The sequence below is a fragment of the Dermacentor andersoni genome, chromosome 10 (genome assembly GCF_023375885.2).
Source record: "Dermacentor andersoni chromosome 10, qqDerAnde1_hic_scaffold, whole genome shotgun sequence".
NCBI classification, from domain to species: domain Eukaryota; kingdom Metazoa; phylum Arthropoda; class Arachnida; order Ixodida; family Ixodidae; genus Dermacentor; species Dermacentor andersoni.
This window is the reverse complement of record NC_092823.1, coordinates 132,277,082-132,349,170: the sequence shown is the minus strand read 5'-3', so window position 1 is coordinate 132,349,170 and position 72,089 is coordinate 132,277,082. Positions and strand designations below refer to the sequence as shown.

The 72,089-nt window shown below is 45.4% G+C and overlaps 2 protein-coding genes and 1 long non-coding RNA gene across 5 annotated transcripts in view; 2 read left to right on the top strand and 1 right to left on the bottom strand.

Annotated features, from left to right (window-relative positions):
- LOC126543708 (venom metalloproteinase antarease-like TtrivMP_A) overlaps positions 1 to 23,282 on the top strand; it is a 23,883-nt gene extending 601 nt beyond the window's left edge. Inside the window, exons 2-14 of one of the 3 annotated variants that reach the window (XM_072285071.1) lie at positions 1,140 to 1,306; positions 2,674 to 2,766; positions 3,554 to 3,674; positions 6,640 to 6,687; positions 9,816 to 9,958; positions 10,751 to 10,822; positions 11,826 to 11,950; positions 12,958 to 13,010; positions 14,697 to 14,805; positions 14,888 to 15,025; positions 16,769 to 16,916; positions 17,376 to 17,492; positions 23,055 to 23,282. In XM_072285071.1, the coding sequence (XP_072141172.1) occupies positions 1,140 to 1,306; positions 2,674 to 2,766; positions 3,554 to 3,674; positions 6,640 to 6,687; positions 9,816 to 9,958; positions 10,751 to 10,822; positions 11,826 to 11,950; positions 12,958 to 13,010; positions 14,697 to 14,805; positions 14,888 to 15,025; positions 16,769 to 16,916; positions 17,376 to 17,492; positions 23,055 to 23,102 (1,382 nt within the window). In that variant the 3' untranslated portion in view covers positions 23,103 to 23,282. The remainder of the gene's footprint in view (positions 1 to 1,139; positions 1,307 to 2,673; positions 2,767 to 3,553; positions 3,675 to 6,639; positions 6,688 to 9,815; positions 9,959 to 10,750; positions 10,823 to 11,825; positions 11,951 to 12,957; positions 13,011 to 14,696; positions 14,806 to 14,887; positions 15,026 to 16,768; positions 16,917 to 17,375; positions 17,493 to 23,054) is intronic. The other 2 variants (XM_072285073.1, XM_072285072.1) reach the window with 2 other exon arrangements.
- Positions 23,283 to 44,836: 21,554 nt separating this feature from the next.
- Positions 44,837 to 66,197, top strand: LOC140213612 (A disintegrin and metalloproteinase with thrombospondin motifs like). The gene is made up of 9 exons (XM_072284853.1): positions 44,837 to 45,058; positions 46,477 to 46,548; positions 47,686 to 47,813; positions 48,423 to 48,475; positions 51,679 to 51,787; positions 57,038 to 57,175; positions 59,940 to 60,090; positions 61,570 to 61,680; positions 65,931 to 66,197. The coding sequence occupies exons 1-9, from the start codon at positions 45,047 to 45,049 to the stop codon at positions 65,973 to 65,975; spliced, it is 819 nt and encodes a 272-aa protein (XP_072140954.1). The 5' UTR covers positions 44,837 to 45,046; the 3' UTR covers positions 65,976 to 66,197.
- On the bottom strand, positions 52,019 to 62,858 carry LOC140213613 (uncharacterized). Its single transcript, XR_011890517.1, has 3 exons — positions 62,529 to 62,858; positions 57,004 to 57,142; positions 52,019 to 52,082 (listed from the first exon to the last, which is right to left on the bottom strand). It is a non-coding gene; the product is annotated as an uncharacterized lncRNA (long non-coding RNA).
- Positions 66,198 to 72,089: the final 5,892 nt, after the last annotated feature.

Here is a 72,089-nt window from a genome sequence, read left to right as displayed (position 1 = left end):
TAAAGTGGTACTTCTCAATACTAGGTGGCGAAGCGCTAGAAGCGTGCACGAATAAAGTGTTAATTTCAAATCAGCATCTGTATCAACAACCTGACTCGTACGACTGCCTCTCAGCCCCTGGATTCGTAAACTAGACAGACCTCGCCCTAATAGCCCGTGAAAAAGCCGGTGAAGAAGCCTTCTCTTTTAAAGTCATGCTTTCTTCGTCTACTCACAATGGGTTTGGCGTGATTGGCTGGCAGACAGGACTTGGGGTCGTATAGGCCAATAGTGGGGGATTTAGCAGAAGGTTTCACTCAATAAAAAACAAACATTAAATTAGATTTCGGGGTTTTGCTTGCCAAAACCAACGTATGATTATAAAGCACGCCGCGGTGGCAGACTCCGGATTAATTTGAACCGCCTGCGGTTCTTGAACGTGCACCCAATTCACGGCAAACGGGCGTTCTTGCATTTCGGCCCCATCGAAATGCGGCCGCCGCAGCCGGCATTCGAACCCGCGCCTTCCGACTTGGCAGCCCGGCGGGTCAACAAAAAACAATTATACAGTAACATACTGCCCAAAAAGCAACATGAAAGGCAAGAAGATGGATAGAACAGAGCGGCGCAGACTACCAACTTTTATTGCACGAAACACTAGAAATCTATACGTGACGCACAGACATCGCACGTTGTTCTTGGAACAAGTACGAAGAACCGAAGAACCTTTTTGCCACCACGGGAACACGAGATGCGCACACCTTATCTGCATTTACACAAAATCAATACAGCAGGGGTAGACACATCGCGCAGCAAGAAAAAATAAAGTAAGAGGTACATCCACTAAAAACAATATATGTCCGATGATAAAGTCCCACCGTTCAGCAGCCTGATGATTTGCCCATTGGCGCACCTAGGCACTGCTAGCACCTAAACAAGAGACCTAAGTTGTTGCTTTAAGTTCCCTTTACCGTAATTTGATGATCTGCTTCAGACTGTGACAATGTGTTTGTAACACCAATAGGACATTTTTAGTAGCAAAAGCACCAGGTTTCTAGTAGTATACACTTAGAGCAGAGCATTGTAAGTAATATTTTGAAAATTATATGTAATTTGCCCAGAAGGTTTACTCGTATTTGTTTATTTTAATTTCTTTACAGAGGAACAACTCTTCGTCTACCCAAACATTGTGGAGGAACGTACAACAACAAAAACTTTGGTGTTACGTCTAAATGACGAGCTCATACTCAATCTCGAAAGAAGCTTTGTCATGGCGGATAACCTACTTTTTGTTACAAGAAGTTCGACTGGACATCACCATAAAATAGTGCGTACACCTTCTTACAAGCACTTCAGAAAAGCGCTTGATGGTTTCTCAAATATACTTGTAGAAAGAAGAACGGTTCGAAACTCTCCATACACAATTAAATATCTTAGCGATAAACTATACTTGCAATAGTATTATACCTGCCAACTGCCATCTAAATTAAAATCAAGTTCATGTAGGCGTCGTCAGGCACTTCCAAAGATGAAGGTTGTCCTGATGTTTTAAACCACTCCTTCAATTGCATATAATATTATATATATATATATATATATATATATATATATATATATATATATATATTATTAAGGCAGAGGCAATTGGATAGGTTACGTAAACCAGACATTGCCTTGCACTATACTGACGGAATGAAACGCCACAGGGAAATTTTAAAGTACAACATCAAATAAACGCAATTATTCGAGGGTGCGATGTAACGCCCCTGTGCATTCGGTCACTATAGATAGCATGGACTCTGATCTAAACACAAGTATTAAAACTACGCTGATGTAACACGAACTGGAGACGGTGGAAACGAAAAAAGAAATCGAAAAACGTGTTTCAATCCGTCAGAATAGCCCCACAGAAAGCGTGAAAAATTGCCTGTAGTCAGCATGGCGGTCCCAGGCAGCGTATAACCTGTCTGCCTTTGACAAAGGCTGTACTTTTTTACGACCAAGACGGGCCTTAAGGCACAACGTAGGGTGTGTATTGTATGTATGCCCCGAGTCTAGTGTTGTGCATGAAATGAAGCAGTGTTTTGTGGTATTTGTCATGCGCACAGCGATCTTCGCTGGTCGTGGCACTGTAACGTATAAGCCAGCTTGAAGTAGGAGACGGCAGCGTACCGCTTACAAGTCCATACTATGTGGCAGGCGTCTCTTTCTGTCACTGGAAGAGTACAAAGAGTCTACTTAGAGTCGTACAAATCACCCATAAAATTAACAGTAAGCCGTGGATATGAAATGTTACGCTTCTTGTAATATTTTGCTAACGGGGCGTTGCTGTTTATCTATTTTTATTTCACTGCGTTATGCACACACAAGAGTTACCTGTACAAGTCAATATTACTAGCATATGGCAAATCAGTTCTCTGCAAGCCCGCGATATGGAGTAAAGTAGATGAAACGGAAAAATTCAGCACCACGACGAATTTTTCTTCAGCTGAGAGGCTTTCTTTCTGAGAAACCCGTACGGGTTTCCTCTGTAGCTTCGCGTTAGAGTTTGGATGGATGTCAAGATTTCAGTTTGAAATATTATTAGCGGTATAATATTTAACTTTCAAGTCATTCACGCTATGCCTGCGCCCTCTCCCCCTGAACGGCCTACGAATTACGCTTAATGCGAAATTTTATGGCATCTCGTTCCAGATCGACACGACTCGCATTCAAGAGAACCTATATCATGACTCGCATCAGCAGTCATCATTATACGTAATTCGTAAGGATGGATCACTACAAGTGGTAAGTGCTAAATGTGTCTGCGCTTTATAAGCCACTCGCAGACAACACGAAAAACATCTAAAAGGTGATGCGCTAGAAATCAGGAGTAATTAGCCAGTGCAAAACTGACGAGTTCGCCTGCGTTAAAATTTTTTTCGTGCTCCTAAGAAAACAAAAGTCAATAAATAGACTGCAATGTAATGGGTTCACTCACATAGATGGTTAAAGTTAGCACATTTTTCAGCAAAACAAGATAAACATAACAATTATTGAGTCACATCTTCATTTTCTGTAAGAAAGTCTTAACTTGCATAAAAGAAAGTTCCCAAAACCGTCTATGGACGCGCTGACCTTATGGTGGTTTGAAGCTGTAAACATAAAAGAAAGACAAGAAAATGGCCTGTAAGGAACCAGTCGTAACTGCTGCTTCTACCAGCGTGTTCAGTGCTACCAGTGCTTATTAAAAGAAGTGACACATTAGAACTTGTTGGCTCTTTGTAGGAGTTGCAAAAGAGCGTGCGAAGAGAATCTTTTATTTGTGATTCTGCGTGCCGCTTGAGAACACATCTTTTGCCGTGCTTTCCGATTTTTCAGAACGTGCTATAGGTTACAGAATATAATAACTTTTTGTTGTAAACCTATATACCTGGACACGAAACACGATTCGCCTTTCAACGTTGCGCATGATCCCTTTTTTACCCTGGTAAATTAAGTTTGTATCTTCACTTGAGGATAATTTTCCTAAATTAATTCAACCGTCTTGCCATCTACATCAGTAACAACCATCTCCTCACACCTCCTTCGACAGGAGGGCATCATCAATAGTAAGCTGAGAATAAAACCTCTACTACAAAGTGAGCGTTCATCAGAAGGACAAGTCCTTCACAGCATATATGAAGCTGAAGAGATCAGGAGAGACCTTAAAAAGGGTAAGCGCTTGCACATTAGTACTTATTGCACTGGTGTAACTCTGACAGAACAGAACATCGGCAGCTGCCTCATTTTCCACTCGCAACGACTTGTACTATTTTCTGTTATTTCTTATATGTTTCCTTGAACAAACGCAGCCTTTGCGCAAGTGTGGTTTTGCGTACCATCAAATAGAAGTTCCCTGTTAAAACATACACTGTAAATTTACAGACGCAATATGAAGGCAGTAACATGGCACAAGCATGGTCTCGACTAATTCATATTGCAGTGAACATTTTTCCAACTTCCTATAAGGCTTCCACCAACTCCCAACTCAAGAGATAAGATAAAATTCGCGGAACTGTCAAAACTGATCAACTAGGCGAAAATGAGAGATATTCGAAATTATAACGTGAGAAAGACTGAAGAAGCCGTAAAAAATGCACGCAGCTTGTAATGAGTGACAAGGAAACTTGGCATAAGACAAACCCAGATATATGCACTGAAAGATAAGCAGGGTAATATCATCAGCAATATCGAAGATGTAGTAAAAGCGCTGGCAGAATTCTATTCTGACCTGTACAGTACCCAGAGGAGCCACGATACCACCATTCGAAGCAGTAATGAACAGTTTGCAGAAACTCCTCCTATAGCTATGAGGTCAGAAGGGCATTCCAAGAGATGAAACGGGGAAAAGTGGCAGAAGATCGAATAACAGTCGATTTAATCAAAGATGGAAGATACATAATGCTTGAAAAACTGGCGGCTCTCTATACCAAGTGTCTATCGACTACAAGGGTCCCAGAAAACTGGAAGAATGCAAACATTATACTAATCCACAAAAAGGGAAACGTTAAAGAATTGAAAAATTATAGGCCCATTAGCTTACTATCAGTATTATATAAAATATTCGGCAGGATAATTTGCAATAGAATATGGGCAACACTGGACTTCAGTCAACCAAGCGAACAGGCTGGCTTCAGGAAGGGATACGCTACAATGGAGCTCGTCCATGTCATTAATCAGTTAATCAAGAAATCCGCAAAGTACAATGAGCCTCTTTATATGGCTTTCATAGATTACGAAAAAGCACTTCATTCAGTGGAAATATCAGCAGTCATAGAGGCATTACGTAATCAAGGAGTACAGACCGCTTACGCAAATATCTTTCCAAATATCTAGAGAGAGAGATTCGACTGCTACCTTAATTCTATACAGGAAAAGTAGGAAGACACCTATAACGAAAGGAGTCAGACAAGGTGGCACAATCTCTCCAATTTTATTCACTGCGTGCTTGGAAGAAGTATTCAAGCTATTAAACTGGGAAGGTTTAGGAGTAAGGATCGACGCGAATATGTCAGCGACTTTCCTTTGCAGATAACATTGTCCTGTTCAGCAACACTAGGGACGAGTTACAACAAATAATTGATGACTTTCACAGACACAGTATAAGAGTGGGGTTGAAGATTAATATGCAGAAGATAAAGATAATGATCAACAGCCTGGCAATGGAACAAGAGTTCAGGATCGCCAGCCAGCCTCTAGAGTCTGTGAAGGAGTACGTTTACTTAGGTCACTTAATCATCACAGGGAACCCTGATCATGCGAATGAAATTAACAGAAGAAAAAAAAATGGGTTGGAGCGCATATGGCAGACACTGTCAGCTCCTGACAGGACGCTTAGCTTTATCATTGAAAACAAAGATGTGCAATCAGTGCATTTTACTCGTGCTGACATATGGGGCAGGGACATGGAGACGGACAAAAAAGCTTGAGAACAAGTTAAGGATCGCGCAAAGAGCGATGGAACGAATAATGCTAGGCATAACGGTAAGATACAGAAAGAGAACGGTTCGCATCAGAGCGCAAACGGGTATAGCCGATATTCTCACTGACATTAAGAGGAAAAAATGGAGCTGGGCAAGTCATGCAATGCGCAGGTTAAATAACCGTCGGACCATTAGGGTAACAGAATGGGTACCAAGAGAAGGGAAGCGCAGTCGAGGACGGCAGAAGACTAGGTGGGGCGATGAAATTACAAAAATGGCGGGCGATAGTTGGAATCGGTTGGCGCAGGACAAGGTTAATTGGAGATCGCCAATTAACCCTGTGGGCATAAATTAATATTATTATTATTATTAAAATTATTATTATTATTATTATTATTATTATTATTATTATTATTATTATTATTATTATTATTATTATTATTATTATTATTCAGGAATGTTTCTCTGTGGGTCATTACACGCCACATGGGCCAACCTTGGAGCACAACCATCAGCGATTTCTTTCTGAAAGTTTTAGGCACTTGCGTACAACGTGAAAAGTCATTCCACGAACTATTTCTCCCAGAAAAAATTTTAACCGCCTCAACACCACATTATCTTTCTTGTAAGGCACGAAAATATGCAGCATAAAGGGCGACGCCAACACCTGCGTTTCGGAAATAAAAATTAACACTCATTCTGCTGAAAAGAAAATGCCGTCATACAGAAACAAATTTTGTACAAGCAAAGTGCACCTCCTGTGCCCTTTACGTGAAAAGTGTTTTCGGGCAGGTACATTGCCCAGAATTGCGCACAGGCACCGATGGATATGCAAAATGAAAGTAAACATGTTAATTCATGCACGCATGCTTTTGGGCAGACCGGCATGCCTTATCCGACTGCTCGGAGCAAATGATGCAGTTTGCATATCTGCGTAATAAATCTGCGTCTAAGTCGTCCCGTGTTTACTTGCGTATTTCCACTAGAAAATTTTTTTCGTGCTAATCTTAAGCTGCCGAGTCCCAAAGTATAGCATTTCCAAAGAAGTCTATTTGATCGCTAAAGAGCGATCAGTGGAAGTTCCTGACCTTTAAACAATTGCATGTCACTCTTCCAGAGCCAATCACAGAGTATGTTCCTTTTTTACCATTTTATACTATAATATATATTCTTATGTTTAAATTAATTCTTCATCTTCTTCTCTTTTTGCTTGCAGTTATGTATCAACACTCTGTGTCGGGGACGCCACAAAACTGGATGCACAGTAAGTATCCTGTTTCTACAGACTATTAATAAATGTCCCGAAAACCATTGCTGCCGTCATAAATCGGCCCCGTTCAATTAAAGTGCTGAACATATTTTTAGAGCGCAGCTCTTTGGCGTCCGTTCCTGGGTTTCGCGTCGTCGTCGGCGTTGTCGTCGGCCTCGTAACCAGCTCCGCCCCCCTTTCATCCCCCCAGCGCTAGCAGCGACCGACTGATACCGCTGGATGCCGCTGACGCCGCTAGAGAGTCAAGATAACGTGACTGCATAGAACACCGTCGCCGCCATGCAGAAAGAGGAGGAAAGGGTCCCCCCCCCCCTGTTCTTGTGTGGCGGATAGGGTGCTCTTCAGTTGCCGACGCGCCGGTTATTTCACGTAGGCCCCGGCACGTCGACGAATACGTGACCACCTTCCCACGGCTAGACCTGGTTCTTAGCGCTGCGGAAGCGAGGGTATCATATTGTTTGTGTCGGCATCGGCGGCGTTGTCCCTGAAACCAACTCCGCAGCTGGGGTTGACTCACTATCGGCGTCAGCGGCATCAGTCAGTCGCTGCTATCTCTTCCCTCCTCCCTTTATCGTGTTGTCCGCTTGCTGCGCGCGCTTCTGCCCCCATCGTTTGCCGCTGGGTGTACACGCCGCCCCCCTCCCCCCTCTTCCTGCGAGTCTCCGGTTGTCAAAGCGCCGGCTCGAACTTAATTCCTTTCTTCGCTCCTCCTCCAATGCAACCCCTGTGCGGTGGCAATCAGAGAGCCAGATCGGTGGCGGCGGATCTGTATATGTGCACCGCCCGAGCCGAAATTGCCGCTGCCGTTCGCCACTGCGAAATTATCTGCCAGTTCTTTCTGAGCCATGAGCGAGACGACCGATGGAAGTCCTCCGTCTGCTGCTGCTGCTGCTGCTGCTAAACGAGCTGCCAGAGCAGAGGCCCAGCGCCGTCGCCGTCAGAATCCAGAGGTGCGTGCCGCCGAAGCAGAAGCTTACCGTCGCCGCCGTCGAGATGATCCAGGAGTACGCGTCGCCGAAGCAGAGGCTAAGCGCCGCCGCCGAGAAGACCCTGCCGTTCGCGCCGCCGAAGCGGAGGCTCATCGCCGCCGTCGAGAGCAACCAGCAGTAAGCGAGGCTGAAGCGAAGCAGTAACGTACGCTCCCTTGCCGCACATGCCAAGGACGTACACCACGATCACATTCTGCGCCATTCCTCTGTACTTTGCTTTGCTGAAACCTGGATGGATCCCGAAGAGCCTCTCGAAATCATAGATTTCCTATACTGCTGTGGTGCTCGCAGAGACCACAACAGAGCGGCGGGAGTCGCTATCTACTTGCGCACAGGTCTCTCTGCAATACCAGTCGAAATGTTTGGCACGTCACATGAAGTTGGCGAACTGTGCGCCGCAAAGTTGCCCAACGGCTTGCTGGTAGTAGCTGCCTACTTCGCCCCTACCGCACTCACGAAAGACGTCGTGCACTTCCTGCAACTCGCGTTAACCGTCCATCGATCCACACCGATGTTAGTAGTGGGGGACTTTAATGTTGACATAAAGACAAACAGCGATTTCCTAACACTTATGCGGGAGAACATCCCGTTCCTCTCGCTCGTAACGCGTCCCACGGCTGTGACAACCTCGCGAGGCACTTGTATAGATCTCGTCTTTGAGAATCAAGCATTGGTGTACCAAGTCGAACATATATCAGTCTATTTCTCCGACCACAAAGCTTCCTTCATGACTGTCAAGAACTGTTAGTGGAGTCTTTGTTAAACGAATACGTGTGAAAAATAAAAAAAAAAATTCTGTGATAGCGCATACATGTGTTGCTCGATTTCTTTGCCTCAATCTATCGAAAAGGTGAAACAGCTTATTTGCTGCGCTCAAATTTCGCATTAGGAAGTAACGTAATCGTCGGTAATTTTTTACTCGAAGAACGGCAAATTTTACTTGCCTGTTTCTGTTTTTAACACTGCAAGTAGACTATGCACTCTTGTTTAAGGCCATATTAATAAAACATCGTGACTAAACATTTCGTCGACGTTCATGCTACGCTGTCGCAAAGTCAATATCTTCCCGCTGACTTCCGATCGCGCTACTACCAACCAATCTTATTAGTTGCTGCATTGCAGCAAATGCTGCTTCATTCAAAGCATGCGTTTAGCATATGTGCCTTTGGGAAGCTACTTTTACTGAGCCCCTAATGTCAAGATTGCACGTCAGAGAATGACTAGCGCTTTGAAAAGAAGTTCAGTAATGTCGATAATTGGGCTAGTTGGTGTGGTGATTAGGTGTCGTGTTGTGAGGAGGGGGGATCTTCGTGCCTCCCCTCTGTCTTTCTTTACAATATGCGCGCGTTGAAACGAACACCGAAGTGTTCGCATTATTCTAGCACGAGGCGCCATCTTATATTTGCTTATATGGAGCCACCTTATGCAAAAATTAAGTCTCCTGAGTGAGTCAGGGCTGGCAGCTGTAGTGCTCTCAGGTAGCGCGTAAGCAAATCAAGACCACTGATTATGCGAGGTCCGAAGTTAGGGATCAAGCAGTACGATATGAAGATCCTAAACAAAAATACAAATGCATAAGCTTAGACGAAGCGGGTATTGACTCAAAAATGCGATTACCATTCTTAGGATACTTCAAAAACATTGTATATACGTGTATCTCTCTGCCTAGCTATCTGCGTCTGAACATTTTCCCGCCAACTTGGGCCGCTTGGTAGTGATTCTATGATCTAATCGGTAACGCATCGGGCTGCTGTGCTGAGGGGACAGGATTCAAACCCAATTGTCAGACTAACTTGGATCACTGGGTACGTGGCACTGGGTACGTGCCGCTGTTCAGCAACAAAGTGGATCCTTTAAAATTTCTGCGGTGCTCGGCGGCATCGGACTCTTGCCACGTGTGGACTTCGCGGCGGCGCCGCCAGATGGTGCGGCGTGCGCAGTGGAAATCGCGCGAGAGAAGCCCGCATGCACGTACGTTTAGGCCTTGGCAGTGCAGTGTGTGACTACATTACTTTCGATGCTAATTGCGTTGAAGCCGACATTCGTCATGGGATGGGTTCGGGCAGAATTTTTGTAGCGGAGTGACGAATTCTTTCCTAATTGGAGCTAAAGACCTCTAATACTATTTATCAGCCTTCCAATATCCGACGACTAGAGCCCCGAGGCACGTACCAAAATTCGTAGCGGAGCTTCACATCATTTCCGACGAGGGGCACCAGGCGTCGTTCAGAAGAGAGCAAGACTTGATCGTGTACCTTGCAGTCATGCTGAACGCGGTAAGCAACTTACCGTTTTCCAATAATTTGATGCCGAGCGGAGTACTGAGAGCAGTCTGTGAAATGCTTGTTTTTTCTTTCTTTCTTTCTTTCTTTCTTTCTTTTTCTTTCTTTCTCTTTTTTTTAGCTCCTTTATCAGTAAGTGAAAACTTCACCTTGATATTTTTTAAAGCCCGGTAGCACTGGTGTCCAAAACGCTGCCTTTCTTCTTATCATTTGTGCGCAGAAAGGAAACGGAAAGATCTATCTTCTAAGCAGCAAGTCCGTGCGCAAATAGTTATCAAGACGTGTGAAGGGCAGAAATTCGTCCTTGTTGGTACGACATACTGCAAGTATGTCACAAAGACAAGACAACACACAAAGACACATAACAAAACGGGCAAGAAAAAAAAGAACAATTTTATGTTAGCGCATATTTTGTACCCTTGTGCGTGCGTGCGTGCGTGCGCGTGTGCGTGTGCGCGTGTGCGTGTGCGTGCGTGTGTGTGTGTGTGTGTGTGTGTGTGTGTGTGTGTGTGTGTGTGTGTGTGTGTGTGTGTGTGTGTGTGTGTGTGTGTGTGTGTGTGTGTGTGTGTGTGTGTGTGTGTGTGTGTGTGTGTGTGTGTGTGTGTGTGTGTGTGTGTGTGTGTGTGTTTTGCGCTAAACTTGCAGTTACCAAGAGGACCATCGAATCCCTCCGTGCTCGAAATAATTGCGTATTACCAATTATTCAGACAATAACCTGTTATTAGCAGTAACGCTGCCCTCTCGTCGTCTTCACTGCGATAATGATGTATGTTTCATTGATTTTAGGTAAACAGAATATTTATTGATATGAGAGACCCTAGCATTTCATTCAAGCTTGTTGGGATTACCAGAAGTACGGTAAGTGTATTCAGACAATATTACGAACGAGATCGCCTTAATCAGTTTTATTTGGTGCGTGGCACAAGCTTATCCATAATATAAAGAGCTCAATCGTGACGCTAAACCAAGGCGAATCTCTCATGATTGGAAATTGCGGATTTATTCTTTACTAACGACTACATTCCTTGGAGTAACTTTTAGCAAAATTGGCACAATACCACGAAAGAAACACGATAGCTTGTGGTTTCTGTAAATGTAATGAGCAACAAAGGATGCAAAGGCATGTGAAAAGAGTGAAATACAGTAGGCTGAATTTTGGCAAGAACATGACTAAAGAAAAGAGGCCAGTAGACTGTATTCTGTGCCAACTATTCCTTCTCAGAAGCAGCGATAAGCGTACCGTTGCTTCCTTAACACAAAATAACGTGGCTCAACTCTCATACTGGTTATTTGGGCGTGCTGGTTTTCATTTCCTGCCTTGTTGCATCGAAATTCATTTTTCTGTGATACAGTGTATTATGTTTCTGTAAGCAAAACTTCAGTCATAATATAGTTTGTCGGTGCTTGCCTTTTAGTGCTTAGTTTTATTTAGCCTTTCATAAGCGCATCTTCTTCCTGATTAAAATGCCCGGGATTCGCGTTCGAATGGCCGGAGAGCATAAATGCCTTTTAAGGAAGGTGTAAGCGACCCTAAATTAACGTTGACGATGTAAAACATTTTGAGATTTTACATGCCAGGACCGTGATCCAGTTATCAGGCACACCGTAGTGGAAACTCCGGATTAACCTTGACCACCTGGGGTACTTTAACGTGCACCCGTTGCATAGCACGCGAGCGTATCTGCTTTGCGCGCCCATCGCAGTGCGGCCTGGATTGAACCCTCGACCTCGTGCTAAGCAGAGCAACGCCGTAGGCTCTGAGCTACCACGCCGTGTTTAACGCCGACGATATATAATTGCTCAAACATGAGTAACTCTCAGTGTATATGTCATTTCTGTGAACTTCTTTTGTTCTTTTCAGAACGACAGTTTTGCTAGCCATATTTTAGGCACTAGGGAGGCTTTCGAAACGTTGGAGCGACTGGTAAATTATACAAGAGATCACAATATTCTCGAAAGGTCTGACCTCGTTTACCTCATCACCAGGTGAGTCTAGGCGTGCCCGTGATCCAGTGGCTTCTGGAACGTGCTCAATTCACATCTTGTGATCTCAAGACATTACTACTGCGATATCAATTATATGGATACTCGAAACGCATTCCTGTAGTCGCCGTCGCCGTGAGGTTCTGTATGAGTGAAAGCTTGTGAGGGTGAGCCGGCGAATGCGGTTCCCTCTCGCGTGCGCGAGCGAAGAACGCGGCCCGGATGCGTGCCCTCTGCTGTGGCGCGCGAGGCAAGGGTGGTAAGGCTATGGCTGCCAGGGTGTCTTTGATGTCCTGCTCGCCCGCCGCTCCGTACAGAGTGAAGGCAAGCGTGGCGCCTACTACGGCCTCAGCCACGCGAATCGCGGACGCCGTAGGGACGCGTTGCCGGCGCTCGCGTCTTGAAAGCGGTCTGCGACGTGGCTAAAGTGCGCGCTCGCGCGGGCCTCACCTTCAAAGCCATCTGCGATGTTTTCAGAGTGCGCGCAGTGCCGGTAACTTCGTATGCGATGTGCTTTCGACCTTTCGTTCGCGCTGAAGCGAGAGATGCATGAAGGTCAATTCGCTTGCTGCTGCCATGATTTCTCACTCCAGAATTTTCACAGTGAGTTTCGGCGCTCATCAAGCGAGATGTGTTCATGTTTACCTGTGTGCGCATGACGCCGTACTAGTTAATTTTGATTAAACACGTTGACGGGCTTGAATTCATGACAGAATGCGTAAGCGCGACTGAATAACGCCCTAGTAAGAACCAGACACACAAGGACAGCGCTGTCTGTATTTCTGTCGACGTCCTCGTTGAGTCACGCTTACGTATTCTATAATTGTTAATTTAATTAGTATGTGAATGTTTACAAGTTTATACAGCCGATAAAACTAATATTCTTACTTCGTGCAGCTACCTACTAATTTGCTATCGCAATCGGTGCTTCGCCTTTCCGGCGGAACTGCAAATTTGTTTTTTAATTGTAATCGCTACCATTACATCTTGACTGGTACAATCGCTTACAGTGGAGACCTGGCGAGACTTCGTAATGAAACGACACTTGACAAGGGTGTGGCAGGTAAGATAATTACTCTCGCGTAACCGTTGTAAAAAGGCAATGGCTTTTCCTAAGGAAAAAGGGCGTTAAAAAGTACACGCTGTATGTTTTCTCAGGTCTGTCATACACTGGGACTTTGGTTTTTCACAAGCAGAAATTCTACAAATGTGCAAACAGTGCCTCTGGCGGTCCACAGCAGAAAACACACGCTGAAAGAAGAATTTTTACGAGTATATCTGATCAGAACGGTTACTACCTTTCTATGTACAGTTGAAGTAGGCCATACATGCCGAGCCATACATCTCGCATGCTATATTACAGCTTCTGCAACAGAAGTGCCGTTCTTTCGTATCTTTATTACGAAATATTGCAAGTAGCAATGCTGGCTGTCAAAGCATGGGATAGTTCATTGATAACGGCAGCTACAAGGTGGATGGTTTACTGCAGTATCACTGTACAGGTCATTAAATGGCGCTCGGCATAGTGGATTATCATAAAGAATAGGTAGGAGAGACGAGAAAGGCGCGTAGAGGTTGAAAAGAAGGAAAGGAAGAAATGATGCGGGCGCAGGCGTTTACGTAAGCATCACGTGACAGTGCCGCTGCCATGATCAGGATGGATGAGTGTAGGAGGACTGCTTAGGCAAACGCGTGATCGCGGCACTAGGTTGCGCAGGACGGGCGCCGATTACATCATCGTCTCCGCTTGCAGGGTCACGCCGGTCGTGGCATCAGCTCGATCATCTTGTACAGTCGGCGGGTTGCGCAGAGCATTAACCGCCGAGCACCCAACCCATAATACAGAAGCGTGGCAAGTTGAACGAACGGAAAAGCGGAACACAAAATACAGCAGATTTCGGCGATTCATTCGGATCTGAACCCATTTACTCAGACAGCTGCATTCTCTCACAGTGAATACCTCGATTTTCTTCTCTCTTGCCTAATAATTGCGTTCGTCCACTACGAGGAACTGGATATTCCTGCGCACTCACGCACCGCAGTAGAACGACGTATACCCACTTAGCCAACGCGGTGGGTTTAGCGCTGAGGACTCGCATTTATACCTGGGCACTGTGGTGTTGGCACAATTCGCGCGCTTTAAAAGAAAGAACAGTAAACGCGCATTAGAAGTAAGTGATTGGGAAAAGAAGTGTGGTATTTCCTTAAAAGCGGACTAACTGGTCTTCACATAACCCAGTTTAAAATGCATGCGCTAGAGTCTCGATGCCGAAAAACTTCGAATGAAGCAATCGTTCGCATTAGGAGATTATGTTATAACGAAGGTTAACTTTGCTTGTAAAAACACTGGCTTTAACCTGCGGTACCTCGTCTATCGCAGGGGAACCTACCGCCCGAGGCTTTTCTTTACGTCCTTCTTGGGGTTTGCGGACGGATGCCTCACAATAAGAACATTGCGCTTAAAAGAGTACAATTTTCCTTCATCATTTATGCACAGCGCCTTACAAGTTGCCGGAAGTTTCGAAGCCAGTGCCCGCATTGCCCGAGGCACATCAGTAATCGTAGTGCTGCGAAAGCATAAACCTGACACTTTTGGGGGGGGGGGGGGGGGGGAACAAATGCGCCACGATTTCTACGAAAGCCTTGGCAAAGGGCCCAGCAACAGCTCTCGGGAATAGGGGGAGGGTGCCATTCACTGCAGCTTTACTTTGAATCCGCTGGCAATAACTTACATTTATTGTATTGTCAGGACTCGCATACGTCGGCACCGTGTGCACCCACAGTGCAGTCGCTGAGGGCGAAGACATCGCCAAGTCCTACGCGGGCGTCCACACTATGGCTCACGAGCTCGCCCACTCGTAAGTAATCACAGGATGTCGGCAAGAGTTCAATTATCGGTGGATGAACGCAGCGTAATCACTTATAGTGTTTGTTGCACAGATTGGGAGCAAAGCATGACCCTCAGGACAATTCTGGGTGTTCGTGGTCTAAAGGCTTTCTGATGAGCTACGAGGACAAGGGAAGTACCAAGTTCCGACTTTCAACGTGCAGTCAACAAAATATAACAAACGTCGTGCAGTAAGTTGACACGTCTTGGGCACTAATTCGTTCTGAGTAGTTGTTATAGGCTTACGGGGTTCCCGGTCAAATGCTATTTTCTTTATATGGCTTTTTTTTCACTTAACGATGACTTACTTGGTCTTTTGTCAACGCTATAAATATTTCCTTTAGGTACTTTCTCGGTTGCACATTTATTTATATTTTTTTATTTATGCCACGTTTTGGCTTCTTCCATTACTTCCCTGGCTGTTTCATTTTGTTTTGTTTTTTTTGTTTTTTTTTTTTGTTGTAATGTTCTATATTCATTCGTTCCCTGTGTCCATGTGTATATGTTACGTGTTTCCTTATGCGATGCTTCAGGTTATGCTATGATTTCCTGGATTTCGCGATGGGTGTTTTGTCTGTAATTAAGGCCCCTCTTTCTTGCGTCCTTACAAGGCCTGCGGCATGTCGCAAATAAATTAAATTATGGCCTCCGACATAGCTCCTCCGGTAGTCCCACCTTTCATTTTACTTCACCTGTGTGTCCACATAATTTTGCGTGGATAACTAAGTGCACGATCTGGGGGAAGGGAAATTGTCATTGGTTCAACTTCGTCATCTGTTGACTGTACAGCTGTCTATTTTGAAGGTGTGGGTCAAAAAGTTCCTTTCGCATCGCTGCACTGTCCTGATACTGCATTATGTGTAACTCTTCATGTACTCTCTATGGCGTAATTTATTTAGCTTGCCAAAAGATTTTCGCTCATCACGGCGAGCATTAATTCATAAACGGATGCTTCAGTTATGAACTAAATTGCGTGCTCACGCATGAGCGAGCCGTCGATTCAAAGCATTAAAGTTGCACAAGTACCGCAGTGAAAGAGCCATTGCTCATGTTGCTAAGGCAACATGGGCAATGGAAAACACAGGTCAAAATAAGTGAGAAGTGCCCGCAAAACTCACGCCACTGTCATTTCGTGTGTTTTAGGATAACAGTGCATTAACTCACCAAGCGTGCGTAGCTTTGAGCCAACAGGCGAAGCACACAGCGTTACGGTGTATTTATGTCTACCGTAGTTTCATGACCAATACCGAAGAGTAAACGCTGTAGGACTGTCTTCTAAAACTGACGTAATATTTAGCGCGCTCATTGTGACCTGCCTAACATTACGCGATGAAAGCTGTATGATGTTCTTGCACGTTGTGTTCCGTCAGAATTAGCCTCACATTTTAAGCTGCATTAATAAATCAATCTGGGGTTTGTAAATGTGAAGCATGAATGAAGCTTCTTTGGTTCAATACACAATAAACAAGTTTTCATCGCTTTCACCAATGGCTACATTAACGACCCGCCGGCACTTATTAATGTAGGCATATATATTGCTTTTTATATCTCGAAGCTTTAAATTTATCGAAGTGAAAGCCATATTTGCGAGCTCTAGATAAACTTTAGTGACGCGAGGTTCCGTAACTGACACGAAAATATCGGTAGAGTAGATGTTCTGTTACTGGCTATGCGTCAGTTAGAATCAACACAGATAGCTCAGTCATTGCGCGCCATTATAAAGATACAATAAAACGTCTTTATCCTGTATAGCAGTGACTGTGGCAGCAAAATGTGTGGCAGGACATGAAATATGAAATTGTCGAAAATATCCCAAAGGGGTGTTTGAAAGCCCATTTATTCATGTAACAAGTAACTCTGCGGCGACCACCAGGGAATAGAACCTGAACAAAGTAATCAAAATCAGTTTCTACGTGCTTTTTTTGTGGGTGCAGAAGACTCTCGGACGAATGCCTAAATGAAACAGCAAGCAAAATACAAAACGTCAGTGACACGCAAATGCCTGGCGATATGATTGTAAGACATTATTACTGCAGACGAATTCTTGGAGAAAACTCCCGAGGATATTTCCGATTTGCAAAGGTGAGTTATACAAAGAAGTCACAGGGTGAAAAGTGACACTGGAGGCCAACTATTTGTTGTGTCAATAACTTCGCCACGTACACCTGAATTCGCACATTCTACTGGAAATAATATTTACAGTGGTGGGAGCTCAATCATGTTGGAATATCGCATAAAAATGTGTGTTGCGCAGATACACAAGGAAAAAATTAAAAATATATGAAGCGTAGTGCGATTTTTCGTCTACTGTACTTTTTTTCATTTACCTGCGAAAAAAAACATTTACATGATGTACCAACCAGTCCAACTGTTCCCCAGTATGAATTTCATTTCTAGCTTAGAGTGGGGTTGCAAGTGTATTCAAGAAAAGCTGCTATGCGCGTGGCGATCTGCTAGAAAATACTAAGGCTCATCCTGCAACATGCATGTTGCGAGAAACACTATTTGTCACAATGTCCTCCTAATATGTTTTTGCGACAGGATCCTCAGAACGAGTGTAAATTGCAGTGTTATTATCACAAACAAAATGGAACGTACACTCAAACATGGTACATGACTGTTGATATGCCAGAAGGAATGTGGTGCGGCGGTGAAAAGGTAAGTATGTCAGCCAATGATCAGCAGGGTCAAAAATAAATTTTTTTTAATTTTCTGACAACATGCAATGTGATATATGAGGCTAAGATAACTACAATACTTGGTTGAAATAAAGAGCAGAGATTTAGGCCTGCAACGCAATCTTCTAGCAAGCTAGCTAGCTGCTGTGTGTCACAGAAGAGCGAGCGAAATAATGAAGAGCCCGAAGCTGCCACCAAAATTCGGCAGAGACACTTAAGACTGCTTACGTGTGGGAATGCGAAAGCATTAAAATCGCTCTCGCGGAATGTTTTCGACCGATTCATTTTATGCACTGATGACGTGGCGCCACCTCATCCCTATTGGCTGCGCTGTCATGTGCCTAATGAAGCGTGCACCAGGTGATGCAATTAGTCGGCCAGATGGCTGTGACGTGGCGTCGGGGAAGCATGCTCGTCTCGCACCCCGGAGGCCCGGGTTCGATTCCCACCTACGATGGTCTTTGTTGCAAGGCTTGATGTACAGTGAATGAGGGAGAGCGAACGCCACAACATCACGATGTACTGCTCTCACGTGACCACTTCTGTATCATGACACTGCGACACACCCTGTGTCTGCGCAACGAAATCGAACTGGTTTGAATGAAACTTAGAGAAAATGATTTAGGGCGCTCTGAAACTTGTCATTACTTCTTCTAGGATTTCAAAATTCTGGACACCTAATTGAAGCAAAGGACGAAAAGTCCAAGATCTCGTGCCAGTAATGCTTTAGGTGACAGCTGACCGGCTGTTCGAAACGAAATTTTGATTTCTTTTAGTTTTTTTTTATATTCCGCTAGGTTCAGATGTCCTCATACATATAGTAAACATTTGATAACAGTTTGTCCTCAAGATGGCCTAGAGAGGCAGCGAAAGTCTGTTGATTCCGCGCGCACTTGGAGACACTACAGTTTCGGAGATGTAGTTTTATGGCTGTGCCAAGGGACTAAGAGCACAGGTTCATTAAAACAGAATAGGATGCTCAGAACAGAAATGGCCTCCCCACGAACTACATAAAAACAAGTGTGAATATTCTTATCGTACTATAACATTTATGTTAGTTGGCTTATGACGTAAATGCAAAGTGCTGATAAATAAGACACCTTCTAATTTCAGAAGTAGCAATAGCAACAGATACAGCAATCCTTGTAATACGGGACCATACTACTAAATATATCATGCAGAAATGCACAACTACAAATTACAAGTTCCCATAAGTAAGCCAGTCATCCCGATGCCTTCATTAAGAGAAAACCTAATTTAATTGCAATTGTTAAATAACAACTTCTACCGACAAGCTACGCCTTCATTAAACTGTCTTGGTTAAATGTCATTGGCGAAATTCCACAAACCAGAATGACGTCTTCTGTTTTGATCAGAGAAACTTCCGGAGAAATATCTTCACAACAAACATAAATGAGGAGATACTTTAAAGCATACGTCCAAGTTTATTGGTTGGCTTTCTCCAAATTGACATATATTATTCATCTTATGCACAGCACTACACAAAGAATATAGCAAGCACACCTTAAGAAGCAGATCAAGACTACTCAAAGATATCATGAGATGCTTGGCACATTTAAAGACGAAGCGCCTCTTCTGGATGAAGTTCATCTCTCTCTCTTTCTTTCTTAAGAAACGGTGCACAGATCTACTCGTTCAACAACAAAAGCCATTGCCGCAATACATGCCGCAGACTCCGCAGTCCGTTACTCTAACAGTTTCCGCTGATCGTGAACAATCCAAATGAAACTGTCGTCATGCTATCGTCGCCAATGCCCTTTTCGTGCAGCAGTAATTGTTAAAGTCCTCAAGCTTCTGAACTGCTACAACATAAAGTAAGCCCTTTGTCCCCGCCGATGACCATATCAGGCCTAAGGGATCATTCACACAAGCGACTCAATGAGTTCGCGCCCAAGTTGGTTCACAGTGAGCCGTTGCAAATACAGGCAGTCAGTTTGGTCAGAAGGCCACTGTGTAAGGTCAGCTGTTTGTTGCTCAGTTTATCAGCCGCGCGACTGCAGTTGAAAACCTACTAAACCACTCACAGCGCAGGAGCACGACGTCTGTATATGATGACACTTATCATTGCAATAGCAATTATATGGACATTCCAGGCGAATTTCTGCCGTCAGCGTCACCGTGAGGTTCTGACGGCAGAGGTCCTGACGGCAGAAATAAAGTCCAAGGACGATAAAACCGTCGCCGCGCGCCGTATGTTGCATGTGCGAGTGAAAACGTGCGAGTGTGAGCTGGGCATCGCAGCTAAATAAATCGCGCCCGCAAGGGAAGGAAGAGGGGAGGAAGCGCGCCATCTTCTGTCGCGCGATGCTTCAGGGGGAGGAGAGGGAGGGGGGGGGGGGGCGTTCTACTCCGGGCCACTGTATCTTCAAAGCCTTCTGCGACGGGGACAGAGTCCGCCGTGCGCTGTGTTTTCGTGGCATAGTTCGCGTTGATGCGAGACGCAGCCCGAAGGTCAATTCGCTCGCTGCGGCTGCCGCACTTCCTCGCTCCAGCGTTCTGATAGCGAGTTTCCGCGGTCATCGAGTGAGATTTGTTCATGTATGCTTGTGCGCGTGTGACACCATGCTTGTTAATTCAGTTAGTATGCCTATGTTTACAAGCTTATACGAACTAAAGACTACTATGCTTACTTCGTATACTAATCCACTAATTTGCTATCACAATTGATGCTTCGCCTTTCTGGCGAAACTGACATTTTTTTTACGTGCGATGGCGGTGCGAGCAAAAAGGAAGGGCATCAATTCTCAGACATTCCCCTGTGGCGACGTGCAGATTGCGCTTGCCGGTGCGAACATCGTTCGCCATAAGTCGCTCCACGGTAGTTAGTCGTGGTTCGTCACACGACTTCCATTACTTGTCACTCTGAATGGGCCATAGGACTCCACTAAATCTTAGATGGCTTTCAACCAGTAAACCAAGAACAAGGTGTGAAGAAATTGTGGTTAAAGAAACAAATATTTTTTAACTGCGCGAACAAGCGATTACAGAGAGAGAGAAAACAAGGACAGGTGCAGTTAAAATCTATCTGTGATTGTTCGTTCGCGCAGTTAAAAACATGTTTGCTAATAAGCAACAAGTCGTTTAACAATAAGTTATTCTAAAGAAACAAAGAACGGTTCACCATTAAGCATCGCTCATTTATGATGTCAATTCAACCATAGGTTTAGCTTCAATTTCGTTCCTCGTATTACGATAAGCGTTGTTTTGACTGCCCATATAATAGATAAAGTACTTAAACACAAAAACCAAACAACCCTTCACATGTCTTGCCGCTTAACATACTTCCGCCCAACGATTTAGCCACAGCATGCGTATGCCCAGGATAAATGAGAATTCAAACAAATAAGCATCATCAAGAAAATGCATACTGCGATCATATAGAATTAGATATTCATTCCAAGCATATCATGTGTTTCTATATTATTCTTCGAAAATCTACTCGGGAAAAACACAAAAGACTGCAGACAAATATATATGCCAGCATTCGCAATCTAATACTAAAAAAAAACTCTTTAGTACTTGTAGCCCAGCTCTCATGGTATCTAGTGAACGTCGACAGCGCGTGCCACAATAAATACCTTGTTCTTATTAAAATTTTGAGTTTTTATTTCATGGTCGCATATAGATTTGAATCTTACTTAGGTAATTTGCGTTTCTATTACTGTAAGTAGCAAGCAACAGCACTCTTAGATCCCAGACATAAAATGTTGGCCGTAGCGTGCTTCGGTTTTCTTAATTTACAAATAATAATTTCTATACAAAATAAATGCTCCTGTCCACCACTTAATGAATCCGGCCTCAGGAATGAACACTTACGAGCGACAAAACAGCGAATGTGATGGCGGTGCTACAAGCTGCCAACTGGGGCCGCGCTTCTGTAGCGACGCCTTTTCCGATTCCTCTCGGTGCTTTCCGCGTTCGTCGGTGGCCGCGTTTTTGACCACTCAGAAACGCAAAAAGCGCGAAAGGCATTAGCATCGGGAAGAGGCACGGCTACAAAGGCGCGGCCCTAGAGCTGCTGAAGCCCACAGAACACTCTAAGTGTTGTCGCACGCGGTAACTTTCACCGATGACCTTCAAATTACCATTAAAATTATTCTCCCTTAGTGACTTGTACAAAAAGTTACTTACAGATTGTATTATATCGTTAGACTCTGCTGAAGTACCAACTAATTAGAAATCAGCCAATGTCCTGCCTTTGTATAAATCGGGTGACACACAATTACTAACTTCAGGCCGATATCTCTCACACCCCAGTCATGCAAGATGTTAAAGCACATTATTCACAAATATATAATCAAATTCCTTACCTCTAATGACGTTCTAACATCCGCTCAGCATGGTTTCTGTCGTAGTCACAGCACTGTAACACAATTAGTCGATATTGATCATGATATCGCTTCTAACCTTGACATAGTTGATCAAGTGAATGCTATCTTTATTGACTTCTCTAAAGCTTTTGACTCTGTGATTCATTCTAAACTACTGTTAAAATTAAGCGCCATACTCAGTAATCCCTGTCTTGTTTCTTAATTGTATAGCCAGTTTTCTTCGTTATCGCTCACAATTTGTTTCTTTTAACTCCGTGGACTCAAATCCTGTCGACATTACGTCAGGCGTTACTCAGGCATTCGTATTAGGCCCTTTATTATTTATAATATACATCAACGATTTACCTCGTAGCACCTCAACTAAAATCAGACTTTATGCAGGTGACTGCGTATTATACAAATCAATCAACTCCATTGATGACCACCACCGTCTTCCCCAATCCCTTACGTCTTTCTGCGCTTGGTGCAAACATGTCAAATGAACATCAACTGTAGCAAAACAGCTGTGATGTCATTTGCCAATAGGCAGAGCCCCCTCTCGTTCTATTATTATCTGGATGGTATCCAACTTCAACGAGTGCCTCAATATAAATACTTAAATGTCCTTTTAACCGAACGTCTTACTTGGTCTAAACACATCAAATATGTAAAAGAGAAAGCCTTAAAAGAATTTGGTTATTTGCGCCGCACTTTACCTAAGACCCCCGCGATACTAAATTGATACTATATAAAACGTTAATTCGCCCTGTTCTAGAATATGCATCTGTCGTTTGGTTACCCTGCAAACAAGGTCGCTCAATAACGCTCAAGAAAAATTTATCCAGTTCGTTTGCCAAAATGACAGCCGCAGTTTCTCACCAACACAGGCTCAGCAGTCTTTGAACATTGAGCCATTACTTTCACGTTATCGCATTGCAGCCTTAAAACTTTTATATGCAATTAATAACTCCACCTCTGGTCTTTCTGAGTGTAACTATATCCCACTTACTAACGTAACTGCAATGTATAGCAATGTATAATGTTCCCACTCCTGCTATAGCCCTATACTGAGCTGCAGTACATGTATATATATATATATATATATATATATATATATATATATATATATATATTCGTCTGTGTAAAGTAAATAAATAAACGTGTATAAGCCATTGCGAGTTCTGTATATCATTCTCTTCTCTTTTTTACAGACATGTCAAAGGGGAATATGCACCGAAGAGGCAGTTACGAAAACATAGTAAAACTAGCCCCGTGTGGCCTGAAGAACTTACTCATGAGGAAAAGATTCAGTGCCCTTTGAGATGTAATAAAATATTCCTTCGCCACGCCTCTTTCCTTCAAGCTATCCGCACGATAAAAAAATTCCCGGCACTATGTGCATGATCTATATCTACATTAAAGCATTATTTTATTACGCTGATATTTATAAAAAATATTTCACCCTTTGGCGATAAAGATTAGACATCTTCTATAAATGTCGAACCATTTTCTAACCGGGTCTTCAATGCATTCAGTGTGGTCGAGATGATCAAAACTTAATTAGGGTGTACTATGCTTCCTTAAACAAATACACCAATGTGCACAAGAAAGGCGCGCTGCGTGTACAAAAAAGGGGTCTGTGCAGCGTAATGAACTGCCATCCTTGTATTCAACTGTTGATTGCGAAGAAGAGAAATTAAAATTGGAGGCAAATAACGGGAGGTTGGCCAGTGTAAGGACCGGCGAGCAATATTGAACTGGGATAGGCTAGTAAGGAGATTGACAGATAACATCAAGGAGCGTTAGGACGGAAAAATAATTATAGCTACAATCATGAAGTGTGCGAGCTTACAGATCCTGTCTCCTAATCTGCTTGTCCTTTAGTAGAACAGTTTATTAAAGCTCTCTATTACGACAACGGTCAGGTACCACTGTGCACAGAACGGTGAGGTACAGTTTAAACACTATGTCTATGGAATGGGAAAGAACGTGAATAAGAAAAAAAGGTTAGCCAGATACAGTTCTGTGTATTTACCTTGCGTGAATTGGTACATAAGGACGAAGTATAAGGAGAAATGTAACTCACGCAGAGAAGGCAACATAGAAATTCTAGGAGTAGCGCGAGGAATTGTCAAAGCCTATCGCGGTATACTGAAGGCCTAATAGCGATTTATGAAGTTCGCAATTTACCTTCAGCATGAACATCGATTGTGAGCACTAACATTTATTCTTGTACTTCTGCGATATTCAGCTATTTAAGCTTTCGAGCACGCTACACGCTACTTGGATTTACAGAACAAACACGAGAACAGGCGCCCGAAAATCTCAGATTAATCTCAGAAAACAGTTTAATGTGTTATACGTGGTGTTTTCGGTTTCATACTCAGAACTAAATTTCAGTTTGTAAGTGTGACGCCTAGCCACAGATGGAGTAGCACGGTATGCTTACATAGTGGTGGCCCACACGGAAGAAAGAGGAGCATGTCCGGACACAACGCAGGCAAAAGATCGGAAGAATGTTCGAGTACACATATATTCACGTCCCATCATAGTAGCTGCAATAATCGCCCCCGTCGCCGAATCGGGAACGTGGCGCATCGGTTGCTCTCGTAAGCAAATCGGGTCGTTTCGTCGGGGCTGTCAATCCCACTGTCTCCAGAGTGTTCCAGAGCTTCCTAGAAAAGAACTTTCCGTTGGCCTACGTCACCAAAAAGCTGTTGGATATGCGACGTCAGACATTCGTTTCTTTTTAATAATTTTGTGAATCTTGAATCATCAAAGTCTGCTTTCCAATCACCATGCGTATTTTACCTACAAGGCACCGAGATCCTGCGGTTTACCGTGGGTTTCCTATGTCGATTTCATTAAGTATAGAAGTAATTTCTAGCACAAATACCGTTCTGTCGCCGCTAGTTGTTTGTCGTGGGAACGCCTGAAGTATAATTTCAGTAAACGGAAATCGCTTAACGGTACCACAGCCCCTAAATTAGTCGATTTTGTATTTTCGTAATGTCCAAGTCGCGAGAGAGACACCTGGGGACTTTCGCTTCTCGGAATCTGTCTTTCCCAGGGTTTCTACGGCACCGCGGTGGAGGACGCGCTTTCTTTCGTTTGTCCCTAGCCGAGCTGCATTGCGCGACATGGGATTAATAATGAATCAAAGTGTTGAGATCATGACTGACTTCCTTGGTTCAAATAGCGCGTTCAATCCACTTTTTTTATTTGCATTATTATATTATTTTTCTGGTGACATCTGCGGAAGTTCTTCTCCTTTCCTGTTCTTCACCACCAGGCTTCACTACGTATAATTTCTGTCAAGGGGAGCGAAGCAAACCGCCGTAAGGAGCGGAAGAGGGTTGGCTTAGGTAGAAGGCGCCTCAGCGGCCGCAGACCCCTTAATGATTACACATTGTTACTACGAATTCGTTTTCTTGTAAAATATTATTTTGCACGTTAAACTTAAAGTTTTTTTTTTTCATGGCCGGATAACGCATACACAGAACGTGCCAATGTGGCACGTGTTCCCCCCGTCTCCGACGACCGTGGCACTGGCAGAGAGCCGAAGACGCACTGCGAAACTGCAAACTTTATTATGTACATGCACCGCAGTGACTCGGGCCAACCGCTGACGACAAACTGCCGCTCCAGCATCACGGACATTGTATGGAACGTTATGATCCCGTTTAGACAGAAGTTTAGGCGATGCCTACGCGCGAAAAAAACGCGCCGTCCTCCGTAGTAGCTAGGCAAACGCACTTGAGAAGCAATAACGTTCAGGAAAATCCCCAGATGTCTCTCTCGCTGCTCACGAATGCGCAAAACGCTCGGAAAAATACGAGAAAGAAGCTGTCGTGTTGGCACCTCCTCGAAACCGGAATCAGCGAAGCCTGGTCAATGTAGTAGCCGTCAAGCACGCCCAAACCATGTGACAAATTAGGGCAGCTATAAGTTCACTTCTTTATGCTTGGCATATTGAAAAGTACTGTTAAGAGAGAAAAAGGGGCATATAACGAAGGCAGGGATGTTCACCAGTCAAGAGTCCGGTTGGCTACCCTACGCTGGGGGAAGGGAGAAGGGGAGGAGAGAAGGGGTATATAAACGTGCAAAGTCGAAGGCACTGGCACAAGCGAGACCTTCTCAGAAAGCATGCTTTCACTGCCTTCTGAGCCGATGATCTGTGGCGACGGTGTTCTAGTATTGTGTGGTCACTCAGAGGACGATCTAGTTTCCTCAATGCGTTAGACGTAGATTGTCTTTGTGCTTCAAACTGAGGACAGTGGCACAATTAGTGGTAAATGTTCTTCTCGCATCCGTAGACATCACATGCAGCACTATTAGCCATTCCAATTAGTGCTGAATAAGCTTTCGTGAAGGCAGCTCCCAGCCACAACCGACACAGAGGAGACGCTTCGCCTCGGTGCAGTCCGGCCGGAGGTCCGAGTTGCAGTGAAGGGTTTAGTATGTGGAGCCTGATGCACGTATGACATATAGTGCTGCACCTTTGCACATTTTCTTTTTTCAGTAAACAGAACTCCCAAGTTAATCGGAATTTATTTATCCGGTCTATTGAGGTTCCGTATAACGCGATTCTACCGTATATCTCTGTAAACGCCACTTCCAACTATAGCTGCAAATTACTATTAAATATTTGCTATTGTATTGTGCAATCAAATATTTATAACTGTAAACGTAACCCATGGCGAGAAGCACCGCGACGCGCTTACGCGTGAACCCTGATCGTGTGCCAACCCAAGATTGTTGCCACATATGGTAGCGCCACCACATCAGGATCAGATTGTCATGCCCAAGGCATTTATAAATGAAGCCGCATGTGAAATTCTGCACTTTGCCCAGAGACAAGGAGCACGCACGAGTTGTATTTAACGACGGCGCACCAATACAGAAACCGACAAGCAGTCACTAATAAGTACTGTCAACGTCTTGGTGTTACTGAAATATTGAAGCAGCCATTTGCCCCTTTATTTCGCGTGGAATTGTAACATGGTGGGTTAGTTATTGCTGTAGCCAAAAAAATAGCAGTCTCCACGGTGAAAGTAGCGTGGCAGAAAAGGGAGCTGATGTATACAAGATACGGGACGAATTCAGCTCACGTCCCATGACCTTATCTTGTGCTGTTGAGGAATAATCTTAATATATTGCACGTAAACGGGCGTAAAACTACTAATCACATTCACCACACTTTTCATTTCATTTCATTTCATTTATTTTTCCCTTAAAGGCCCGAAGGCATTACATAAGGGGGGAGCAAAATCAAGGTCAAAGAGAAAGAATAAATTGACAAAAGAGAACAATAACAAAAAAACAAAAAACGCAATAACTTTGCGCTGCAATCAAGAATTCTATGCTGTGTTCTTAAAGAAATCGGGGTTTGGTGGCTGAATTCTTTATGCGTTTTGTATACAACCGCGCGCGATGTGCTGTTGTTTTCGAAGGCGTTGCGTTATTAAGAATAGCTTCAAGATCAAAGCGTTGTGCTTGCAGACTTTTATGAAAACTCGTTCATTGCCTTTTCAACCTACCTACGCCTGTATCTGGTCCTGCAATGCATTTTCCAAAACGCTACCCCGGAAACCCGGGTGTCCTTTACTGACCCAGTGACATTTCCTGGAAAGCACATTGAAACGATCAATCTCCTGCTTAAGGAATGTTGTGCACGACAGTCACACGCACACTTCTATTGAAACAGCACGAAAAGAACACCCATTCGCTTCTTGTGTTCGTCAAATGTATTGCGTTCGATGTCAGTTGAACAACGCCTATAGGTGCCGGGGCACGCTTGACGCAAGTGTGGATAGCTAGCTTTCCCCATATGCCAAACTGGCGGCTCCTCGGTTTCAGTTGTGAGCGATAGGGGATGTGCCATTACTGCTGGCATAAACGCCTGAAACCGCATGACAAGATGCAGTCAAAAACAACTTAACAGCACTATGACAGCAAAATAGATATGAAATGGCAAGGAAAATAACATCACCTCACTACAACAGCGCCCGAAGGCGTTCATCAGCTATCTCACCCACAACGGAAAGGCGCAACCCGTAGAAACTTGACAGAAGTTGTGGTAAATCTCAAAACGCTTAAAATATCAGAACAGCTTAAACGGCAGGGCACCATTCTTTTGGCAAACCAACTATAACCCAGTTTCGTACACTGGTTCGTCTATGGAGGCATGTTTACTTGAAAACCATTTTAGAGCACAGCTCTTAGGCGCCCATTCCTGCTGCGAGCGTCGTTGTCGTCGGCGGAGGCGTGACCGAGCGAACGAGCACAGAGAAAGATGAAAGCGAACGCAAATCGCAGCATTTCGTTGTATAACCGAGGTGACAAATTGTGATATCTACTATAGTCCTCCGCAATAATAAGCGAGTAACCTGGACAGCCAACTGTTATTTATGCAAGAAACCCGAAACAATCGAGCATGTATTCCTAGATTGTTGGGGCCCAATTTTTCACTGAGATATACTCCAGCGCACATTAAAGAAGCAGTTACCCCTTGACCCATATTACATACGATTCTTGCCAGTAAATACATCAGACGATATACCATACGATCTAATTATGGTTCTGAGCCTCCACGCTTTGTGGAAAACGAGAACGGAATTCGCGCATGCAGACCCAGTTGTTCATCCTGTTCGCCAACGCTTCATTGAAAGTGTGGTATGTCTGAGAGCGGTATATCGTGCGCTCTCTGATCCACCAGAGTGGATATCTGTACTTGATGATTTGATCTCGTTGAAAAAATGTTAACTCCACATTAGCCAAAGTGTCGGCGACACGCTTTATGCCTTGTAACCGGTTATTTTAAATGTCAAAGTCTGCAATAACAAAAGAAAAGTACTCAGCACACTCGAACATGCCTTCAAATTGTGTAGCTAACCACAGGTAAGGCAATTTGCTTCAATGGTTATTGAGATTAACAATTAATAATATGTATGACTTTCCCCGGGAACTTATCAATCCTACTTTATTTTTTCAGCAAAATTTACTTATCACTACAGCAAGCAAAAGAACGTGAAAAGGGGGTTGCTGCGACTGGAGCACAGGTCCGAATAACGAGCCAGGAACTGAATTAGCCAAGATAGTACCAGTAGGCTTTCCATAGCCGCGACGAAGAGAAGTCAGAGCTTTCGAAAACAAGAATAGAAGTATAAAAAGGCTAGCCTCCTTGAAAAAACGTCGCTTCATATACATCCCATGTTTGACCACTGTCGATGAGCAAAAGGGATTGATTTCGGGCTCATATTTCTATCCTATTCTCCATCTTTTGTCGTGATTGTGTGTATTTTGTACGACACATGATCGTCTTTGTGCCAGGCTTCAGCGATAATTAACTAGCAGCAAGCGCACGCCAATATTTTACTTGCCTGGAACCTGCTCAACGTATTCTTTGGCACCTGCTGTGAACTCTTAGGTGCATTCTAACATATATGCTATCCTGGAAATACAGTATTGGCAAGGAGGCATCGGAGTGACCAAAACGGCCAAGTACGCGCGCTGGATGGTGGAAGTGTTCAGAATGTCACTTTTATACTACACGCACGAAACATGTATCCCTCTCTACAACGCAGCGTTATTTCTCTATAGGGCATTCCCGCTGTTTGTATACTTTCATTGGACAATGCAGGCAGCCGCCGGCCAAACAGACAACTTGTGCTGCTACGTCTTCTCGGATCTGCCATTCTCACATAAATCTAGGATATTGATTGACGCAGTGGCACGTTGTCGTTCCCTTTCGTACCCTTCGCCTTATGCGAATATCAACGAAAACCTAAGATAAACCTACACACACAGCATTTTAATTCCCGCACTTTATTTGGCGTGGGTTACTATTAGCTTTTTAGAGTTCCTGCCTCATGTTGTGGTCTATTCGTTATAACGTAGCTACGTCCGAAATGCAAATGCACATAAAAAGCAGCGCAGTGTACCAGAGCCTTAGCCGTTGCTGCGGCACATGTTAGTGCAGGTGGTCCTGTGTCTCAGTAAGAACGTAACTGCATATGCTATTTATTGGGATATCGTGTGGTAGCGGCAAAAGCTGTTCAATGTTCAGCACAAACAGTGCCCTCAGAAAGCCTTTCTTGCTGCGCGCCGAAGAGCGACAGCATCACAGGGCTCCAGTAATTCTACAAAGAGGTCGAAATGCCATAAACATGTCATGAACCACCTTTACAACGGATTCACATGTAAGAAAGCAAGTGAGCAAGTGACGACCAGTAATAAAAAAATCTGGCATTGTAGTTCTGGTGAACGTGTTTGCGGAAGCCTTACCTTTGGCACCTGTGGCCGCTTCGTAATGCGCAAACGCCTGCAACGCGAAGCCTTTCAGTGCCAAGTGCGAGAGAGAACGTCAAGTCAAAAGGTCAGCAGCACCATACGGTTCGCACTGGCCCCTAGTGCATGCACTTTTCAACTCTTTGACGTCGTGTGGTGGCCAATCAAATAGCGAAATCTTGCAGGTCCCATGCCTGTATATATATCCCACAGGCCACATTCGCTCCAAATGTAGATTTATTGTAGTACATTGCAGGTGATCTAAATTAGCTGTAAATAGTCAGAAATGATTGCGTTCGTCGTAGCTTCACACTTCGTGCTCAGCTGCTATGCAGGTAAGTTTTCCTAGAGTTAAAAGGGGGTTATAACATACGAGCAGTTATTTTGTAAGCGACATCTTGGCTTCTTTCGAGACTCCCACATCCTAACTAATCGTTTCCGTTTATTTTTCTTCTCCGCTTTCTCGAACAGAAAGTGAAACGCTAGTCTATCCGGCCATTGTGCAAGAACGTACACGCGGGGACAATTTGGTCCTTCGGCTGAACGAACGGCTTACACTTAATCTTGAAAGAAGCACGGTATTAGCGGAGAAACTGCTCATGGTTACGAGTAGTGAATACGAAAAACAAGTGAAAACGGTACGTATAGTCGGCATGGCTCTGTTCAGTAGCGCACGCGACAGAAGATGAGTACAATATTACCGTTTAAAACCCATAATATTCGAAGTTCCCGCCCTGAAATGAAAAAAAAAATCAATGGTAGGTTAAGCAATAGAATTGTGCAGAAAATGGCATTCAATGAATCTTGGACCCGAATAAATTATTGCTGTTCTAATGTAGATAAAATGTATCTTTTGAAATTGAGGAAGTGTGTACAAAATGTAACCTCACAAGCCATGTTATTTTGAATTTAGGCTGGGTCACTCAGTCATCAAGCACAAAGTCATTAGCTCCGAGTCACAACGGCTGCAATAACGGTGTGGAACTGCAAAGGTATAGTGTAGCGAAGCAATGTCTCAGTCGTCACCGTAATTTTACTCTAAATACATACTTATTCACAGTGAAGAAGGAATTGACCGGCGAAATGAGCCAGAACGTTAAGTAGTACACAATATTTTTACCGCGCATTCGTTTTCATTTCATTTCATTTTAATACATAAAAGAGCCCTTGCGGCGTATTGCATAAGTGCAGGGTATACATGAATTGTCACAGGGGTGAACACTTCTCTATTGTACAGCCACATCAAAACGCAGCAGCTTCTCTAGCTTATCTTGCGCATCTCAATATAAATTCCAATAATGACTATGAGACAACTTTAATTAGACAGGGACTATTTCATATAATGTCACTAATATAGAAACCACGATATAGCCTTGAAACATATTCGATGCCGCTATTCATTACGCTTTCATTAATCTGTCTGTCAACTTCGGTGACAACGCTTGGAAGAGCCATGACACGACTTATTCGGGCTCGTTTTAAAACTACCTTGACATGGTGGTTGCACCAAGCCACTGGACGTCGCGATGACGTCTTTCCCGATCTTTAGCCCTGGCTTCCGGCCTTTATGCAAGCCTTAGCTTTCTGTGCCCTGAACTTTCAACAAGCATAGTTTAATTCAAGCTCCTTCGCGCGATGGCCTTTACTCCCTCGATGGCGTTGAGACGTTCGCCGGGATAAGTGAACTTTTCATTTCCCCGTCATTTTCAGCGATAACTTCCGTGTAGTGTGGGCAGATTCACACTTTTAGCTGTCTCCTGGGGCGCTCGTGTTATGACTAACGGTCGGTCGGTCGGTCGGTCGGTCGGTCGGTCGGTCGGTCGGTCGGTCGGTCGGTCGGTCGGTCGGTCGGTCGGTCGGTCGGTCGGTCGGTCGGTCGGTCGGTCGGTCGGTCGGTCGGTCGGTCGGTCGGTCGGTCGGTCGGTCGGTCGGTCGGTCGGTCGGTCGGTCGGTCGGTCGGTCGGTCGGTCGGTCGGTCGGTCGGTCGGTCGGTCGGTCGGTCGGTCGGTCGGTCGGTCGGTCGGTCGGTCGGTCGGTCGGTCGGTCGGTCGGTCGGTCGGTCGGTCGGTCGGTCGGTCGGTCGGTCGGTCGGTCGGTCGGTCGGTCGGTCGGTCGGTCGGTCGGTCGGTCGGTCGGTCGGTCGGTCGGTCGGTCGGTCGGTCGGTCGGTCGGTCGGTCGGTCGGTCGGTCGGTCGGTCGGTCGGTCGGTCGGTCGGTCGGTCGGTCGGTCGGTCGGTCGGTCGGTCGGTCGGTCGGTCGGTCGGTCGGTCGGTCGGTCGGTCGGTCGGTCGGTCGGTCGGTCGGTCGGTCGGTCGGTCGGTCGGTCGGTCGGTCGGTCGGTCGGTCGGTCGGTCGGTCGGTCGGTCGGTCGGTCGGTCGGTCGGTCGGTCGGTCGGTCGGTCGGTCGGTCGGTCGGTCGGTCGGTCGGTCGGTCGGTCGGTCGGTCGGTCGGTCGGTCGGTCGGTCGGTCGGTCGGTCGGTCGGTCGGTCGGTCGGTCGGTCGGTCGGTCGGTCGGTCGGTCGGTCGGTCGGTCGGTCGGTCGGTCGGTCGGTCGGTCGGTCGGTCGGTCGGTCGGTCGGTCGGTCGGTCGGTCGGTCGGTCGGTCGGTCGGTCGGTCGGTCGGTCGGTCGGTCGGTCGGTCGGTCGGTCGGTCGGTCGGTCGGTCGGTCGGTCGGTCGGTCGGTCGGTCGGTCGGTCGGTCGGTCGGTCGGTCGGTCGGTCGGTCGGTCGGTCGGTCGGTCGGTCGGTCGGTCGGTCGGTCGGTCGGTCGGTCGGTCGGTCGGTCGGTCGGTCGGTCGGTCGGTCGGTCGGTCGGTCGGTCGGTCGGTCGGTCGGTCGGTCGGTCGGTCGGTCGGTCGGTCGGTCGGTCGGTCGGTCGGTCGGTCGGTCGGTCGGTCGGTCGGTCGGTCGGTCGGTCGGTCGGTCGGTCGGTCGGTCGGTCGGTCGGTCGGTCGGTCGGTCGGTCGGTCGGTCGGTCGGTCGGTCGGTCGGTCGGTCGGTCGGTCGGTCGGTCGGTCGGTCGGTCGGTCGGTCGGTCGGTCGGTCGGTCGGTCGGTCGGTCGGTCGGTCGGTCGGTCGGTCGGTCGGTCGGTCGGTCGGTCGGTCCATTTTTGAAATACCGTCTCAACGCCAAATTGTAATCCACAGTGAGGGTAGAGAAAATGTACAAACCGGTGTTATAAGTCAAAAAGCAACAGTGACGCGCTAACAAACAACCATCATCAGCACAGCACGTATAGAGGCGTACTTGCAACAAGATAGCGAATGTATCACATGATGTATCAGTGAATATGTGATTGCACACTATTATATTGTCGTGTGGTTCGTGCAAATTTATGGAAAGAATGCTTAAACAAGTCTGCTTCGCAGTTTATTCCAGTTGCTTTATTGTCATGACCCAAAGGTGAAGACACCTGGGATTGAATACTTCTGCATGGCATGTGTAATGAAAAAAAATTGTCTTAGCACCTTTTTTTAGCCTTGAAGAGCCGGCAACCAAATATCGCCCTTGCACTTGACACACTGAACTTACGTTTTGGATTCTCAAAGACAAACAAATGTCATTTTTTCACGCCTTAACCAGTTGTATTTCTATCGTTTTCTGATCTCACATTTGTTTGAAGGACTTCGTACACATTTTTCTTTCAGCTCGTTCTTGGTAAAGTGCGCGATTCTCAGTATTTCCACACAACTCAATGAGTGAATGGTACTAGCCTAATGATGTGGGCTGTGCTGCTAACCACAAAGTTTCTCTGGATTTATGGACCATAGCTCCACTCGCCATTGGACTTCTTGCACGAAACAATGTTTGTTTGTTTGTTGTTTGTTTGTTTGTTTGTTTGTCCCAATATATTTTATTTGCCGAAAATCAGGCTTTAAAAAAGTGTTTAGCGGAGGATACGATGAGACACCGTGATGACCAAGTCTATATACTTCTTAAATAAGGATTTCATCGCTAGCTTTCAATTCCAAAATATTTTGCTTTGTAATTTCCCAAAAGAAGCAGGAGACTATTTCAACACATATCTGTTTTGATACCTCATACGAAGAGGGCAAAAGTACATAGCACTAGAAAACACTTCAACAAACTTAATGCATGCGTTTCACTACCACGCTGTTACTTAAGTTATTCATATTCAAAAACGTTGTCTTTGTCTGCAGTTTCGTGTTGCATTGCTTCTCTGGTGCAGACGTGTCTCATGCTTGTGGCTGTACTTATTCAGGTATAAGTGTTATTCTAGTTTGAGAAAAATTCAATCGACAGCGCACTGTATCTTGTGTGTGATGTATATGTGCCTTTGTAGTAATACGCACTACGCCTGTCTATATTTTTTTTTTCGTTAACCGGCGATTATGGTACTCCCTAATGCGAAAGTTGAGTGCAGCTATATACGTGTTCTTATATTGCGATATGTCGGCTGGTGTGGACGATCCATCTTGTGCTACAGGTAGCAAACGGAGGGAAGTATGGCCCCACTGCCTCTCTAATCTGAAGATCGCGAAAGCCAGCGTGTGGGGCCAGCGCGAGGGTGACTCGTGGGCACGATTCACAGAAGCCGCCGCCGACAAACCTCCCAGACGACGCCCGCTGCTCTGGCGCCATCTCGTAGCCACCGTCGCCACACTACGCTTTTCTTCTCACGCTTTCGCTAGTGTTCCTGTATATGCTCCCGTAGGGAGCAGAGTTGCGCATAGTTCCTCCGCCGTGATCCAGCTCTGCAGCGAAGCCACTCCTCGCGCGCGCAGGAGCCAAATGCCGCGCGGTGTTCCGCCTTTTTCTCTGGTGGTCGCGAGCTACAAGCGCCAATTGTTCGCAGGCGCTTAGCAAAGGGCACTTGTTAATACAGGCTACGCTCGAACGAGTCATTCGTGCAGCCGGAGGGGGTGGGCTTCCAACCAACCGAAACTTTGTATGTACCTATGTAAACACGCATATACAAACACACACACGAACGTACAAATATGGGGTGGGACCGCCTTCGATTCCCCAAAATAATATACTCCCGTGGCTCGAACAGCTCCAAAGTTCGCTCGCAAACGCGCAGTACGTTGCCACAAACAGCGGTGCAATGATTTTCAGCATGCATATGAAGTTGTCTTATCACGGCCAGAAAGCAAGAAATGTTTTAAAGAGTGTTTAAAACTTCACACACGTAAGGTGGACACTTAGCGCATTTTGGCTGCCGAAACCAGCCGATTAATGACCGTCGCCAAGAGAGCTATCGTGCCTGCAGTTATGTCAGTGACCGTTAACAGAGCGCCATTTATCACTAACCATCGTTCACAACAGCTGCACGTTTTCGATACATGCGGTGCAGACACAGATTTAAGCGCATTTCAAATGTTGACATGTGCACATTTTAAGCAAAGCTTACTTTTATTTACTATTACTATTTAGTAGTACTTACTATTTAGTAGTGCTTACTATTTAGTAGCAGCAAATCTGCAAATAGAAAAAGATTCAAGATGCAAGAGCTTCTAGCTGCTCCTCTGAACGCACGATCGACGGTCCACTGATTGCAATGGCGATGGTACTGACGGAAACGACGAGTTCGCATGAGTCGGCGATGCGCCCGTAAAGTTGGCTTCGCAGCGGCGCGGATCATTTGACGTCATTTTTCGCGCTCGGCCAATAGCGGTGCGAGCGGCGCCGGAAAAGGTATGCGCAACTCTGCTCCCTGCGGGAGCATATACAGGAACCACGACCTACTGTATACCACGACCACGACCTACTTTATACAGTAGGTCGTGACAGGAACACTAGCTTTCGCCAAACCCTCCTCCTGCGCTTTCCGCTTCTTCACTCTTCTCTCTCGCCACTTTCTTTTGTCCCCCGCTGGGTGCCGCCTTCGCTCTCAGCTTTCGCTGTGCTCGTTCGCTGATTTACGCCGGGAACGCCGAACGATCGCCGCAGGAACGGGCGCCTAAGAGCTGCGCTCTAAAAACAAAAATACCTAGAAAGTACGTCTAGGAGTCTTCTAAAATATGAGCACCTTTGGCCACCCCCTTTCTGAACTGGGATTTCTTGTCGTTTTGCTTCTACTAGCCTCAATGACCGCAAACACAGTGTGGTTTTTCAAGAAAAAGTTTTTTTATTTGCAAGGAATCCGGACCTCAGTAATATTTGTATCCAGAAATCACCGCCGCCGAGAGAATGGAAAGGAGGCGAAGCGCGCGCTAGGTTGGCGCAAAATGAAGAGGGGGAAAAAATGCTTGAGATGCAGCACGTGCCTGTGTGGGAAGAAGAGGCCGCGGAAACCAGCCAGGCTCATAAGAACCTTCAGATTAGTTGCCACGAGTCTGAAGTTTGGTAGCGCTGACAGGTGAATCGCTGGCTAAAAAACGAGACACTTTTAAAAAAAGGGGCTGCACCTGAGTGAGTGTACACAATACACTATGCAGCGTCTTTTAAAAACGATATGTGATTGAGAAGGGATCAGGGTGTATAGTCTTAATCGCGTAATAATGAGTAAAGAAAGTAAGGCAGCATAAAAAATTACAGCAGAGCCCAACTAGCGATGACTGTCGACGATAATACGATTAGCAATCAATGTAGTGACATACCGCATTGCTGAATCAAGTTTATTTAAAATCTGTGGCAGTCATTCAGAGACTTCCGTTGCTTTGGCTGCATGTGACGTACACTGTCTCCGGTACAGCCACAGTTTGATATGGCACTCGTTTGCCAGGGTCGCCAGTGAACATGACAACGACGCAGTGACGATCCCAGAATGACCAAGAAGGAATGACTTCGATGGAACTACAGAGACGGTGTGATGACAGCACGACGACAATAAAATGACGGTACTAAAATGATGCTGATGGTACAACGAGGGAAACGTGACGACGACGGCTTGAGTGCAATGGGATGACAAGCACACGACGACGATGGGACGATTACGACGTTAGGACGACGACGGTATGATAACGGATGCATCAAAGCGATTGTGTGACAATGTCGCAATGACAACGACGGCCTGACAAGGGCAGCATAATCACAATTGAATGACCAGTGATTATGGCAGAATGAAGAAGAAACGACGTCAAATAATGACAAAAGCGTTATGACGACGACGGCATGACGACAATAGGGTTATGTTTCTGAAGTGAAAATGATAACAAAACATCAGCGTGACGACGACGCCACGGCGACGATGGCATGACAATGGCATGACGAAGTTATAATGACGATGAAATTACGAGCACGACGGCATCACGACGAAGATATGACAACGATTGCACGATGCCTGCTGTATGACGAAGACGCAATGACGCTAATGGCATAGCAATCGTACGATGATAATGAGATGACAACGAGTGCGCAACGACGACGGTTTGACGACGACGACATGACGAGAGTCCAATTGTAAAACTGGAGTGACAACGGTGAAGGACCGCGACGGCCTCACGGCGACGGTATGAGAACGAATGCATGATGATAGTATAAGGATGATGACGTGGCGACGACGGCATGACCAGAGTCGGACGAAAAACTTGGAATGACGGCAATGAAATGACCACGATGCAACCACATGTCACGAGCGTATATCTAGTGACCCAAGCTATTAGACAACTTAGGATACACATGTCCACATAACAATGTTCAATGAGTGTAGTGTGTACAATATTAAAGCATAAGTGTTAGTACGGTTGTGACACAGTCTAATACAGTTGTAAAAGAAAACGAGTACTAGTAGCTAAAATCTATGAAACAACAAAGCAACGAAAATAAAATATGCAATTAAGGCTCAAGTTGTGGTTGGGGCACACTGATGATCCAGTTGTTTTTTCTGAATGATTTACAGTCACATGACAATATATAGTTGGGTAGTCAATTCCACATAGTTATAGCGCCAAGAACAAAGCAGGTTGCAAAAGCTGATGCTCGGCCAGATATGCATGCAATCGGATGGAGTGATTTAAACGCATTGATATTCGGTTAGGTGGATGATAGTGTGCGCCATGACGGAAACACAGCCAGCCATTATGACGACCCCATTGAAGTGCCGGGAGAGAAAGTGACAGATTTAGACTTGTGAAGCTGATTTCTGGCGAGTATTGTGAGGTGATAAACTAAGCGGCGTAGTTTTGTGTGGCTCCTAAGTTTGTGATGGAAACAGTTTGTGAGGAAAGCCAGTTTCTTAAAGCACATTAAATCACCGAGACTCTTAGGTAGCGTCCACCTTCCAGATGCGGTTGGATTCGAAGCAGGCGAGAGCATAAAACGGGCAGCGGTCGAGATAAGCAAGAGACGTTTAGAGTATTGTTGGGAAAAAGTAGGTAAGGCACCAATAGAACCAGGTTTGTTGCAGGCATAAGCCTGCAACAGGTTTGTACAGCATTGCAACAGTTCAACCAGGTTTGTACAGCATTGAAATAATTATTTCACTGAAGAGATCGAAGAAAGTTAGGCTAAATGATAGGCTGCAATAGATGTAGTATTAACTGATTAGCTCTAGCAGGCCTTGTAACGATTTGTTGCCGCCCGATTTCAAAGGGTATGCCAAAAGAAATCCTCATCAGCACAAACTGAAACGAACTGAACTGAAAAACTTCGAGCTGAAAATGGCTGTAAAACGAGCGTCGAGTATAATTTTTAATGGACTGGCATTACAGTGAAAAAAATATTGTACCAGATGTACGTTCGTGTACCTGTGTCCGATGTGGCACTTCAGCGTGTGGCATATGTTACCATTTGTGTTACTTCAGTATGGTGCATATAAGCCATAATAAGTCGATATAGCACAGATAAGGAATAGAACAAACCACAAAGTAAAACACAAACGATTGGCATAGAGTTACCAAGGGAGACACCGGTAATGCCTTCGCAGATCTCTCGCTCAAGAGTAGCATCAGGGGCCACCAGATTTTTTTAGTTGATGACTTAAGCATATATCATGTTCCAATTTCTTCACTGCAGTTCAATTTATTTTATTGGCATGACTGTGCAGGTGGACACATCTTCCATTCAAGAAAAGCTGTATCATGACAAACGCCACCAGTCATCACTAATTGTGCTGCAGAAAGATGGAATCGTGAATGTTGTAAGTTACCGAGCGTAAATGCACAGACTTCTGAAGTATCACTGGACAAATAGCAGTGCCGTGGAAATACCATGACCCGCAAGGAACTTCACGGCACGTCCTGCACGTCGGTTCAAACAAGCGTTAACAGAGTGAAGAATTTTCGTTGGGACTAAACGCAATGCGCAAGGTCTTGCAGATATCTGATACAATCACAGTTGCTTTAAAAGCAAACCAGTCAATAAACTGAAATTGATTAGTTCTAAACTGGGTTTATGATGCAAAAAAATTTTTTTTGTTGTTCCAGGCACAATGAAGGTAGCATTAATGACACAGAACGTAATTTTACGCACAAATCTTTCTTTGTGCACTGAACAGCACTGGTGAACTGCAGCAAGCAATACCAGAGATTCACGGTCACTCTCTTTTATTCACAAGCATTAATTTTCGCAACCTTCAGTATAGGATATCACTTGTTAGCAAGCGCTGCCGACTTTCACGAAATCGGGCACTACAATACTGCTTACGCGATCACGATGCACTCGGCAACGTCTGACTTTCGCACCTCTAGGCTTTGTAGTTTGATGAATAACATTTCATTTTGTGCATATTTCTAGAACAAGGAAACCTCATTAGTGTACCTATGCCTAATATGGCCATTGAAATAACGATTTATGGAAGTAGGTAAGTTTTGATGATTTAACGCTTGAATGATTCATGGAATCTAAAACCAAATGCACGAATGTTCTTGCTAATCGACCTTATTGAACTGCCGCCACTGCGGTTGAGAACACGTCCTGCGAACTCGAGCTCAGCACCAGAAGCCACAGCCACCGGTCCACCAGGGCCGCGTGGCTATCGCTTTCGTGCAGGACAACCGCCAACAATTTTTATTGATATCAATGCTCAAAAAACTTGTGTTAGTTACGGTCGTTTCCTCCTTTCTTATGTGCAATAAAACCCGTGCTGCTACATTTTTTTTTTAAATGTGTCTTGCACGTCTAATTTGCTCTAGCTTCTGCGAGTGGATTCCGTCTTACATTTGTCCTTGAATTGTTTTATAATAACTCTCCTAACAGGAAGGCATCATTAACAATAGGCTTAGAATCAAGCCCGTACCACAAGGCGAGCGCTCATCGCAAGGTCACGTGCTTCATCGCATATATGAAGTGCAAGAAACCGACGATGAACTTGCAAAAACAGGTACGTTTTGCAGCCTAATTTGCACGTCTCTTTTACAATGTTTCCCTGGACTTCAACAATATTTTTACGAACTAGAGCATCTATAGCGACCAATTTACATGAAAGGACCGCGAGATGAACACAGGAATTTAACAGCCAAGAAAACAAGCAAAACGGCGCTGGATATAAAATCTACGATAAAGAACAACGCGTGGGGGCATTGTTCAATTACAGCAAGAACCACAATATTTCCTTAAAAGAAGGATACAAATTTAATGCAATATGTTAAGCAACTGTACTACCTTTTTTTTAAAGATAGAAATTTATTGCGGTGGACAGATATTTATGCTAGCCATGCTGGAATATTTGTCACCTAAGTTAGCCCGCCCGGTTGCAAAGCCATTGTACAAAGTCATTAACTACGACACTGTGTGGATTGTCGATCTTCGTGGTGTGCCGCTCATTACAAACGCTAGCTAACGTTTATAATTTTATAATTAAGTCTTGGGAATGTTTATGATAGTCGTAGTTAATGTAATAAATTCAAGGTAAAAAGCTTGCTTTAAAAAATAATAGGTGCAAGTGTTCACATTGCCGACTTCCGTATCACGAGCTACTCAGGAACAACATACTTATTTCTGCAGCTCTGAATGACGAAGCACCTTTACAAAGTATGGCACCAATGTGGCCGACAAGTAAGTATGTTTAATGTTTTCTCCTTTTACACTACTTGTAGAACAAATGCGCGAGCTAAAAAGAAAAAATGGTATATCTTCTTGGCCGAAATGGTAAATAAAATTTAGGAAAATAGCAACTACACCGAGTTTTTTGCTGAATCAATGAAGAAGCGCGCCTGCCACAGGCCGCAGACTGAATTCAGCCTGTTTTCCTTGCACCCCAGCTGCAAAATGGCCAGATTATTTGTTACACTGAGGTCGCTTTTCGTCAATTTTGGAAGCTTCTTTATCTAGCACGCTTAGTGAAGCTTTCCGGATGCTTCCTCTTCGTAAAACAGCCCTAAAGCAAACGTTCATGCTCCCTTTTTTTTTTTTCGCACTTTTCATCCTGGACGGGCGCTTCACCTGCCTGCTTGCCCACGGGTTGCTCGACTACACGTTCGCGCTGTTTTCCGCTGCTGGGCAGGCGGGGAGACGCAAGCCTGGATTCAACGAAGAAAAGGCGTTTCACAAGAGAATTCCTTGAATAACGACGTTCCGGTATCGCCAGACAACGTCGCATGCTTGTTCAGCGAAGCTTTCACACTAGGCCGACCCGACACCGATCTCTGTCACACTGTAGCGACGCCGAGCTCTCCGCCGACCATCGGCAGATGGTCGGCGTCGGTACAATGTGGCAGAGGCGCCGACACGAAGGAAAAAAACGCTGTCGCCGACAGTCGGCAGACCGAAATCGGTGTCGGGTCGGCCTAGTGTGAGCCTTTAGCGAGCACTTACGGACTTCCTTGAGCGTGGCTGCTGCCGTGTTGCCCAATAGGCGCGTGCCTGAAGTCGCATACCAGGTGCGCGCAAGACTACGTTCGCGCGAAAGCATGTACGCGCTTTCTGCAGCGCCCCTCATGGCCGTCAAATGCATGAATGGAACGGGAAAATTATTAGTCATCCTCACCCGTGTCTTTTGCGTCTTGATGATAGTGATCTAAAGAAAGGAAAGACGCTTGATTCTGCAACCCGTGAGGGAGCACGGCGAAGCGTCGTCAGGGAAGAGGGAGTGGAAAGTGAAAGATGATAGAGAAAGAGGCAGGATGTGGCCTAATACACTCCACTATGCGCGACAGCTGACAGTCTTCAGTAAAGTGGCCGGCGTTGTAGCGGGCGTTCACAGGGTGTCTATTCCAGGGGATTTATAAGCTACAGCAGCGCAGGCAGCCGGGGACACACCGCGAACAACAGGTCAGTCTCTGTGGCCGCTGGAAGTGTTGGTCACTACGGAGCGTCCCTGCACCAAAGATGGGCAGGCACAGAGAAGGTGCTCCAGATTCTCGGGGTCCCTGCACCTCTTGCAGGCAGGTGACGTGGCGGGGCCCTTGTCGTGCAGCCTTGTTTCTCTCAAACTATATCTGCTCTCACCCATCCGTCTCTCGACAAACATCATCTTTGTACTCGTGGCATCACTGCGTCGACGTCTCGCAGTGTCCATTAGCATGAGCTGCTGTTAGCATTTTTGGCATAAATTGGGAAAGCCGTAGCGCATAAACAGAAACATTACATCACATTAAACTTGTGGCTGGTACAGAGCGTAAACATAAGCATTGCATGAAATAACACGTTGAATAGTATACTATAAAGATCATTTAGCGCATCGCATTCAGTTTTCGAGTATTTTCATAACCACTCACGAAAGCTTCGCTTCCGACAGATTCCAACACGTGCGCTGGATCCGCATATTTTCTTTCTATGTACTCTTACCTCCACGAAATGTTACAAAGCTTCTTTAAAACACTTATGGATGCAGGCATGCTGTAGACGACAAAGGCACGCAGGTGATTCCATCCATTCCAGTTGCGCTCCTCTGCGGCACTAGTTCGACAAATATGAAAAATGCGTGCATGCGTCTTTGTGTTTCTGCTTCATAAAAAATTCAATGATATACTTCTTTAATTGTAGTGATTAAAGAACAATTATAGGGTTTTACATGCTAAAACCACGATCTGATTATGAGGCACGTCGTAGTTGGGGACTTGAAAAATTTGGACAACCTGGGCTTCTTAACGTGCACCAAAGCCGCACCTAAGTCTAAGTACACGGGTGTTGCGACCGCCATCACCGGGATTCTATCCCACGACCTTGTGCTGATTATTAACAGCGTTTGCATCTGACTTATGATGGATGTCGCCGAGTGGGTGCTCCTTTTGTGAGAGCAGGTGAAAGAAGCTTTCGGGTTACTGTTGCTACACTTATGGATATTTCGCGATATGAAGGCGTGAAGGGCTCCTCACGTAAGCTCAGGAAATGAGCAAACAGTTTCACAATTTGGCCTTACGACAATCAGCCTTTCTCATGCGACATGCTTCGTGAAAGGCTTTCAGTAATTCTTTTTTTTTTCTTTTATCTTTATTGATTTATTTAAAGGAATATTCAAATTGTCTTAAGGGGCCCGGCTAAAGGCAAATATTTCCGTTTAGCTTTTCAGAACCATGCAAATAAAGCATTAAGCTTTCGTTACGTCTGTAGTAACCACTGATTTACTATTTATTAAATCAGAGGTTAGTAATTAATCACTTAATTATCAACTGCAGAACCAGGTTTAGTTAAAGAAGTTAAGCCGTGGTAGGTCAGTGCTTTAGGCGGGTGCCCTAAATAGGAATACCGAGTCTGGCTTCTACTTCGCCATATTCGCCCTCAAAATTTGACGTAACATGCGTTTATGTTCCACGTAGACCCTTCACAGTGTGTGTATGGGCGAGTCTCGTGAAACAACAAGGGCAACGCCAGTGACACTTCGCTGCAATTTAGCGAAAGGTTGTCTCCGCACTAGTGCTTGTAAAAAATGTCAAAGTGTTCAGCACTGACCAGCGTAGTTGAGCAATTGTAACATGTGCCGTAAAAGTGGGTAGCTAAATGTTATTTCGTGACTTTTCAATTATGATTACTAAATAATTATTATTGCTTATTTACTGACACGACCATAGAAAATCACGCATTACCGGGAAAAAAAAGATTTAATTAACATTGTTGCGCTGTCTTGGCGCTTCGTCACTGAAGTCAGAAGAAATGGTGACACTCATGACATTTCAGCTAGCATTAGTAAGATGAAAAAGGTATACCTCAGGCTGTCGTGTCGCTACAAAAAGATTTGCCTTGCACCTTCTGTTTATGATAAGGTTTTCGCGCATTTCGACACCTGTCTAACGGCATCGTTGCCGCTATTTTGCTTGTGCTAAAAAAAGAAAGAAATAACAGAGGCAGCACAGCTTCGAAACATCTCGAAAGTGCCACTGTGATCTCGTGAGACAGCTAAAGTTGGTTGTGTGCTGTGCCTGTGCTCTGGCGTTGAAGTCTAGACTTCAACGGTGACTTTGTTGAAGCCTGTTTTGTAAACCGCTGTACTACATGTTCTCTTCGAGCTGAAGTGCTCGCGAGTGTTTTAGCCAGAGTAAAATGCACGAGTCGTTTTACATGACGTCCTCTAACCGCAGTAATGGGTGTTAAAAGATGCATCAGTGTACGAAATGCTGAACTAAACGAGCTACACACATTATCTCTTCAAAGGATTGAAAGAGCTGGAGGAATATGTTTATGTGTTAAACATATCGCCATTCTGTAGGCTTTTCTTAAGTAATAACTGAACCTTTCAGCTTTTCAACAGCATACTGCTAGTAGGTCATACGGCTCTACGACTTTAAGGCACAAAAGGCTTGGCGCCATTGTAACCATAATCCAGTCATATTTTTAAAGTCTTGCAGCGTCGTGAATACTCTCGCCGGTTTGTTTTTAATTCTGGGCAATTTCCACACGCACTTGAGACGAGACCGAGATTCATTAGCGCAGGCTGTGGCTTCACGTATATTCGTTATTACATTTCACTGTGCGATTTCTTGATTTATTATTTGTCAGACTTCCACGCTGCGGGACCTGTATCGCAAAGAAGACTACCTGAAGAATTCGTTGTGGAGGTTACTATAATATCAGACCAACAGCACCAATCCCACTATCAAACAGACGAGGAGTTGATCACCTATTTGGCGGTGATGATGAACGCTGTGAGTTTATTTTGTTGTAGAACACCGAACAGCGACGCAGAGCCAAATAAAATAAGAAAGGCACCATTTCAGTTCTGGTTATGTAAATTGCGTAGAGATGCAACGCTGTACGAACGAAGGTATTGCCAGCAATTCCTTTGTGTCCCATATTTAACTTATTTGTCCAGCGTTCTCGTATGCTGCAGCGAAATACAGTTGCCTGCGTTTCTTCCTTGAAAATATTTTCCTAATTTGCGTTTATTGCTGTACTGGATCAAATTTTACAGAAATGTTGCCCTTTAGGGTCTCAAGTGTTTAATAGAACTCATGGCTCTCTTAGTTGCTTATTTTTTCAAGAACGATTGCGAAGTTACCTTTGTCTGCTCCCCTAATAGTCTAGATTGAACCCCCCCCCCCCCCTCCACCACGCAATTAATGAGGCCAATTTCCAAGGACCTGATTTGCCCATACGCAGATGCCGCAGGTGACCAGGTAACATCGTATCCGCCATGTTGGACAGCTAGGCGCGCAAATCAAGAGAATTTCGTTTGTTTATTTCTTGACCAATCAAGCAAATAACGTTGCAAAGTGTTATACTGAACAATCCAGAGCACGAAATACAATCTTTCTGCAAATTTTGATCAAGAACAAAGCAGTGATATGCGCGAACTGTGATTTTTCTTTATTTTTTAATTGAGGGAAAACGCGGTCGCCGTACTTCGACATCGCCAATGCTGTACTTTACACTATTGTCCAAGAATTTTCAACCTGCTTCGTTGGAAAGACATCTCGCAAAAATGTAATTTAATGTGGTACGTTTAGTATCTTTTAATGGTATGAAGTTGCAGGAGAGTTCGGCGCCTTCAGGTAGCACCGATGATTCCTCGTCGCATAGCAAACAATATGTGAAACCGCTAAGAGTAGCGAAAAACAATGCATGCAGTCAAAGTGCCAGAACACATACAAGGTCTTTCACATGGGTGCAGCAAGCAGCACACATTTGTACATCAAAATGTGCGAACATGCATCAGCAGGTGCGGTTTCATAAAGAGTGTAAATTACCAAATATAGGCGGACAACACTCACATTAGCTCACGGTTTTATATGCATGCGTACTCAACGCGACAACACATAAACACACAACACACCCCATTAATACATTTTCACAAAAGAAGATTTTAGCGTTTATTTGTTCTTGGAGTGCTAACATATGACGAATGCGCCAAACTTTCTGCTTTCGCTCTTGCGGCGCGACTAACAAAAGTAAAAGATTTGTGATCCCTGTCGCTTGCCAAAAGAAAGGCGTGCTACCTCAGGGCCCTAAATAATTATAAGAGCAGGGATAGATTGCATCATATTAAATGTGAAAATACCCCATGTATGTTCAGCTCCCTTTTGCATGCACCGCTTATCAGAATTCTCTTGTACCTTTGTTTCAGGTAAATCTCCGGTACCATAGCATCATCAACCCTCGAATTCGATTCAGGCTCGTAGGGGTTACCAGGAGCTTGGTGAGTACACTAAACATGAAGCAATGAAACAAATGCAGTAGCTGCGAAAGCACGCCAAATGTGTTCCCGCATCCAAGATGGAGAGATGACAATAATATAATTGCAACCAGGTCACTCGAAACTAGTTTGACATTTTCTACCTCTGGATTAAAACTGCGTGCTTGTTGCGGAAAACTGATATGAGTTTACAGCACAAAAGCGTACTTACTATTCACTCATTTTCGCACTGTGCGAACCATGAATTGCTCCGTTTGACAATTTCGCATCTTATGGCAGCATGTAAGGGACTCAGTATTGAGTATATATACACTACTACATTCACACCTCTGTGAATGCAGTCGGAGGAGTTTCTGTTCATCATCCTTGGGTATACTTGGGTATAGCGTGTTGCAGCGCATTTATTTTTGAGTCGTAAATAATGACATGTTTTTATCGGAGGAGTACACACGACCTCGTGATCAGGCTTTCTCAGCCTTAAGTGTCCCGTTCGAGTATTAGAACTCGGAGCTGGTATCTCGTGATATCGCGTAAACAGGGAAAGTGTTAATGGGGCGTGCTTTGGATTTTTTGGCTCGCCCAACTATGCTTCGACACTGGCCAGAGAGATTCATGTAGTGTCAAGGCTGGGTCCAATCTTTATCAATCTTTATTTCGTATTCATTCATTTACAAAAAATGTAACCCATTCCATGAAGAAGTGCCATCTTCATTTTAGAAGACCCGCCACGGTGACTCATTCGCTATGGCGCTCTGCTAGTGAACTCGAAGTCGCGGGTTCGATTCCTGGCAGCGATTGTTACATTTCGATGTGGGCCAAGTGCAAAAATTGGGGTTCACAACTTCTTAATGCACAGTAAACGACCCTGGCGCGTCGGTACAAATACAACCGAAACTCTCATTACGGCGTACCTAGTAGCCCACTGTGCATCTTTAGAAATGTGAAACTCCATAATTACATGTAAGTTCCTATGTTTATTTTTGAAACTAGTTTTTACATCAGAATGAGCAGGAAAGAATGCGCTGGCTTCGTTTGCCATTGAAAAAAAAATATCGCTTACTTACTAGCGACTAGTCTACTGCAATAAAGAAAACAATTTTGCTTACGAGAGATTCTTTGTCGTTTTCGTACGTTGTACAGATGGATGAATTTGCTAAGTACATCGACGGTGGGTACTTGGAAGCTTACGGCACCATTGAAGGGTTGACGCGGTACCTAATACAAGGGAATATTCCAGAGCAAACTGACGTGGTGTACCTAATTACCGAGTAAGTAGAAGGCTTCGACAGCTCACCCTTACCCTCGAAAGAAAACATTTGGTGAGTGCATCGGGCGAGTACTAACCCATGGGGCCTAAATTTTATGAATGGGAAAGTGAAGATAACCAAAGTGCCTTGAAACTATAACAGTGAAACGAAACTCATAGTCATAACATTACCAGACTGGAAGGCGGCGGTGGGTGTTATGGAGCAAACGGGAGTATATCCGATATTTTAGTTGAGATCAGGAGCGACAGAATTCAAGCTCAAGTCATGGAAGTACATAGGCTGGAGACCGATGGTGCCTAAGACTTGATTCACAGAGCCGTCAAACGGCTCTGTGCATATATATACGTGTATAATCACCAAATGCCACGAAATGTTCTTGTAAGTAAAGTCCGCAGACCGCCTGACAGAATACCAGTAAAATTGGCGGTCTCAGCTGGGCAGCGATCGAGTGCGCATTATTATTTCGTCTTCTTCCACACCTCACCATGCCGGCGCCGATAAACTCCAGTACATGATATCTATTGATTCGTTCGCACTCTGTGTACTTCAACGCACTTGATTTCTCACCTCAATTTAAGGTTGCTTTGTAATTTGCGTTATTACTTGCAGTCGAGACCTGGTGAATGGCAAAAATGGCCAAGCAGTTGAGCAAAAGATGACAGGTAAGAAAAGAACTAACAAGGGATTCCCTCTACAAACATTACACCTTCCTAAAGTTATCTTGTGCCCCAGCAATAACCTTTATCAAGCTTGCGTGTAATTGATTTCTTTAACATTGCGCGCTCGCTACGTTCCTATCAAGAACGCTATGTCCCGGCGATGGTCACAGCGTAGGCCGTTCGTGACCCTGAAGTGTCGAGCGTGCGCGGCGGTATGCAACGGAAAGGCACGCAAAACAGATGACGATTATTGTTTGGGTAAAGATTAACTCCAAAGGGTGGAAACTTTTACAGCGAAGTTGTTAGCCTCTAGTTGGTCGGGATTTTTCGTTGGCGTCATCCTCACAGAAAAAAAACCTTCAGCGAATATAAAAGAACCTTTATCGATTGAAGCGAAAAATTGCACACATTCTTTGGTATCGTGCATACAACATGCAGCACAGCATTCGTTTCAATAAAAAACAAGCATAAAACAAGCATGCAAACCACATCATTGATGACAAGGCGCTCCTGATAACAACGCGAAGTACGTACCACTCCCCGCATACGTTTCCAATCAAAGATAACTGTTGCGCAAGCTGCCGTGGCGATGGCAGCTAGCGATGTGGGGAGTCACGTCACTAGCCTTTCATATATAAGATAACCAACTTAGCAACTGATTTCATGGTTGTCGCAGCACCGCTATGGGTGGGCAACGCACAGTTACGACTCCCGAGGAGCAGCGTGAATACGGGGTGCGGCAAAGGGAAAAGAAAAGGCAATACGACCAACGGTTGCGCGCTGGCAAAATTGGTCAACTTCGTTCCCAAAAGGCTCAGCGCCAGTGACAAGCCCGGCAGGATGAGGGAGTCCGCACTAGATAAGTCGAGCGCAAGCACTGCACAACCCCCTCGGCAGTTGCAGTGGTGGTTTTCAACTGCTTCACTGGAATTCCACTTTCGAGGAGCCAGAATGGCGAGCCATTGTTTTTTTTTCTTTTTCTTTAGAGCGTACGCGCAGTTTCGTTTAGGCTTGTGGCTGCGTAAATATGATGCCCTGATGTTGCTCCATCTTTTCGTGATGCACGTAAACAAATTCCACCAAACAAACAATACACAACACCAATGGTGACTTAGTTGTGCACAACCTCGCATTTAACATCGACAACTGTAGCCAGACTGATATAATATTATCACATCTTTCGAAACTTCTCGCCTTAGATGGGACGCGCATATTGCCAGCATGGCCTCAAAGGCATTACGCAAGCTGTTTTATCTCCGAAGATGTCTCCACCTCGCACCCACGTTGACTAAGCTTCTCACATATACTATTTTCGTTAGACCGGTTCCGGAGCAGGCTAACACAGTTTGGTTTCCGCACTCAGTAACTAATATAACGAAACTGGAAAAGGTACAACGAAAAGCACTGCGGTTTATTTACAACTAGTATAAGCGCACAGATTCACCCACTAACCTTGCGGCTATATCGGGTTTAGCGACACTATAATCAAGAGCGAAACAAGCACGGCTCAAACTTTTATTTAATTTGATTCACAACTATTATAATATAGACCTAAAAAATACATATGTTTTTCGCAGTCACTATCATCGAGACATAAACATGTAGACGCTTTAACAGAATATTCATGCCATAATGACACATTCATGTACTCTTATTTCCCCCTCGTGATCAGGAATGGAATCAGTCATTTCTGCAGACTCATTATCTCAGTTCACATCACGGTTAGAATCCACATCAAGCAACCAGTAACGCAGTCTTATTCACATAATATGCTTTTCAACTCTTGTAAGCCACGCTAATTATCGTGAAGGTGTTTACTGGTATTTTTGTTCCCGTTTTGTGTCCTTTTCGTGATGTATTCTCTGTATTGCTGCGCATGTCTCCTAGATATCTGATATCTGTATTTGTTTTTTATATGTATTGTTACCTTGTTCTTTCGCGTTTCTTGCTTGGTTTATTCACATGCAACTTGTACCTGCACTTTTATTACGATGTATTTCATTTTTGTATGCCCACCTGCTATGGTCCCTAATGGGACTGGCCGTATTGAAAATAAATAAATAAAATAAATAAACTTTCGAACAGCAGAACGCTATCACAGAATAGTTGAACTTTCACGTAGCAGAAGCCCTTGTACGCGCTTTTCACATTGCTCCTGCGTGCCCGCGCTAGAACAACAGAAACTGGTCTCTTCGATCGCACACGTCGCTTAAAGACCGCTATCCGATGAGTTGGTTTGGGTGCTTGGCGAGAAGCGAACAGCGCAGTCCTGATATTAAAAGAGTAGAAAGGTTATACCGGCTCTTGTAATTTCACGGCCGCGCTGTTCGCTTCTGGCCTGGGCTAGACGGACGGCTTTGGAAATGCCGCAGTCTGTTGCACTTTTAAACGCACCTCGGTTTATCGTCATCGACATTCCTTTTCCTCCTCGTCCCCTTTCCTGCTAGTGCAGAACGGTAGGCCCGAGCAAGGTATAGGTTAGGCCTACGCGTCTGCATTGTGTATATATATATATATATATATATATATATATATATATATATATATATATATATATATATCACAAACGCACACACCCGCTCTCGATTGCTAACACTCGTGCTTTTATCTCTCTCTACCAGCACAGCCTCTTACGGGACCCTATCAAAATCCTAAACCTAAGCAAATTTCAAAATTTTAGGTGCAGAAATCCTGCTTTGATCAGTAAAAATCACGTCAGAAATAAAAAAAATTGGCAGGGACACTTAAGACTCCTTACGTGTGGGAAGGCGAAAGCATTAAAGTACCTTTGGTGAAACGTGTCTTCTTTTATACAGGGATTTTATCACTTATCACGTGGCGTCACCTCCTCCCCGTTGACTGCGCCGTCACGTGCCCAATGACGCAGACACTGGGCACACCTTTAGTCAGCCAGAACCGTGGAGCCTCCGTGGCGTCTGGGTCTAATTTGACGTCTATTCGAGCATTCTTCGACGCGCTTTTACTCTTTTCGCTGTTGGCCATTCTTGATAGCCTCCTTCGGTGACGCCGACAATGCCGGATTTTCGCGCAATGGGGCATATAACGCTTTCGCATTAAGAAGCACGCCCGGTGTCCATCGCAGCTCAGTTGCCCGTAGCGCGGTGCTGTGCCTCTATTACTCCGGTCAATACTCTACACATACATACTACGTGGCCAACTGTGTTTCGTCTAAATCATTTTTGCAGGTCTTTCATACGTCGGGGGAGTGTGCACAAGAGAAAGAGTTGCGATGGGAGAGGATATTGCTCTGTCATACAGGGGTGTCTTTACGATGGCACACGAGCTCGGCCACACGTGAGTGCTAAGTATTAAATAGAAAAGAGATGTTCGCTTTCTCGCAGAAAATATGTGGAGTGCATGTGTACATTCTAAATATAGTAATCCTTATTGAAGGTGCACATTTTTTTGTGTGTGCACTTGAAAGCCGAAGCTACATCGTTATCCTTATACATTCCAACTCCTAGAAAAGGTATGCAGTAATTGGTCACGGTTACGTCACAACTTCTGTCACAGGGTGTTACTTACAAGAGTACGAAGTTGGGCTAGTTGGTCGAGCATCATTACGAGAAGAACAACGCAGCGACAGGACCTAGGAAAAACAAAACTGGCGCTGACTCTCAACTGCTTGGTTATTCATTGGGAGGATTTAGATATATACTCGGCGGAACGATATTAAAATATCGCTTTAAAATCTGCTTGTCTACAAAGAACGCAAAGAACGAAAGAATGGTTAGCCGACAACAGTGGTGAAGCGAAACGCACACCAGGCTCACGAATTCGACATTACTGGAAAACGAAATGCGAAGAAAAGTAACAAAGATAACAGATATCAATCGTAAATGAGAATCAACCAGAAAAAAACAGCAGCAAAAGTAAAGAGGACCGTGGTAACAAAGAAAAGGAAGGTCTCAAGATGCGCGAAAAAGAAAGACTAGTTGTCGAGATACGTAATATCTTTGTCAAATATTAAAACTGTGCGCTTGATGCACGCGGTAACTCTTTTTTATAGTGTAAACCTCATTAAATCATTAAACCATTAGATCCGCTAATCTTTTTCCATTCATTTAAGCATCCTTATTCGCCCGCACCCCATACCCCTGTATGCACTGAGGCATTTACCCTCGCAATAAAAAAAAAGTGTACGCCTCCCAAATTCGACATGCTCGATATGCAGAATATTTGCGTGTTGCGCAGGGTTGATCACAAACAACCAGACACCCAATCGCGTTGGAGCGCAAGGCCAAAGTACTGCTCATGGTTTCTTTCCGAGAGTTCAAATTCTCGCTTATTTTCTTACATTAACGATCTTAGTCAATGCTTTCTACCTCTTCCTCTACCAAAAAAAAAGATATCGAGCGGCAAATTTAATGTTGCACCGCCCTAATCTCGTTATTCATTTGTAGCAAACATTTAAAAAGCACATATTTAGACGCGCTTCCTTTGCATATGGAAGCGCTACATTAAAGGACGTGAAGGACACTTAGAGAGTTATGTCATTAGACATGTGTGTTGGCGCTGAATTTAAGGTTAATTAAATGCGCAGGTGCAATTTGCAGACAAACCACAGCAAGCACGCATACTTTTCACGATTGGGTATGTTAACAAAGCACACACATAGTTGATTTATTAGCTATATCACGTAATAATTCATTGTGACCGTACACGTCCCGCCGCCTGGCTGAAGCGTGTCGACATCCATAGCGCACGGCGTTCTCAGTTTCTCTCAGCATTTTCCAAATTCTCATCGCTTCTCATGCTTCTCGATAGCGGTAGAGTAAATATATGCACACTGAAAGAATAAAGACACTTGGTTGTCCCTCTCTTCGTGCTCACGTTTAGTGCTGTTTTCTGCTCGTTCACATCGCCCGCTTGGTTGACGAACTCAAAGGTAACGGTGTCCATGCCTTTTTTGAGGTGCTGGCACACACGTTATATCGTAACGCATACTGCAAAGCTCGAGTTTGCGGCAGTGCAATATTGAAATATCTCACAGAAGCATATATATTTATAGGACTATAGACAGAAATTCCTGAGGCTAAAGTGACTATAGCATACGCTTTGGATGCTTGTGAAGAACGCGATCACGTAGTATGACCGACAGCAGACGGTTAAATAATAATTTATTTCATTATTAATCTATTCCTAAGTGTTCAGCATTAGCAATTCTAAGAGCACCGTATATACGCAACTTTGCCAGAGTAAGAATATCGCCGCAAGCACTAATAATCCTAACGACCAACTCCAATTATCGATGAATACAAATTATATGGGCACTAGAGCAGTTCTTCTTCCCGGAAACGAGGCGGCTCATCACGTAGCTAGCTCCTACAAACAAATGCCTACCCGAACCCGGTGGCATATACAGTTATTGCTGGCCGTGCCCATATTCAGAATTATGTAAATTTTGCAACAAAAGTTAAGTTAGGTCATATGATTTGGGCCTGCCCCAAGAAAAAGCTAGGTAACATGACCAGCGCTGAGCAGTGGGAGACCGTTCAGCTCAGGTCGAACTCTGAACAACACCGGGTCGCCTAGACCTCTGAAGTTTGCGCCAGGGTCCAAGAGCTACTGGACGACGACTATGCTCCGTCGGAGGCGACGCTCCATTTCAAAAGCTGGTTGCAGCACTGTGGAAGCTACACGAATTATTAGCCAATAGGAAGGCCGAATGCCCCTCGAGATGTGCTCATCCGCGCCGCGTCATCTGCTCAGCGTCTGCTTGTCGTCCTATTACATGCCCCACAGTGAATTAGTGGATTGATGCAAAAAAAGTTTTGAAACCGTAACCACAAGTTACGTCTACATGCATGCGACAGTAGGGCTTCGCTTTACGTGCACGGTTTCCCTGCAGTTACCTTGCAGCCTCCTTAGCAAGTAGTACTGGCGAATGCCCTTGCGTTCACTTGAGCAAAACGTGAACAAGGTGAATGCAGGAGGCAACGTTTCGGCAAGTGGACTTGTCTTCTTCAAGTGGACTTGTCTTCTTCAAGGCCTTGAAGAAGACAAGTCCACTTGTCGAAACGTTGGCTCCTGCATTCACCTTGTTCACGTTTTGCTCATCGTCTTGAATTTCCATCTCCCGCATTCCCCGTCTTTTCTCTTGCGTTCACTTGCGTCACAGCGTCTGCTTGGCGTTTGCTCGCTACTGTCATCCCGTAGCATGCTAGAGTGGGGTAGTAAATTAATGATGCAGGCTTCCATACCGTCCCGCACCGTCAACGCATCACCAATGCTAATGATTTGGCGCCATCTACTAATTAGAAATCAAACCTGCTTTATGACTCGGTGCTGTGTCTGTAGTCCTAGCAGCCTGAAAACAAACAGCTGATCTCGATAATTACGACAAAACATACCTAATGATCTGACCTGAGCTTGGAATTAAACATAGCGATGACGGATTTTGCCGATTGTTTCTTGCCGACGAGCTGAGAGCCAGTAACAAGCGCGAGTTTAGATCGATGCGGGTAGTCGGCGCTGTATGGGCGCTGCCATGTTGCCACGGTTAAGGTGGCAATTCGGTGACCGGCGGTAACTGTCACGGTAACTCTCTGTATACTACGTGCATGCGCAAAGGTCCTAACATGTCCTGTATCGCTGTACCGCATCACGTAGTGAGCAAAAATAAAACTCTCTAGCGTAGCCCATAATCAGCCAGTTACGCCAGGAACTATACACCGCTGAGCGAGGATATTGCCTTTGCACGCCTCGTACATTCGGCAGTGCTGCAACCAGCTTGTGAGATGGAATATAGGTCCGGGGCGGAGGAGGGAAATGTTTTTCCTCCTCCTCAATCTTAAACTGCATTCCACGTGGCTCCCTTCTCCGGACTAATCGTGACAGTTATCATGAAAATGTCATTCTTACGCACAAATTATACTCGCGGACAACTTTCTGTGGCAATGAAGAGAAAGCTACGGAGGCAAAGCGCGCACAAGTTAGAGCGCTTCTGAAAAGATTCCCGTGTTTTAATTCACGGCAGTTTAAGCTGGGGAAGAGAAAACAAACACCTTATTATCAACAGCTAAATAAGATAAAACACACCACTGAATGTAAAAGTTTACTTATTTTGCGGCTTTTCCCTTCCGCGTCTGGGCAAACGCGACACCGTCGCGCGTGGAAGCTGCGTCTATTCAGCATCTGTCCCGAGCAATGAAAATCACTGTCAAACACTGGCGGTCTACTTGGCGCGGTAACACATGGGCAGAAGCTCCGCACCCGTAGCTTTCCCTTCGTTGCCACAGAAAGTTGTCCACGAGTATAGTGTGACGTTGAAGACGCTAACGGCGACAGAAAGTTAACAGCTGCTGCGCGTGCGTTTGCCCAAACACGGCCAGGAGGTGCAAGTGCGCGTCTCCTACCTAGTTCTGGCGTCGACTAAAGATGGCGCACGGGTGAAGTCGAGCAGGCTGCGGAGGGGTCCGTTGTCGTCAGCGCTTTAATTGTTCACGTGAATTCCTTGACATCGGGTACTCCTGATTTACGCGATTCAAAAGTTGTCTACCCATGTCTGGGTGAATCTTAAATCTAGAACTGTATGATGGAAATGGTGCGATATTGAATTACTCGAGGCACGATCATGCGTATGCCGGCCGTTAATATGGTCTTATAGATCCTGTGTATTGCCCAAGAGAAAAATATCATCCCCCGCAAATTTGCCGTCAGCACTCCTTTAAGCATTGCTGAAGCATGCATCGTGTTATATTAAACTAGGCATGCAGCTTGTATCACAATTGTGTAGCACGTTTTGCCAGTTCGCGTTTTGCATTCGTGAATTGCGTTCAGCGTATTTCTGAGCTATACCGAAGCAAGTTAGAAGCATTTAGAGCATGAGTACCTGCGGTGATTTCGTGTATTGGGTTAATAAGCTTCCCTCTGGCTGCACATTTTTTCAAAATATACAACCTTATACGGGAGGGCTACGCAGAAAGCTACAAGTTCAGTGCGAGCTCGAGTTTGCGCTTTGATAATTTGTGGACAAAGATAGCAGGGCACCCACGAGCGCTGAGGAGGATAACAAAGTGCATACAGAAAAGGCAACGTCGGTGGTCTACGAAGTTCTACTTCCTGCGTCGTGGCCTACAAAATTCTCAATACTTGGTAATAAAAATGAATGTCTACAACCTGTATTATACTAACATCTTTTTTTCTTACCACTTTAAACAGTCATTCGTCTAATCACCCTTCTTTGCAATACGCCGTGAAGGCGAAGCTTAACAATTGCTACCTCTGTTGTAGTTGGCACTAATCATGTTAACCGATTCTTGCTTTAATTTAGTTTCGAGTATCCTAAGTCAGTTTTTAATCTCCATAATTTGCATGGCAGGCATGTAATTGCTATGCTGCAAAAGTCGTTGCAGAGGACGCGCAGTTCTATAGTATTTACGAACCGCTTCACAAAAGCTTCACTCCACGTGGTTTTCCAATATGTGCATTGGATCTGCATTAATTACATGTTTAAGCCCACATTGATGCGTGGCAGGGTAGACGGCCATTTGTCTCCTGCAACTCACGGTGAGTGAAAAACGCCGTTCCTCACAATTGCAGGCTGGGCGCACAACACGACAAGGTCGGGCACCTAGAATGTCCGTGGTCCGCCGGAAGCCTCATGAGTTACGTGGACGGCGGGACAAACAGGTACCAGCTCACTTCCTGCAGCAAGAGACAAATACGAAATGTTGTCGGGTAAGCTCAACTGTTGCACACGTGTTCATCCGTGTCATTTTCTTTGTCTTATGTGCGAAACGCCAGCGCAGTAAACCGAATGCTGCTCGTGCTTAAGAAATAAAAACTTGGAGTCACAAGTGTGCAACTTTTTTCGTTGGTGCTCGATGCTGGTAGCTCCGTTGCAGATTTGCGGTTAGCTTTTCCAAATGTGGACACTTGTGTCCCGGTAGTTCAAAAACAAACAAAAAATCTATTTATGCGACCTATCCAATCATGTTGCGAGAGTGCACAGCAGTAAGTATACTAATAACAAGACGACATCAGAGAAGGAGTGCTTTCTTTTTAAATGTTCGTCCGCGTCTGACATCGTCCTGTTGTTACTACTTCGTGTTATACACTTATGTTACATAATTAAATAAGAACTCGTCCTATATGGCACCCTTCACAATCATCGCAGACAAAATTGCACGGCATGACGTCACAAGCACGCAGCAGTGCTGTCGACAGCTTTGGCACAGGCGTAATCGGCGCGATTAGAACGAACTGCTCCTAGGTACTGTTGATGATTAGGCTATGATATCTACTGTAGCAGTTTTTTAAATGTTTGTTGCCCGAATTTCTCTTAAATGCGGCGAATGGTAAAGAAGAAGCGAAATGTAAATATTTGTTTTCTTTTCTTTTTGCCGACAAGCTCACTAGGCACATTTTTCAGCTATGCGTCATAGCACCGTTTCTGTTTCTATTCAGAGCTTTTCTACACTTTTACTGGTTATGAAACTTCCGTTAAATCAGTGGAAGAATTGTTAAAGCAGTGGAAGTATTGGAAGAAGCAAATAAATTGACACGTGTTCCGAGGCCGCGAATCATGGAAATATGCTCGTTTAATTGCGAAGGACCCAACGGCAACAAATCTCGCGCCGCGCATGAGGCACTGTATTTAGCTGATTCTTACCACCAAGATAAGAGAAAGAGGGAAGGCAGCGAAGTTAAGCAGAAGCGAGTTTCTGGTTTGCTACGCTGCGCTTGGGCGAGGGAAATAGGGGTTGGACACTGCACTGCGGGCACTGGTCCGGAACATGACGTATTGTTTCCTCGTTGCCGCAGTGGCCACGAGCTTCGATGTCGGCCATTTCTGTTCGGAAAGCATAGACATTGGTAAACACGTCGCCCAAACATAGCCGACACAAGAAGGGCTCATCACTTCAGGGAAATGTTGATAGGAGTCGTAGGTTTCAGGCAGGATCCAGGGAATATAACCGGGCGTGCATGAATTCTAGTTCATTCTATTCGGATGTGGTGCACTGGAGCGCAAGCATGGAGAGCATCCTTGCAGAGTCTGTCCTGAAAAGTGAGATTGTTAAGTGGCGGCACTCTGCAAGGGTTAAACGGACCGCACGTTTATAGCCGATAGTACCACAATGACTTCGTGGCAACTAAAAAATGACTCGGTATCCTTTCTCAGTCAAGTGATACATGGTCCCTTTAAATTAAAACACCAGTTCTTCGTGTGGACCACGCTGCAAGACTGACAGTAAACACTGCAATGCCGGCTTCGAGTCCCAGAAAATTGACCGTCTGTGTATCGGTTCGTCATTGATAAAATGCAGAGCGACGAGAAGCACGGTGAGTTGTACGCTGCCTTCGATGTTGTCAAGTGAGAAGTTTTGAACTTGAAAGTGAAGTCATATGAAAACCAAAAATTAGGAGAAATGTTCCGCGGTAGCTAATGGTCATTTCGTAAGCGTTGCTCAAGGCAAGCCACCGTATAGACAAACCATACTTTCCAGTGATTCTAAGGGACATCAACCTATTGCCGAGGACTGCGGCGACTGGCGAAAGGGACCGTCGCGAAACCGCTCCACCTGCTCTTGCGCATGCTCGCCGCCAGTGTTCGCCCGCATGGCTTTGTCGTCAGTCGCCACGTCATCAAGTTGCCACCGAGTGATGGCTGCGCCGTCAGCTGGCGACGGGGACCGATATTCAGTGAGCTTGCTCGAAACTTGTGTTCGAGAGTAAAATATTCGGGTCAGTATGTAAAAGAGGAGGCATCCGCCCCATTCGAAACCAATAAAACAAACCTTACGCAGCGTTGACTTAACTCCAAGATCACCACATTAAAAGAAATGGTTTCAAGGCATTCATAACTAATAACATGCCACTAAGATGTCGTAACGGAAAAGTCCAAAAAATACTATCCTAGACCAAGCTGTCACAGGAATATGCAGACTCGAAGGGATAAACAGTCGCCCAAGAGCAAGAGAAGCGTAAAGCTGAAACAAATGTTTGGACAAGGGAACTTGCCTTCGTCAGTGTACAGGTCATTGCCCTGAGCAAAACAAGTGCCTCTGTCCAAACGATGTCCCCAGGCTCACGCTCTACTTATTCGGCCTGTTGATCAAGGTACGCTTGGGTGTGACTGTTTCCGTACTCCCTACATATAGGTGTACAGCGTACAGCCTTTCTCAAAATTATACGGGTTATATCGCGCCTTCGCCACAAGTGTCGTTCGGCTCTGTGCCGCGGTTCCCGTGGCGCTCCTCTGGATGGTGAGTAGGAGAATTCTTTTGATTGCCCAGACCATTTGAGCTTCTCGCATGTCACAGCAATTCATTTAGCGGGCCTGTAGTCGGCAAGGCGGTCGCACGCAACCCAGCCCGTATACTTTTGACAAGGTGTGTACGTCACGAGACACAGGAGAGCTATCTGTGTATGCTAGTGGATATCTCGAACAAATAACCTTGCCTGTCCGTGGGGACTTAGCGTGTCATTTTGTTTCCTGCAGGAAACTGCCACCATGGTGCATAATGGAAACGTCGAGAAGAAACATGATGGGGCATCCAGGCACCTTACCGGGCCATATGATAAACGCGGATACATTCTGCAAGCTGTTCTTAAGCAGAAAAACAGACGCACAACAACAGTACACCAAAATGGTGGGCTATACTTCCAAGAGTCCATTACCACGTCACGATCTTTATGAACGAAGTTCTCTATGTCTGTATAGGCCCACCTGCACTGTATGTCGAAAAAAGAAAAAGGAACGCCACCGCGTAGCCAGAACCAACACGCCGATATAGCTGTGGCTACCACTGAATTTCGCTCAGAGCATACTACTTTAGCTTGTTAGAGGTGCGTGATCGTTTCCTTGTTTGTCTCCCACACCAAGTTTCGCTTCCTAATTGTTACTTCTTTCTTATTCTGATCTCTTTGTTTTCTTACTTCGAAATTCCAGGACAATAGCTGAAAGGAAAATTTCATATTTACAAAAACGTTTCGCAGAGCTATAGACAGGAAACTCATTGAAGTCGTCCAGAAAGCTTTGTGTTTGAGAAAAACTATTCATCCTGCTGCACCTCCCATCCCTTGCCCTCTTGAATACACTTAATTACAATATATACTTAATATGCAACGCAAATCAAGCCGGAGAATTTAGAAGTCTTGCACGCACCGTCCTACATAGCAGACATCTACTTTCCTAGCCTCCCCCTCCTACCTTCGTGACATCTTCTGGTGCATGTGCTGAAGTACATACTACTGTTCCCAGATCGAACTCCGTCTTCAAACCTAGCACGAAGTTCGGTCGAACTGACTCTTGTTCACGCACGGGCACTCCGCGACTGGAGGGACTACCACCTGAGTACGGGTCTTTTAACTAGCCACGTTGGACTCTCCGTGCTCCCAGAGTCCCATCTGCCCATGAATCAGCATGTCAGCTCCTTCTTCCAGAACCGCGCCGACCAAGGCTGTCTCTAAATATCCCCGAATCTGCCAATTCTTTTCGATCACAAAGAGAATGTCTACGACTTACAATGGCTCAACTCCAGAGTGCAAGCAGCGCATCACCCAGTTTCCCCCTGAGTACCACGCGCGGACGTGGTTTGAAAACCATGAGGTGGCTCTATCGTCTCAACACGAATTCCGACAGGAACCGATCAGCACCTGTGCATGTCTGGACCGCTAGGAGCGGGCGGAGTCTGCAATTAAGGCCAGGGCACAGCTGCCGAACGAAAGCGTATACCAAACGTGATGCATGCGAAAAATGTGCTTACTTCTGCGATATCTCGCTTGAAGTCACCTTGACTCCGTAATACAATGAAGCGGGGCCATTTGAAACGCCTGAAGCTTTGTTCGTGTACAGTACCTGCCTTCCCTCTGTATTCCAGTGCCACATAGAGGTCATGACTGTTTTACATTATTACTTTTTCTGGTTAACATCCCGGCCTTTTACCTTTCTTTTCTCCTCCTCCATAATTATTGAGTCGCTCCGTTTTTCCTTTTCTTATTTTAATAATAGGCCTTCTTGGTCCTCTTGTGACATAGTGAGAGCAATGAATGTTTTCGTTTGAACCGTATTTCCTTCTGATAAAAACTCGCCCTTTCTTTTGCTATGTGAAATCTCTCCCCTTATACAGACCCATGAGCACAGCAGAAGATGCAAGATGCAATGCTGCTACGTAACAGGTCGTCTAACATGGTGCTACGAAGTCGACATATTGGATGGCATGTCATGCGGTGGAGAACGAGTAAGTACCTTCATTTTCCGTCACGGGATAAAATCCTTTCTAGAACCATAGGACATTAAAATAGAATCGATGGTCATCAGGAAACACTGCAGTCAGCTTTTCTGCGGAACAAGGACCTGTTTTTTTTATGTTCGATTTTCTTTATTGAGCGTAACTCCAAGCGCCTGATCTTGGCGATAATGACGGCGCGGCGCCGTGCCAGCCACAGACGAGATGAATGAAAAATAAAACTGTTCGTTGAAAACGCGGTCTCAGGTGGCAAATCGAATGGGCAGACTTAGACTTACGTGCACAGCTCTCGAACAGTGTGGCGCAAAACAAGGAACGCATTATTCCTGTTATAATTCATTTAATTTGCATTCTAGATCACCTTGATAAAAACTAGTTGGTTTGATAGAGGCTCACGTTCTAGTGCTGTATCATATGCACATGCTGAAGAGACCAGCCCTGTAACTCGGGGGCTGCGAGGCCAGATCTACCTGATCAGTAACACGCCGAGTAACAACACGCTAAAATCGGGCTATCTCCGACAATGCAAGATTCAAACTGTGGGCTCGAGAGCGCTGCCACCCTCACTAAACGACAAGGCTCTGTACGCTGTCACAGCAGCAGGGGAAAACGTTATCCACGACAAAGGGGCAGCAGTTACACGACAAGCATACATTGCTTGCAGAGAACTGCCATTCGCTACTCGGCAGTCCATGACTTACATTTCAAGATAAAGATGTATGCTTATAAATAGCAGTAGTCTGCAACAAAATGCGCTCACACCGGGTTCCATGGCTAGCGGCAAGCTAAACTAGTTCGCACCACATTTAGGGACCCCTGTTATTCACAAGTCATCTTACCTGCGTGCTTCAGCTCAGGGGTGGTATTCTCAGACGAGCGCTTTCGAAAACACCTTCACTTTCGCGACATTCAGCGCAACCAGCGCTGTACCCATTGGCGTCTACGAGTGCCAGCATTCCAGGCGCTATGCCAAGCACGCTGTTGCCCGTCCATGTCGATGCGTACGCCGTTGTCACGCGATATCTCGCGAAAGTTGCCGCCCGAGAATACCACCAGAGATGCGCCGCCACGGGAATCTTCCTGCCATGCCTGATTCAGATTGCTATCGCGAACACGTCCGTCGATGCGTACGTAGTACGCGTACATCGTCGCCAGTCGTAGGTCGCCGAGAGAAGGAAGAACTACGAGCAGAGCCGCACAGCCCGCGACGATGCCAACGCTGACACGCTCACTCCGGCCAGTCATCGCCCCATGCGCGCGCTCGCTCAGTTATTATGAACTCTAGCTAGTCACTCGGTCGCGCGCAAGCGTGCATCGCGCGACGAGCACGCAAGTCACGACCACTCCAGCAGCTCTCGGCGGTAGCCGTGCTAGCCGTACGCGAACGCACTGGTCTCGGTGCGCGAAATGCGCGGGAGCACGTTCACACGCACGGCGCGCGACCACAGGCACGTTCACATTTCAGGCGCCTGCAGGCCTTGCAGCGCTTGATGCAATCTAGACCGATTCGTACCTCTTCTATTGAACACTTCGTCTTAACATTTCCGACATACGGAACTTCCTTTATTCCCGTAAGATGCAACCAAGGGCGGAAAAAGCTTTAGGAAAGGAAAGAGCGTCACTTGCAAATAGCTTATTGAAAGCGCACAAGATCATATCTATAGGCGAAGGTGGCCATGGTGGCGCATACATTTATGTGAATCGTTAGTGAGCGCGAGTGCTGGCAGCAAAACGTTAGCCGTTATTTGCTAGAGCATCTTAATGCACTGGATGTAGATGACCCGTTTATTGTCAAGAATTCAACAGATGTTGCACAGTATCTGCAGAACCTAGACTCCGGTGGGACTTCCTGTACAGTGGATGTTGAAAATTTGTTTTACTCAGTCCCACATGCAGAACTGTTTCCGATAGTTGGGGACTGCATCGAAAAAAATAGTGTTCTCGCTTTTAAGAGTGGTGCAGGCATATCTGCTGATGACTTTATGACTTTGCAATATTTTATCTTTGTTTGGCTCTTCTTTCGTATGATGGTCGTGTGCACATTCACCGTAAAGGGTATCTGCATCGGCTGCTATGTCGTGCCAGTTTTATGTGACATTTTTATCTGCTGTTGAACGAGACTTAGATTTTGCCTTTGACGATGCAAAAATGCAATTTTTTTAGGCATGTGGATGATTTTTTCGTGATTTTAAAATCTTACCTTTCTGCAACGACCACTAACACAGTGGAAGTAAATCTATTTGGACAACATGACAAAGGGCTTTCCTTTACGCGTGAGCTTCCTTTACATAAGAAGCTACAGTTTTTAGATTTAAGTCTATTCTTTTCTCAACGACACATTTGTCGGGCGTACTGCCCGCGCTCACGCAAAAGGCTTTTACCGTTTCACTTGGCGCGTACCGAACTCGTTAAAAGGGGCGATAGCCTCCATGTGTCTTGAGGCGGCGTTGGTGAGGTCTTGTTCTCACAAAATGCAGGAAACTGTCAGGTTGCACGGCTACGAGCAGCCGGATACCCTTGTTCTATCACGGTTGCAGTAGCGGTAACTCTCTTTCGAAAATTGAAGGGTAATACCGATGTCACACGTACACTTCTGATCGCGATCGGAGCCGGTCCGGATCGGGCTTTATCCGGATCTAGTGTTGCTGCATGGTCATTCGCGATGGCGATCTTGCGGGATTCGGATCTGGGCGATCGCGATCAGAGAATCGCGATCAGGACCCTAGATCGCGATCGCAGGCTGACGTCTGTGCCCTTTAGCGCAGTATTCTGAAAGCACTAAAAACAAGAAGTGAAGGCAGCTGAATAAAAAACGCTTAAAAGAACTTTTTGCCAGCACCTACAAACTGTAAAATTCATATATTGCCGAAATTTAAGCATGTATTGAAAATGCGAAGTTCTAGCAAATACATTAGGCAGTTCTGAGAGTTGGTGATGATCAGCAGACGATAATAATTTCATACAGAACGCTATAACCATGTAGCAGCGGCCATTTTTCATCACGACCAAGAACTCCGATCCGGATCGGTCACGATCGCGATCAGAAGCGTACGCGTGACACCGGTATAGGCGGAAAGCAAGCCGCTAGTGTAAAAAAGGCCGCAGGTTGTTCCGCACATGCATAAAGCAGCCCACGATATAAAGTGGCCAGAAGGTACAAAGGACCTATTATTTTTTTGGCTCCACGGAAGTTTGCTGGCCTGCGCCCACGCATCTCAGACCCGCAGAAGCTGACCCTTTGGGGTAGAAATCATACGAGACCGTATATGCACTTGCGCGGTCGGTGTGGTGTACGAAATTCCACTTAATTGCACCAGGGTGTATATCGGCCAGACAGGCCGTTGCATCAACGGTAGGGCAAGGGAACACGAGCTGTCTTTCAAGAATAAGATTAATGCACATTGCACTGCGATTCCTGCACGTCTGAGCCAGATCTTCTCGGTAAAAGCAAAGATCCCCTGGCACGGGAACTAATGGAGGAATGAATGGAACTAATGAACTATTTCATCAACATCAAACGTGTCGTCTGTGTCAGGGATACATCCGTGGCTTTACGTAGCACTCAATGACAGTTTCTGCACAGTGTGATTGGATAACGATGCAAATTTTGTTTGAGTATTGTGCGTAAGCGTAAGTGCGCGCATGGCCACCTCTGCCTATATGATCCCGTCCGCTTTCGATAAACTAGTTGCAAGTGACGCTCTTCCCTGTCCTAACGCTTTTTTCCGCCACTGGGTGCGTGTTAACTTCAGGGAATAAGATGAACCAACTAGCCCAGCAACGAGTATTGAGAACTTCCTCTAGCTGACGAGCATCCTTGCATAGTCTATAGTGTACTTGTATAGTGCCTGTACAACTCCGGATATTTTGCCTGATGCCGGACTGTGTGAGTGTCGGCGACCTGTTCCGAGGCTTCTCAAAACCAAAAAGGATTTAACGCCGTTCCAGTGTGCAACTGGAAATCAATCTGATGCACAGTGCTGAGTAAATATCCCAGCGCAATCATTACGGCTAAGTAAAATATTGTTCACGCTGATCCAAGATTACCAGCGTGAGGCCGCGTTAACTCAACGTGACTTTGAAACCATTTCATAAGAAGCATAACACTTGAATAACGTCGTTTGGCGACCCACAAGTTAGGCTTGGCGTCCCACAAGTTAGGCAAGACTTTACAAACTTTCTTTTTCTTTCCGCGGCATTAAAAACAATCATTATAGACAGGCGTACCCTTTCTTTCGCAGACATGCATAAAAGGGGCCTGCAGGAGTCGGCACCCATGGCCATGAATCGCAGCATTCAAGACTACAAGGATTATGGAGACGAGTAGACGAAGGGAGACGAAACCCATACCTCAAGAGTGGTTTGCGTTAATGTCCTGGTTTTTTTTCTTTTGTACTAATTTTAACTGAAAACGCACAGCTGCAGCTGCACTATACGTGTTTCATTTCGGCATTTGACCATTTCATGCTAAAACACCTCAATTAAAACAAATTAAAGCAAAAATAGAAGCATTCCTGACAGCCACCACCTATAGAAACCGTGACGGGGTCCAACTGTTCTTTTTGAAAGACGCCATGGCGAAGGGATATGGAAGAAACTTGGTTACGCTATGTTATTAAGCGTCAACAAGGTTCCTCCTTGTTTCCCGCTCTACAGCGGGCATGAAGGGACGAAAAAACAACAACAGAGCATTACCAGACAAAATATAAGTCTAGAAGGCCGACACAACACGTTATCACGTCGCGGTAGGTTTTAGTTTCTTCTGAAAAGACAACAGCGGCGGCAGCAACATGCTGCTTCCGCATCCCCACGTTAGAACGAAGACAATAGACGTATGCGTTGCAATAAACGACGGCAGTAGCACAATTAAGCAACTCGGTACAAGATGTGCCCAGAGCGGTGCTAATTAACAAAGGCAGTCGCACAGTCTATTGTTTTCGAGATACGCAGCAGGTCTCCCGACAGCTTTCTTTATATAATAACACATCAGGCAAGGGTTTCAATATACAGGGTGATCATTTTTAAGTTGAGGGGGATTTTAATGACTAGCCTCTTGCATATAGCATAACTCTAGTCTTTGAGCTGGATTATTCAGATAGGCGAACATTACTTGCACGAGAAATAAAGACACATATTCAACTAATTAACCGAAATACACTAATCATCTCTTGAATTAATTACCTTACAGCACATATTGCAGTTTACGAATTGTAGCCAGTGAGTTTACAAGGTGTATCCACTTGGAACGAATTTCCAGAATGACGCCAATATGGAGATACGCGCCATCAAACTTGCTGTAAAAATTCACAGTTGTTACTTTTATTGCGATAGCTGTTATATTCTCACTCCAGGCCCGTTTCTGCCGTCACCGTGAGGCTCCGTATAAGACCAAGGGTGATAAAATCGTCACCGCGCGCCGTATGCTGTATGTGCGAGTGAAAGCGCGCGAGGGTGAGCCGGCGATCACGGCTCAGTATCGCGCACGCAAAGGACGAAAGCGGGGAGGAAGCGCGCCCTCTTCCGTCGCGCGCAAGGCTCCGGGCTGTGAGTAGGGAGGGGGAAGCGAACACACGGCTCCACGAGAGCAGGCCCAGTCCCTAGGACGGCCCGTATTGCTCCCCCGGGAAAATCAGTGATGTTCCTTTTTTTTTTTTTAAGGTAGAGCGCCGCAAGGCGCGAGAAATGTCTAATCCGGCGTGACTAACTCGGCATGAGAGCCTCGGGCGCGAGAAAGCCGGTCCGACATACCTTTACCACGTGGCATTCGCGTACGTGCGACGTAGCTTTACACACAGCGATCACTAAATAAGGCGTCAGTGCCCACTGCTTCACCTGCTTCACCGTACCGGCCACCAGCGTCGCAGCGTGAACAAACTCTACCCCACTCCGCAATGTCGGCTAGCCTAGGGCCAAACGCATACAATGCTGGCTTGCCTAGGGACAAACGCATACAATGCTGGCTTGCCTAGGGACAAACGCATACAATGCTGGCTTGCCTAGGGACAAACGCATACAATGCCGGCTTGCCTAGAGACAAACGCATACAGCAGGAGCAAAGAAACTTCTCTGCCGCAGTACCTATAGGCAAAGTCAGATATTCGAGGAGCGAGAGCCCCCACATTTTCTCTCTCCCATTCGTTCATACTCGCGCCTGCGCACAAACGTCGGGTGACTACCGAAATGCCATGCCCCGCTGTGCTGCCTGCACAGCAAACATAAATTTGCCCATATGGGCGTTTTGACAGCTGACATGCCGTTTGCCCCCCCCCCCCCCCCCCCTCTTCTCAGCTCAAGATAAGTACTCCCACGAGAAGTAAAATAAGTTAGAACCATTATCTTGCCCTCGAGCTCATTTAGCGGAATATTAAGGGGCATAGCGGTAGTAAAATTGAGGTTTTCAAATAATAACTGTGGCGTAGGGTAGATAGGGAGTGTTGAAATACGCCCATATCTAACACGAGCCAAACAGCGTAAAAAAATTAACTCGGCAGTGACCAACATGGCTGTCTGAGCCTGAGCGACAATCTCAGTAGAATTATTCCAACAGTCAGATTTGCAATATCCGCGCAATGTATTTCCGGGCCGTTTAAATTTTCTGTTCGGAGTAGCCGCGCCTTGGCGCTGCAAAAGATGCCGAAAGCCGAAACTACGCGCGGAGGAGCAGAGGTCTTCGGAGCGTGCGCGCGCGCGCTAGAAGCGACCAAGCGGCAGCCAACACCAGCAATGGTGCATTTTTATACCGCTGTTGGTGCCTCTCGCAGTGTTGAACGCCCCAAGGTTCCGCGGTAAGTGATTTTGCACAACCATTGCTTGTTCTATGAGTGCGTATGTGTCCTAAGTGAGCAGACACGCTGATAGAGTTATTGAAGGCCTCAATGCAACAGTTGGCCGTCCGGAACCATTTTGTAAAGTAGCGCCCGGGCCGCTGTATCTTGAAAGCCATCTACGTCCGCGCTGCGCTGTTTTCCTGGCCTAGTTGGCAATGATGCGAGACGCAGCACGAAGGTCAATTCGCTCGCTGCGGCTGCCGCACTTCCTCATTTCAGTGTTTTGACTGCGAGTTACCGCAGTCTTCGAGTGAGATGTGTTCGTGTTTCCTTGTGCGCGCGTGACGCAATGCTTGTTAATTTAGTTACTATATCTATACGGCCGATATTTATACCGAAAGTTTATACGGCCGATAAAACCACTAACCTTACTTCGTGTAGTTGTGCACCAATTTGCTATCGCAATCGATGCTTCGCCTTTCGGCCGAAACTGCGACGTTTTTTTTTTTTTAAACAAAACTTTCTTTTATGCACTGAAGCACAAAAGTAACGGGAACGGTCATGTATTTCGTTCCACGCATTGAAAAATATCTGGTAACTATATTCATTTATAAAATATATTATATTCATTATAAAATATATTCATTTCAAGTAGTTATGTCTTGCAAGCTCACCCGCAACAGTTCGTGTATTGAAATATGTGCCGTAATATCATTAATTAGGAAGTTCATTAGTGCTTTTCTGCTAATTAGTTGAATATGTATTGCAATTTCTCGTCGTAGTAATGTCCACCTCTTCGAATAATACAGCTCAAGGATAATAATTATGCTATCTGCCACAGGCAATTTCTAAATAATTCCGTAAAACCTAAAAATTGTCCCCCTGCATTGTGCTGTGTCACTGGTCTCTCATCCAAATGCTGAGGATAGCATACAGGGTCAATGATCGACACGGGTAAAGCGAGCCATCCGAGCTTGTGTTATCCTGGAGCAGCCATACCGTTTGCACGAGGTAGGAAGACACGGCATATATAGTGTGAACGTGATGCTATGGCTATGGCTATGGCATCCTAACGTCATTATGGCAACCGGAGGCAAGCTAAACAGTAACGTCGCTTCGCAACGAGCAAAGCCAGGCTACAGTGAAAAGTGCTCAAAACAACAGTCCGTGTCACAAGTGAGCGAAGCTGGGCTAGTTGTTCGGGCATCAAATGACTGAAAAGCCGAGCCTGCTCCAGTGTCACACGAAAACGAACAACACCGGCGCTTGTAACACTAGCACAGCACAGTGCCTTCTTTGCTCGGCTTCCTGTGGTCCGATTGCGAGCTTCATTAAGGCGAAAACCTTAGATGGCTTGTGGGTCGAAAAATCCGACCAACGCCCGGCGTTACGGAACAAAAAGTCAAGCACTTCTGCCTGTAAGCCATCAATTTCTTTATCAATAAAAGAGCTCGATTATCTTTGTTCGTATTGAACGGACGCCCTCCTGAATAGACCTCTGCTCCTTTCTCTTCATTAAAATCTAGTCCTCCCATCCCTTCTAAATAATCAGTGTAGCCACAAGAGTGTTCGCGTGTGGTCTCCCGGTTTTGTTCAAATTTGCCGAGCAATGTACACGTCTCTTATGACGTTTTGAGGAGTATAATACGCCTGCGAGAACTGGAAATAAATGTGCTGTTGAAAATTAGAGCTCTGTGTTTGTTTAATTTGCCTTTCCGTGTCCCCCTCATTCTTCCTGCGCTACAAGAAAGTAGAAGGCACCGTATATGCAAGCCCGTGTAGCTACGTTCGTCTGTTAAACTGATAAAATAAAATAAAAATTTATTCAGTGAACCTGCCGCATCCGTCTTAATGGTCTTCATAAACTTGCCACGACCGTCCTAACCTGCCGTTAACCATGCAGAAGCAGTGTCGATGTCAAGACGACTGAAAAACGAGTAAACGAAAAAAAGTAATAGGAAGCAACAACGCATTCGAATGGGAATATTAAAGCAACTTAATGAATGTCTCGTGCGCGCGCAGGCACTCGCCCATCTTCTTTAGCTAAAGTGAATATCAACCCTTTTCTCGGTCTGTTGATGCACAACCTACGTGTTCGCACGCGTCGACTGTGCCATGAAACTAGGCGAGTGTTACCGCCCCATATTTTAAGGCGAAAGCCTTAGGTGTCTATGTTGGCGGTGCCCTTGGCTGCGACCCTGGCGAAACTGCGCCGCGATGAAGTATGGCCGACGGAGCAAAGAGTAAGAAGACGTCAAAATACGCTCGGGTTGACCTCACATTTCCCAGGGAGGTTCCTGTAATCCAAGTAAATTAGTGGGTTTGAAAATAAGGTTTGGTACGTCTCGGTCTGGGTGGGAATCGTACCCGAGCCTCCGAGGCGCGACACGAGCACGCTTACCTGAAGCCGCGGCTGCGCCACAGTTCTGGCTTTGCTAAAAGTGCGCCTAGTGCGTGCCCATTTGCACACGTCACGTCGTAGCCATCTCGCTGACTCGCGCGTGCGCCACTGGGCGGTGCGCGTGACGGTGCGGGGGAGGTGGCGCCACGTCACGATTGCATAAAGTGAGCGCGTCGATGACGTTCCTGTGGCTCCTATGGCTCATTTTATTTACTCTGTGTATTCTTACCATTCCAGCGTTTCCGATCTTAAGGCTCATGGTCACCTTACCAACCTTAAATTGTGACGTCTTATATCTAGACTATGCATTTACCGCAAATCTTCTAATGCTCCCTTCGAAGTTCCAGCTATATTACCAGTTCATCGCTTGTCCAGCCGCACAGACCACTCTCGAGCGGTTTACCCTCCCCTAGCGCAAACTGCCACTGATCTTCACTACTTTTTTGTGACGATCGACCGCAAGGGACTGAAACCATCTACCTGCAGTTGCCGTGCACCACTCCAATCCACATGAATTCAAGGCGGCACTGGAATCGCACTTTCATTTTAACCGAAACCCATCCCGAATGTAATACCCCAAGTGGGGTCTTTGAAGTATAATGAATAAAATGAAATGAATATCTGTCATACTTATAGATATTACCGCATATAATCTATATATAACTGTTCCCTACACTATATTTAGATTATTCATACAACCGTTCTCTACAAATCATGAATGCTTTGCATTACATAGACGTCAACTTCTGTGGAGTTTCGCAATTGTTATTTTTCGGTTGAAAATGCTTGCTTGTCTTTAGTTGCCCCTAGAGAACCTCCATGATGGTTATTTGTTTAGGGAGAAATTAGTTTAGATGAATATATAAACAGACGGTCGAAGGTGTTGGGAATTACTGAATATGCACAAGTCGCTATGCACGAGTAAGCACGCCATTTAGCAACTAGTGATTCGTCACATGGCGTGAACACGTACGAGTGTCCAAGAAGGATCCGAATCAATACTGTATCGCTGCGAATGAAAACGTCAAGTTCGTCCAAAGGAGAAGACTGAAGTGCGCTCGTAAATAGTCAGTCGCACTACGTGGGTGCCCTTAAACGTCATTCGCACGAGTCTCGCCCTGCTATACGAGCGCGCGACACAGCAGCTAAGCGTCGAAAGCGAGCCGCAGAAGCCGAACTGCGAAAGCAGCAGAGCAACGATGCAAGATGGCAACGTAAGACAGGTGGCCGAA

Bases quoted from the DNA above. Each gene is read 5' to 3' on its own strand.
- LOC140213612 (XM_072284853.1), top strand. The intron at 46,549-47,685 runs GTGAGTACACTA...TACGTTGTACAG, and splicing joins TAGGGGTTACCAGGAGCTTG to ATGGATGAATTTGCTAAGTA. The intron at 47,814-48,422 runs GTAAGTAGAAGG...TATTACTTGCAG, and splicing joins GTGGTGTACCTAATTACCGA to TCGAGACCTGGTGAATGGCA.